Source organism: Ceratotherium simum, chromosome 1, assembly GCF_057802395.1.
Source record: "Ceratotherium simum simum isolate JZ-2026a chromosome 1, ASM5780239v1, whole genome shotgun sequence".
Lineage (NCBI taxonomy): Eukaryota > Metazoa > Chordata > Mammalia > Perissodactyla > Rhinocerotidae > Ceratotherium > Ceratotherium simum.
Genome location: NC_141900.1, coordinates 90,906,585 through 90,959,957, shown reverse-complemented (window position 1 = coordinate 90,959,957; position 53,373 = coordinate 90,906,585). Strand labels below are relative to the sequence as shown.

General features: G+C 44.3%; 2 protein-coding genes across 2 annotated transcripts in view; one reads left to right on the top strand and one right to left on the bottom strand.

Annotated features, from left to right (window-relative positions):
• The first annotated feature begins 7,201 nt into the window (after nucleotides 1-7,201).
• On the top strand, nucleotides 7,202-29,964 carry LOC101397846 (solute carrier family 23 member 1-like). The gene is given in 11 exon segments (XM_087434361.1): nucleotides 7,202-7,218; nucleotides 10,648-10,807; nucleotides 16,511-16,692; nucleotides 17,624-17,744; nucleotides 18,897-19,053; nucleotides 19,882-19,935; nucleotides 19,938-20,134; nucleotides 27,495-27,659; nucleotides 28,068-28,176; nucleotides 28,273-28,368; nucleotides 29,705-29,964. Coding segments are annotated over 11 exon segments (1,518 nt in total).
• Nucleotides 29,965-42,087: 12,123 nt separating this feature from the next.
• Nucleotides 42,088-53,373, bottom strand: part of LOC101398111 (stimulated by retinoic acid gene 8 protein-like) — a 13,097-nt gene continuing 1,811 nt past the window's right edge. The window contains exons 2-6 of the mRNA XM_087434348.1: nucleotides 52,244-52,494; nucleotides 51,079-51,364; nucleotides 47,235-47,308; nucleotides 45,353-45,464; nucleotides 42,088-42,327 (exon numbers count right to left, since the gene is read on the bottom strand). Of these exons, the coding sequence (XP_087290474.1) occupies nucleotides 42,253-42,327; nucleotides 45,353-45,464; nucleotides 47,235-47,308; nucleotides 51,079-51,364; nucleotides 52,244-52,494 (798 nt within the window). The 3' untranslated portion in view covers nucleotides 42,088-42,252. The remainder of the gene's footprint in view (nucleotides 42,328-45,352; nucleotides 45,465-47,234; nucleotides 47,309-51,078; nucleotides 51,365-52,243; nucleotides 52,495-53,373) is intronic.

The following is a 53,373-nucleotide window of genomic DNA, read 5'->3' as shown; positions in this document are numbered from 1 at the left end:
GAGAGAAGGAAAGATAATTCATTCATTCCTCCAGCAGGGGTCAGTGCAAATCTATTTGTTATGACTGGTAGTTGGGACACAGTACCATGCTTTCACACGCAAACTGTAGTTCTGCTATAGATTTGTGCGCTACAAACACAGCATGTCTGCCCAATTCTATGGTACATGATTCCTGTCAACCTTTTTTAAATGCATGGTGCATTTGTTATTGTACATGTTGCATTATTAAGTATGTTCCTGATAAGAGAAAACTTCCATTTTGCCCGCGCATCAATGAGAACTAGACCTTCTCTGGTAATTTTGCATATCTGATGGTTGGCAAATTTGCCACAGACTAGCTTCTGACTCCATACATTCCAAAACTTGTTTCTCGTCTACCACTCACATATGTCAAGTGATGGGTGCTATAGGGCACATTCATATCATAATGCAATCTCTGATCCTGCACCTTTGTGACATAGAATGAGCTGGCACAGTGGGCAGTAGAGCGTTGCTGGAAACCATGATTACCCCAAGATGGCTAGCAATACATTAGCTACACATGAGTAGTTTAGTGATCTCTAACCATAAAATATATCCCACTACATTCAAACTACATTTATCCTGACTTAACCCCCTCTTAGCCAGATACTAAAAGTGCCTGTAGCCTTTCAAATGCCATCTGACGCAAGGGTTAGAGTTAAAGAGGTGGCGGTGGAAAGAGACAGTAGTTACAGACAATTGTGGCTCAAACCTCTTACTTTTGCAAATTTTATGAAGGTCTATGGCTGGCGAACACATTGCAGGCCCCTTCCTGGTCTTTAGAAGGAGCCATGCAAGTGAGAGGTCCGTCATCGTAAATCTGCTTTGACCTAACCTGTGCCAGGCCTGTGCTCAGCCCTGGAGTTGCAGAGGAAAATGGAAAACATTCCCTACAGTGTGCTTCTGCCTGACCTCTCTTAAGAGAAAATGACTGGACAGGAAAAACTAATATCCATTTGTTCTTTATCAATTATCTGAATAAAGCCACACAAGTGTAGCCTGATACGGGATTGGCCCATTGTTTCCAGGACCAGCTGACTGTAGGCAGCATCCAGAGGAGAATAGTCATTCCCACTGTGGTCTTTTCCTAAATCAAGTCAAAGGCACTTTCCACAGTGCTTCTTTGCAAGTCATTTCCAGGAGCTATGCCGGTGCTTAACTTCTCTCATTCTCCGCCAAAGAGTGGGAGACTAGTGCCTACATCTTTAGCAGGTTATTTCCCTTCTCCCTCTTCCTTCTTCTGTCACCATCTCTGTGAGGCAAGATTTCTTCCAAATTCCCCGTAAAGAACTCAAAGAGGTACAGAGTTTGATCTGGTCTGTCTCTTAGACCCCTAACATCCAGGACCCCTCCCTCCTTCCCAGGATTGGCCCCTGGAATGTCAGACACTGCAGGACCATTAGACAGGCCTTGTAGCAACCTGCCTAGATTCCCAGGAGCCCCCAGCCCTGCCCCGGCCCCATGGAGAGTTACAAACACAAAGCTCTTCCAGATAGAGGAGCCCCTCCCCTTAAACCTGAGATGGTGTTAATTATAATTATGGAAAAGCTTCGAGCTTGGAAACTGGAGGCCTGAATTCCAGTCCTGGTGTCTGTGCTGTGGAAACTTGGACAAGTCATTGACCCTCTCTACGGCTCAATTTTCTCATCTGTAAAGTGAAGGAGTTGAACTATATAATATCTAAAAGTCCCTTACATCTTTAATATTGTGGACACCTATCATGGTGACAAAGATGATGAAGTGCCATGTTTCAAGTGGATAATCAGTAGTAATAGTACATGTGGTCCTAGCCCTCTGGTAAGCTCTGTGAGAAACACAAACTAATCAGGAGCTAAGTTTCAAAGAACTGACACCCTAATTAAACATGCAAAGAAAGAGGGAAATAAAATCACGCTAATGTCATTAGACTAAGGTGGGGGCAGGAATACACTTGAGTTTGGTTCCACCCATGAAAGTGGGCTTCCCTCTCAGATGCTGATGAGTAAATGCCTAAGATATTATAGATGGTAAAACCTAACTGACAGCTTATGAATCAAAGGCCAAGTAGATTTGATTGCCGATTATCTGCTAACCAGTATTTTATGGTGTACTTTTCCAGATTAGAAACAAAACACTGAAGTCACAATAAGATTTCAGAAGGTCTTAGTACTTAAAACCATGTTAAATAATGAAAAAGGAATGGTAAGAGGCAATCAGTTCTGCATCTTAACTCCATCTCTAGAATTATTCATGATTTTTACCTGGTAATTGTTTTTCTGGCGTTGTTCCAGGTGATATGACTCCCTTTCCCTGTTCCTGGGAATATCTCAAGTGTGGAGCAAGTACTTCTGCCACAAAATGCACTCAGATGCCTTATGTTTGCTTGCATACAGTTTTGCCTGAGTCAGCCCTGGCCTTGGTCCTTTTCACCCACCAAATTCCCTGCAGGCCCAGCCCTGCCCTGCCCTAGCTCTGCGCCTGTCCCTGGTTATGCAGAAAGGCCATGCCCATCACCAGAGTTGTGCAGCCACCTTGCTCCTGCCCTGTTGACAGCTAGGTGACCCAATGTGCCATTGGAGCTCTGGCTGGAGCAGGAAAAGTGGTGGCTGTTGGGGTAGAAGAGTGACCTGATGATCAGTCACATCAGAGGAGGGAGAGGGGGTTGATGTGTCCCAAAGAGGGTGCTGGTGCTTCTGCTTCCTGTGGGTTTAAGTTGGGTAGTTATCTGCAGGGAAGGACCGTGATGGGCTTTCCCACAATTTAGCAGGTCCTGACCTGCTTGGTGTAGGGAGCCCAGGAAAAAGATGAACAAGTGCTCTTTGTCCAAGAGTGAAGTAGGTGGGGCTCTTGGGGTGCCGAGGATTTCTCACAACACAGAGACCCTTTTAAATTCAAGAATTCATCAGTCCCATCCTACATTCCTGAGGCTCTGCTCCCCATCCTGACCTATTTCAAAGAAAAGTCCCTGTGACATTCTCTTTTGCCCACTCATTGGATTGGCTCCAAGAAGGGCACATCAAAATGACGTCACAAGTGAGGTTGGATTCCAGCAACTCAAGCTCCAGATGCGTCTGTCCCCACCTGTGGACCTCTTCCCCGTTTACCCACAAGCCCCTCAAACTCCACATGGCCCCCCCTGAACCTCTTCAGGGTTTCTGGTTCCTGTTCCTCTTTATCCCTTCCAGGTTCCTGGGCGCTCAGGGCATATTGCCCTGCGTAGGGACATTTGATGCTCCCTCTCCTTTCTACCCCTGACAATATTTGCATTTATTTTGTCTCAGAGTCTTTAGGTTTCTGTGAAAAGGACCTGTTTTTGAATTTTTTGAAAGCCTTTAGAATTAAATTAGATAATGCACATTAAGTACTTAGCTCAGCACAGAAAATTTATTTTTCACATCAAGAAAATGATTGTGCCATACACACAATTTTGACCTTCCCTTCCTTTTTTAACAATTAAAAAAATTCAGTGGTGGTAGAAACCACTCCTCCACCTTTTACATACATATGCAATTCATTATAAATATCTTTCCATTTCAATAAACACATTTCTGCAATAGCACTTTTTAAAAAATGATCACTTAGTATTCGCTATTCTAGAATATATAAATATGTTCTAGCTTATTTAACCATTTCTGATTAAAGGACATTTAAGTTGTTTTGAGGTTTTCACTATTGTGATAGTGACCAATGTAATTCATAATTATGAGAGGTATAAATTTTATGGATAAATTTTATGGGTACTGACAATCATTTATCTAGCTAAATACAGAAAAAAGACGGGAAGAAATGTTACAGGTTATTTCTGGGTGGTATACATTATATACGAAAGGTATTATAATCTGTGTGCTAATAAGTTTATCTAGTTAAAGATTAAAAAAAGACTGAAACAAAACGTTAATGGTTATTTCTGGGTGTAGAACTATGGTGACAAATGTATTCTTTATATTTTTCTTTATTTGCCATTTATTTTCCTTCAAAGTCCATGTGTTACTTTATAACTGGGAAAAATAAAAAACACTTAAAATGTGTTTTTAGAAAAGTATCAGGGCATGTTTCATGAGTCACACCCTTTGAATCTGTGCCTGAGAGCCAAAGTCCAGTAGGCTGCCCATTACCATCTTGGAAGCGGGGCTGGGAGCTATGGTTCAAGGCCCCCGCCTTGAGAAGCCTTGAAGAGTTTCTGAGATTCTTCAACCTTTGTCACCTCACCTGCTTTTATCTTTGTTTCCCTGTAATTATTAGCATTAAAGCCCTTAAAAACAAAAAATGGCAGAGCCAGCCCTGATGGTCTACTGGTTAAAGTTCAGCACTCACCACTTCAGCGGCCTGGGTTTGCTTCCAGGTCGTGGAAACACCCCATCACCTATCTGTCAGTTGCCATGCTGTGGTGGCAGCTCATATAGAAGAACTAGAACAACTTACAACTAGTATATACAACCATGTACTGGGGCTTTGGGGAGCAAAAACAAAAGAGGAAGACTGGCAACAAATGTTAGCTCAGGGCGAATCTTTCCCTGCAAAAAAAATAAATAAAAGGGGGCAGGCATGCACGTCTTTGGGGCAGAACAGAAGGAAGGACTGGACCAGTGGCCCCCAGTTCACTGCCAGTTTGGGGGCAGGTGTCAAAGGCACACTCAGGACAGTGGGTAGTCACGGGTTTAAAGAAGACAGATGGACAGGCTTCCTTTCCCCACCAGAGATCTTCCCCTCTTTTCTTCTAGACAGATACAAGCACTCTCATCCCTTCAAGCTAATTATTTACGCATTTTCCTCCAAGTCTCTAACTAATATGCTTCTGTCTTAGGCATTACTGATTGAGGTGCCGATATGGATGAGTATAATTTCTTTTTCTCTCACAGCCACCCCCCCCACCACATACAAGCACACTTCCCATCCTCCTATTCTCCCACCCTCCCAGCACAGATCAATATTCTGTGCTTACGTTATGACTATGATGCTATTCAGAACTGAATCACAAAGTTCCTGTCCTGCTCAACTTTTTGTTTACCCTGGAGCTAATATCTTTCTTGTTTTTAATATACTTAATTTTCTATGTACTTATTTCTAATTCAACTCTAAACTCTCTGCCTGTTGTCTAAACCTCTTCTTAATAATTTCATTCACATCACACAGTCTATTAGCTTCATCTTCTAGATGAACTGCCTGACTTGCTGCAACCTGGAACAGTTGCTGTCTATGCCCGGTGCTCAGCTGTCATCCTGAGATGCCTCTTCACCCTTATCCTGGGAATTCCCTTTATGTCAGTTCTCAAGTCTAGATCTCTTGTTCCCATAGCTTCCTCTTTCTTTGGTGGAACACAATTATGTAAGAGTTTCTTGAGAGACAGTACATGGGAGGTAAATTTTGTAAGACTTTGTGTGAGTGAAAATGTCTTGATTTTACTCTCACACTTGATTGATAGCTTGGCTGGGTATAGAATTTTAGATTGGAAATAATTTTCTTTCAGAATTTTGAAAGCGCTGTTCCATTGTCTTCTAGTTTCCAATGTGATTTTAAGTCCAAACCCTTATGTCCCCTTCCTCCTTCTCTGCAGGATTTTGTACAGGCCCAAGTCATGCTGGGTTTTCTGTCTATTTAACATTTAACTGGGAGGGGTCTATCTAGTCACAGTGTCTAACATACAAGATTGACTATGACCATACTGTTGCTAAATACAATAGACATCCCCTTAGTAATTTTCCATCCACTGACCCCCATGCTGCTCCTTGGCTATAAATTCCCACTTTTCCTTGTATGGGGAGTTGAGTCTGATCTCTCCCACACCACAAAACCCCATTGTAGTGCCGCTCCACTTGAACTAAACCTGCCTTAACCTCTTTAACAAGTGTCACGAATAATGTTTTCTTTAACAAGAGTACATGAGAGCTCAGAGAGAAGGGTTGAGGCTTACTTTCCCAATACTTCCAAAAAGTTAGATGTCCCTGTTTTATAGGCCAACTGGGACTACAAAGAGAGGAGAAAAATGTCCCACCTGATCATTAGCATAAACCCTTCAAGTAGATTGTTCTTACCACAAGTCCTGTTGTCAGTTGTCCTTATAACAAACACAGTGTTGCAATTTGGCCCCATGACTCTAGACATTCTGATCAGGGCTCCCCCACTTCCCAGCTGAACCCTGCCACTGGCTTCCCCCCAGCATCAGTTTCCTCTGATATCACGCTACCCACCCCAAAGTACTCTTGAGATAATGATATGACAATACTGTGTAGTTTGTAAAGACTGTATAAACTTAGATGTTAATACTACCCCCAGGGACACATTTCTGTGGTTTTGCCAACCGAAAAGACCAATCTTATCAGACTTTTAGGATACATTCCTGAGACTGCAGATTTTGACATTTTACCTCTTCTTAGAAAACATGCAAGTCATTGTTGTAAAGGAAAATGATGGAGAGTTTTCTCTTCTTTGTACTCAAGCCAACAGATGAGATGGTGATGGGTGGAGAGAGGAGTAGGATTGACAGATAGAGTCTGCCCATGGTTTCTATTGTATGTTTTCAGGGTGGCAGTGGAGATTTGCACCCCAATCTCAATCCATCTGAGCCCAGACTGGATTTTTATATAATGGTTCATGAGGCCAGCTGTGGGTGACTTGCAGTGGGAAGGAGAAGGAATAGGTGGAAAATGAAATTGGAAGGTCTGAGTATAGAGTGGCAGGTCCTTAATGTATCATAACATATTTGTGAATCCCTGTAAATCCTGTTTGGAACAAGATGAAGTGTAAATCAAAAGCTAAAGTTAATACATAGCATGTTGGGACTTGTGGGACATTATTAGAGCACTTCCTCCAAATAAAATCTAACAAAAACAAACAAAAAAAGAAACAGAGACAGTGAGAGAGAGAGAGAGGATCTGAAATCGATCCAACAACAATACTAGAGTGATAAGCTTCAAAATAATTAGTAGATCCAATAAAAGCAACTCCATCCCAGTTGACACATGTTGTGACATCACATGAAGAGAGCCATGCATCAGACATTAACCCTTAAATATTCACATGAGCCCCTAAAGTAGACAGACACTGTCGACTTAAAGAACTGGAACAGAAGAAACAACACAGAGGAGTCAAGTGAAAGCTGTGAAGGGCTGTGCAGGTGAGGCTGTGCTGCCTGAGGGCTGAGTGGATGCCACAGAGCAAGGGGTGGTTGATGCAGAGATGCAGCCTGGGACCCGCCCCGCACATGGATTCCAACAACACGTGAGAAAACAAGGATCGTAGAAGACAAATCCTAGAGAACCAACCTGCAAGAAATGGGAATGCCAAACAACAGTATAAAACAGGCCCACACGGTAACATCTGCTATTTAGAGGAAACATTAAGAAAATACCCTGATGTGCACTACCTTCTCAGGAAGTACCCACACATTTCAGAGGGAATAATAATGACAATTACTGCTATTTATTGAGTTCTTCTATGCCCCAGGCACTGGGCTAAGCATTTACATATATTTTTTCTTCACAGCTACTACTTGGGGAGAGTACAATATCTTTATTTTATCGAAGAGGACACTGAGGTTTGCAGAAGTTGGGCAACAAGCCTAGGTCACACACTAATAAGGTAGAGCCAGCTTCAAAATCGCCTTTGGTCTACACCATGTTCTTAATCAGTGTCATAGGGGAGTGATGACCAGTGAGGAGACCCAAGCTCTCATCCTGGCTAACTCTATGACCTCAGACCCCAGATCCCCTATCCAAAAAATGACAAGGCCAGGCTGTATACCTTTCACAGGGCTCTTCTAGTTCTAAGATGTTGAGTTTGTTAATCAACAGTCTATGGCTTACAAAAGAGACATTTAAGTCAGAAGGCACATGTATAGTAATAGTGAATCATATTCATGGGCAAATTAAAAAAAAAGGAGTTGCCATCATGCTAGCAGATGAAATTTAAAAGAGCACTGAGATACACATTAAAGTCATCATAAAAGTTAAGAGATACGCTGAACAATGAAAGCCTAGTAGTGATACTGAGTGCATATATACCAAAAATGTTCCAGGAAAGTGTGTAATAGAAAACCTAGCAGAAATGCAGGAAATATATGTAGATCTGTCTATCTATCTATCTATCTATCTATCTATCTATCTATCTATCTATCTATCTATCAAAAGGGTACCAATAAGAAGTTATCGGAAAGAAATGGGAATGCTAAAGAAATGAGGTGGAGAGAGAGAGAGGAATGAATGGAATTGGAAGATCTGAGTATAGAATAATGGGGGAAGAATTTATTGATACATTGTGTGAATCTAAAGGTAGGACATGATAATACACTGAAGCAAATAAATGGAAAAATGTCATCTTGCTCTTGAACATAAAAGGTATTTAGCAATCACAAAAAGGCAGAAAGTCCATATCACATTAGCCCGACTACATGTAATAATCTTGAAAGAAAAAAACATGAACAGAGTTAGAAAAGTGCTCAACTACTTGAAAATTTTGAAACACTCCTTTAAATAATTTTTGGATGAATTCCTGCATACAATAACAGAAAACGTTTTTTAAAAATGAAAATAAAGCTCACTATCATAAGTAAAGAATTATTATAGGGGCCGGCCTGGTGGCGTAGTGGTTAAGTTCGCGTGCTCTGCTTTGGCAGCCGAAGTTCGCAGGTTCAGGTCTCAGGCGAGGACCTATGCACTGCTCATCAAGCCATGCTGTGGCAGCAACCTACGTATGAAATAGAGGAAGATTGGCACAGATGTTAGCTCAGCCACACTCTTCCTCACCAAAAAGAACTATTATAAATATTTTTTGACAGTATCCAAATTCTATGTAATGAATAGACAGCTTACAGGCAAGGAAAAACAGACACAAAATAACATGAATGAGTGCACACCCTTTATGACTTAATGAAATGCAAATTAACAGTTGTTAGGGTTTCATTACATGCCTATTAAACTAAAAAAAAAATAAAATGATAAAACCCAATGTTGGCAGGTTTTTTGTGGCATTAGGCTCGGTGCCGGAGGGATGGAAAAGAAAAATAATGACTCCCTGCCCTCATGGAACCCAGTAATACTGAAATGGCTGAGGCAGTGGTGGCATACTAACATGGTGGGGTGTTTGTAAGCATAATCCTAAGGTGTTTAAAGCAATCCCTGAGAGTCAGTTACTATAAATGGTTAGTTTGTTAGTACTAGGGCTAACAGAGAAATGTGTACCTAGAATAGAAGTGGGAGTTTTGTCTCACTCACCATGGAATCTCCAATACCTGGCACCCAGTGCCTGCCACACAGTAGATCCTCAATAAACATCTGTTGAATGAATGAAATGTGCATAGAGAATTATAGCAAAAAATTAAAACACAAGTCCTATATTATGTACTCTCTGGTTATACCCTTATACAAAGAATTCTATGTTCATTTTAGAAGCTCAAAAGGCATTTTGCAGTGATGTAAGTATAGCATGTTTCCCTTCTCTGTCAAGATACTTAGATTCATAATTTTTAAATTAAAAAAGTTACTCACACATACTCATACCACCACCCGTGTGTTCCTGCTCTGTGTGTGCAGTGTATTTTGGAGTGTTATGGGTCTGGATTTACGCACTTGATCACTTGTTCTCAGCCCTGGCTACACACCTGACCCAGAGCTTTATGCAGTCCCTGTGCCTGGGCGCACTCCTAGACAAGCCCTTGAACATGTGTGAGGGTGATGCCCAGGCATCGCTGATCCCAGTGTTCAGCCAGGATACAAAGGCCACTTAGGCAGCAAAATTCTTCCATACACTTTCTGTTTTATTACATAAAATGTGTTCAGTCATTCTCAAGAATAATGCTTTACGCTGTCTTCATGGAATCCTGAGTTCAAAAATACCCTGCTAGTATGGTTAAGAAAAAGTACTTGACCAGGGTGAGCTGTAGTGACAAATGCAATCAAGAGGCTGGGATATTCCCCCCCAAATTCTAATGTCCAGGGTGGGCAGACTTGATAGCTTCTGACCCTCTAGTAAGAGAGGATTGTTGGAGGTTGACTTGTCAGGCTGTGTTCACCTCGAAGGGAAGACAAGGCAGGGAGGCACTGCTAGAAGTTCTCACAGAGGCCAGAGTGAGACATCCACCAGGAGAGAGAAGGGCCTGGGTGGGGGACACGCCCTGAGAACGACCTCAGTCCTGTTCTGTCCATGTGATAAAAAGGAGCCTGAAGGTAGAGGTCTGGGACTGCTGTTCATTTTTGAAGACACAAAGGACTCTGGCAACCCAGACTCTAGGCTGTGCATCTCTTGTCAGTGCAGCAATGCCACATGCATGAGCTGCTTTGATCTTGGCTCTGGGGAAGGTTCTCTGGGTCTGGGGTGGACCATGGCACCCACTAACTGTGTTCACTGAGCTCTGTGCTGTCTCCAAATCTTTTCCCAGCACCTGACTCTCTCCTCCTGGGCTTGCATCTCCAGGACTGGGGTTAGGTCTGCTTGTCTTTCCCCTCCCCACCTCTCCTACCAGTCCAAAGTTTAGGAGAGTCCATGGGTCTGACTTGGAGCTTGGCAGGAGTTGCCTGTAAACCGAGAACAACAGGGGTCATGTGTTGCCTGGAAACTGAGGTAGGACTTGGGATTAAAAGGCCCCCATTGGGGCCAATGACAGACTAGTACTAAAGGATCTTATGAGTAACTGCATCCTTTCCCCTCCTCCAGGCTGCCCATTCTCCAGGGAGGGACATTTGCTTTTGTGGCACCCTCCCTGGCCATGCTCTCCCTTCCTGCCTGGAAGTGCCCTGAGTGGACACTCAATGCCAGCCAGGTGAACACCAGCTCTCCTGAATTCACCGAGGAATGGCAGAAGAGGATCCGAGAGGTAATGGGGCAAGGGAGGTGGGTGGGAGGAATGGAAGGTACTCAACAGGGGCTCCTGAGTTGACTCATTTGGTCAAAATTCATTGTTCAACTCACTGCTGGGCAAGATTCCAGGCTTTAAGATACTGGTGTAGGTAAATCACACAAGGAACCTGCTTTCATGGAGCTAACATTCTAGTGTGTGTATGTGGTGGGGTGGAGTGGGAGAGACAAATACTCCAATAAGTAAACAGAAAAGGAAAATTTCAGGGAATTATTAGTGCAGTGAAGAAAATAAAACAGGGTCATGAACTTGACAGGGCTTGGGGCTGCTGGGGTGGAATAGATAGGGAGTAAAATAGGTTTACTTGGAAATGCTCACATATTTCATATATAGTCCATGACCCATCTTAATCTTACACAAAAGTTCAAGCAAAAGACCATGTCTTAATATGCCAGCATCATGGTAGGAATTGGTTACTTTCACAATTTTCGTTCCTCATTGTCCATCCAGTACAGCCCAGTATACTCTGGGTCCAGTTTTATTAGATGTGCTTCAGTTTGGTAGAATCAACTCTGGTGCTAGCATCCCTCATCCCAGACTGAAGATGTATCTAGAAATATTGCTAAGAAATCATTTTCTTATTTCCAACTTATTTTAAATGTAAAGGGCATAGGAGCATGATTCGATACAGTGATTTGTCTGGTGACTCCAGTTCTTTCTGCCCCGTCTTTCTTTCTGCCCACTGGGAGCCCTTCTTAGTCCATTCCCTTGCTCCTGTTGGAGGAGGAGATTTTGAGTCATTCTCGGCTATCCTTTAAATAGTGGGCAGCAAAAGTAACACTGTTAAACCCTCCTGTGTGTCCTTCCCCAAGGTACTTTGCAATGATTTAAGTAGTATATTATCACTGGATCCTCTCCATTGGTTAAGATGCATCCTGAGAACACCAGACTTTCCAATCCGGCCCATAAATGCCATCAGAATTGCAACATGTTGAATTGAAGTGCTTTCTATTATTTCCATCCTAGGGAACACGACCAAATCCCTAGTCCTGGGAAAAAAGGCTACTTTACCCTCTCATTTCTCAACCCGTCTTTAGAAACTGCTCCACTGGTGACTCACTTTTGTGCCCCATGTTTAGCGTGATCTCACACTATCCCAGCCTGGAAAGCCAGCCCTTCATGCCTTTGTCACGCACTTTTTGTTGCCTCAAGCACATTCTAATTTTGCAATAATTTCACTGCTTTTGTGAAGTAATATGAAACATGAAAAGATCAGTTGATATTATATTTCTTGGTCCACTCCTGTCCTGTTCAGGCTGTGAAAAGTGATCCTTAAGCTGTTAGATATATAAGTTGATATTCATGTTGGTGGGCAATCTGGGTCACCAGTCTTCTATAGTAGTCTGGACCAGGGCTTCAGTTGCAGAACAGGCAAAGCTCAGACCAGAAACACTGTCAATATCAGTTTAAAAAAGTATTAAAACCTCCCATGCTCTGTGAAATGTCCAGTATAGGCAGCCTGCCAGCTCTCTGATATGCCACATATCCTCGTCTTCTCCCACCAAAGGCACATGGGCCCACTGCTGTCAGCAATCTGGATCATCCTGGGCCACATAAATGACTAGAGATGGAGATGGGGATTGTGTTGTTTGTGAGTCCACAGGCACATGGCTTGTGGCCCGAGGTGTTATCTCGTGGGCCCTAGTGACTACATTCAAAATCATACTTCCCTCTTCTTTTTAACACTTAGGGGCATCAACATGAACTAACAGTATTGGAGATTTGAATATGAAGTCCTGTCCTACAAAAGGTGAAATTTCGGTAGAGTTTTCTATGACCCACTTGCCAGATCACATTGCTAGTCCATCGGCCATAGCCCACGAACCTGTATAATTACATAGGGATAATTCCAGGTATTTATGTGTGCAGTCAGTCACATCACACATAACTCGGTCCACTGGCTGGATTTAGACATGCCTTACTTCTTCCATCAAGGTCCTTCTGCTGAAATGTTATACTCTTCCAGTCTCCATCTTTCTTAGCCAGCTGAGCAGCACCTTTAGCAAGATTCCAACCAGTGCTTTTTGAACTCAAAGACTCACACAGTAGGATCCAAGTCTGTGTTGCTTGAGTTAGATTATCTTGTGAGGTAGTGTCCACCCCAGGGGAGAGGGGACTGTCACTTGCTTATGGATCCTATGAACCCCTCCTGTGTAACTGCCTTTTCTTTTCCTAAATATAGCTATTTCCCTTTAATAAGCATATTTTATTGATCAGCCCCTTCCTTATTGGAATGTCTTTCTGACATCACTCAAGATATGATTGGGATCTCTGACCTAGGAGTTTTTGGTGCCATTCAGTAGTGGGCTAATTCCAAACAGTGCCCAATAGCAGACTAGTCAGTAAAAGTCTTTCAAAGGGAGAGTGTTGGGTAGCTGCTCCAGGCCACATCCACACCAAAAGCCCCCAGCAGAGCAGAAGCACCTGGCTTCTATCCGGGTCAGTCCTCATTCAGCATGGACTCCACCACCAACACTTCAGATTCCTCAGGGAGCACTGTGCTTGTAAGGACACAGTAGACCAGTCTGAGCCAGAACTTGTGAATCTCAGCCAGAACCTTCTGCTGTTCTTCCGTCTCCAAAACAGCCATTTACAGGTGTCTGTGCTCTGAGATACAGTCCAAAAGGGCACCCAGATGTGGGTGAACTTCAATAATCTCATCAGGTCCTCGTGCTTCCTTCTTCTCTCAGGGTGGACCAGAGTTAACAGGGCTTTTTAACCTTTAAAGAACTTTTCCATGTAGTTCCAGACCAAGATATACTTAAGAATTTCACTTGTCAAGCTGGTGGGCCTTGGATTTTTGCCAGGTTGATTGGCCAATCTCAGAATGTTGTGTGTTGCACCAGCTTTTCCAAATCAGGATGTACTTCTTCAGTGCAGCCTACTGTTACCACATCATCATAGAAGGAATCGCAGAACACGTGCGGTTTGTGGAGGGATCTTTTTGCTTGTTTTTTCCTGTCCCCCAGGGAGCCTACACTTGGCTTTGGTAAATCCAAATTAAACCTAAGCAAAGAATGAGAAGCAGAGTTGCCTTACTCTGCTCTGCTAGATGCCAGGGGCGGGAGATCCCTTTCCCTCAGACCTCCTGAGAATTATAATTCCTTAGTAAGAATCTGTTTCCTTCATACTATCCAAGAAGAAACATTTGACAAGGTGATTTGTCTTTTCTCCTACCTAAGCACTCACACTGCTCAACCCTCCCTGTGTTCTAATGAAGTGTCTGCCTCCACCTCTGCAATGGTATGAAACTTTACCACATTCAGAAGCAGTTACCTTGTGTTTTGAGACACTGGGCAAGAGTTGTGGGGAAGAATTTCCCTGGGGCTTGAACAATATTAGTAATGAGAGAGGATGTTTAGGATACGCGCTGTGCTGCACCTGCACTGAGCACGGCATCCCCAGGGACAGACACACCCATATTTCCTTTAACACGTTTACTGTTTACTTTTGTGTTTGTGATACATGCAGTCCTCTAAAGCAGAAGTCAGCAAACTTCGCCTCTGGGAACAAATCCAGCCTGTGGTCTGTATCTTTACTGCCTACAAACTAAAAATCATTTTTACATTTTAAAAGGTTGTCTAAAAAAAGAATATGTGATAGAAACCACATTTGGCCCACAAAATCTGAAAGATTTACTCTCTGGCCTTTTATAGAAAACGTTTACCAAGCCCTGCTCTAAGACCCAGGGGCCAGGGTGGGGGTTCTTCGTGCCCGGGTTTAGACAGTTGTCTCTAGTACTTTTTCCCACATCACTTTCTAGTGTCCAACACAGTCAGCTCAAACCCGGAGTCTCATCTGTGGTATGTTCGCTCCCTCTGCTGGTCCACTGTTTTCTCCAGTGCCTAAACAAGAGAAAAAAGTTCTTATGAATCTCAACCACATTTTATTAATTGATTGATTGGTTAAATTCACTGAGCCAGTCTATTGGAATTTAAGGTAGATTCTCCATATTTCCCTGAGTTATACTTGTCCACACACATCTCAAGGCTTGAAACCACTGATGCTGGCAGGCCAATTGCACATCACAATGCCAGCCACAGATGAAAGTGATGCAAATACAGGACCAATAGCAATGTCATAAATTACTGCGATATAAGAAATAAAGGAGAAGTAAAAGTGAACAATGATTCTATTTTAAGGAAATGGTGGTAGTAGAAAAAGGAGAAAACCATGAGAAGAAATGGTAAGTTCAGTTTTCAACACATTAGACCAATTTACACTTCATCTTCCAGTATCATGGTAGTTTTTATTTATATACTTATATGTGCTTATAGATAAGTGAAAGAAATGACAGCAATGATGCAAGGGATGGGAGGGAGAAATCAGGATTATTTTGTTATTATAAGGTACTCACACTACCCATGAAGTGGTGTACTGTTATTTGGAAGTGGACTTGGATTAGCTGTAAATGTATATGGCAAACTCTAGGGCAACCAGTGAAAAGTTAAAAAAAAGAAGTATAACTGATATGCTAAGAAAGGAGAGAAAACAGGATCATATAAAATGCTCAATTAAAACAACAAAAGGCAAAAAGAGAGTGGAAGATAGCAGTAGGAACAAAGAACAAGGGCAACAAGTAGACAAGAGTAACAAATATGGTCGATATTAATCCAACTGTTTCGATGGTCATTTTGAACATCAATGGTCTAAACGCATCAATTAAAAGGCAGAGATTGTCAGAGTGAATCAAAAAACAAGACCTAACTATATGTTGTCTACAAGAATCCCTCTTTAGCAAGACACAGTTGGACTAAAAGTAAAGGGATAGAGAAAGATATACCATGCCAACGCTAATCTCAAGAAAGTGGAAGTCATTATTTTACTTTCAGAAAGAGTAGACTGCAAAGCAAGGAAAGCTTTCAGGGATAAAATAGAAGGTATAACATCCCAACCAGTAAAGTACAAAAAGGAGAAGTAAAGCAAACTCCTTCAGTCCAAGAGATCAGGGGTTGGCAAACCACAGCCCAGGAACCAAATCTGGCCAGGTGCCTGTTTCTGTAGAGCCCACAAGCTAAAAACAGTTTTCTATTTTAAATTAAAGATTTCTATTTTTTCATCGAAAAAAATAAAATAAAGAGTAATATTTCATGACATGTCAAAAGTATATGAAATTCAAATTTCAGTGCCTACAAGTGAAGTTTTATTGGAACACAGCTAGGTTCATTTGTTCACTTCTTGTCCAGAAAAGTATGACAGAGCCCATACGGCCCACAAAGCCTAAAATGTTCACTATCTGGTCCTTTACAGAAAAATAGGGCCAACCCCTGCAATAGAAAGTAGGAAAACAGAGAAAAGTGAAGCAGCAAGATATTCAATACACTGCTGAGTGACGCTGCTTTACGAGTCATCACCATCATCACTATGATCAATCAATAATGTTGAAGGCTACGCCCTGAAAACCTTCCTATTAAGTGAAAGTGTCCAACAGCTAGTTGGAAATCCAGAACTGGGGAGAAGAGGGAGGTCAGAGCTCTTCTTTCCTCAGTTCCTTCAGGGTCCAGCTTTGCCTCTGCACTGCCTCTGAATACACCACCCAGGGATGACCAGAATTAGAGGTGGGCTGCAGCAGCTGGGCCTGTTCTCGGGGCCTGGGCTGGGCTGAGGCCCACAGTCCTGCTGCAAGGTTTGAGGTGCCTGAGCTGCACTCTTCCTCTTCAGTTGCAGGGCGCCATCATGGTCGCTTCCTGTGTCCAGATTCTAGTGGGCTTCTCAGGCCTCATAGGCTTTCTCATGCGCTTCATTGGCCCCTTGACCACTGCTCCAACCCTCTTCCTGCTGGCCCTGCCTCTCTTCGATTACGCAGCCAATGACGCCGGGAGCCACTGGGGGATTGCTGCCATGTAAGTACTCTCTGGGTAGGGAGCACTATCTAAGTTCTCTTTGGTGGAAGGTTACCCAGTAAGAAGAATAAGAGTCCTGGATATTGGCCAACTCCTGTGGTTTAGAAATACTTTCATGAACATTATGATACCTTAAAAAGCAGGAAAATTGCTACTTCTAATTTATTATTCTTACTATTTATTACATTATTAGTACTCACAGATGATGATTTCATCGCAGGCAGTGTATAAGAATACTTAGTGTAGTGTTCACACAAAGTTGATACTATTGGTGCCCTGCCTACTAGGTTTTCATTGAGCAAATGTTTGTAAACTTCTGGCCCCTGGGGAAGCTGCAAAGACATGGCCGAGCTCTCAAGCATCTTGTAGTGTGTGGGAGAGAGACAAGACTTGGATCCAAGTACCTATGACACCAGGAGACAGTGATGAGAGTCACAGAATGCCATGCATGTTCAGGGGAGGGGATGAGGACAGCCAGCTGGGAGGATCAGGAAGGCTTCCTGGAAAAAGAGGTTAAAGCATTTAAAGAGAGCTTTGAAGGGACTTGGGGATGACGCTGGATGCTGTCATTGACTCTGCCTGCTGTGGTCTGAACACAAGGACCTGCAGAAGGACCTGGGAGAGAAGATCTTCTCTGAGTGTGGCCTCATTGGCTCCACCTGCTGGATCCATCCAGCTGCTGACCCCCAAGGAATAACAGCCTCCCCTCCCACTCCTCCTCCTCAGCCACCAGCAGCTTCTGAAAGGCAACAGCCCACCTTTTCAGAAATGGCAGGATGCTGCCGGCACTGCAGAGTGGGGTCTAGATGGGGATCCTCTCAGATTGGGCACTGCCCCCAATCCCAGAGACATGTGGTGGCCCAGCTTTCTGGACCCTCACTCAGGATGAGCCCCCGCTCACCAGGTTGGGTGTGGTCTGTTTCTGTTTCAGGACCATCTTCCTCATTGTGCTGTTTTCTCAGTACCTGAAAAACGTCGCGCTGCCCGTGCCCATTTATGGACGAGAGAGGAAGTGGCACACCTCTAAGTTCTACCTGTTTCAGGCCTTCCCTGTAAGACACACTCCCAGCCCCCTTCTATTCTGAGTTGACTCACCTGGAGAGTGAGGCACAGCCTCTCACACTCCCAGAGGGCCCCCAAAGCAAATGCTCCCCCACCTGCAGTGGCCTCTCCTCCTTGGCCTTCCTCAATCCACCAGAGAAGGAGAAGGAGAAGGAGGCCGAGGGGAGGCCGGCGGCCTGTGGGGATGCTTCCTGACCCTTGGTGGAATGCTGTCCCACGTCTTCCCTCAGTGCTTCTCTCCCAGGAGCAGAGAACCCTGCCCTAGGTCGCTGCTCTGGGCACCAGTGTGGGACAGCCTTCTCATGTTCCCTGGGCTGTCCTCATAACAAGGTACTGGGGGACACAGCCAGGTTCACTGCTAATTATACAAGACTAAGGGAGAAGTTGCCTACATCAGATTCTTTCTCAGTGGCTCGTGGGTAGTCCAAATACCCTGGGATGAGGATGGTACCTCCCTTTTCAGAGCCTTCCCTGTTGAATTCTCTCTTGAAACGCACTGTCAAGTATGTGTAGCTGTCAACCACACAAATATGTTTGCAGGTTTCATTCAACAGTAAACTACATTTCACATTGTAAAATGATCCTTCCACACAATGATCTCATTGCTCCTTCAACAACACTGTAGGCCAGTGGTTCTAAAATTCAATATGCATCAGATCACTTGGGGACATTGTTAAAAATACAGATTTCTGGGTTTCTGCCACCAGAGATTAAAAATCAGTGTATCTGAGGATTCTATTGGAAGAAATCCTGCTTCAGGCTCTGCAGAGCAGTGGTGGTCATTCCACTGTACAGATGAGGAAACTGAGGTTCAGGGAGTTTGATCCAAGGTCATGTGACCAACAAACAGTGGAAAGGGAGCCAGATGGTAATCCTTCTGAGCCAGGCTGTGCCCGCTTTACCAGACATTTCTGCCTGTGTTTGACACACGGTCTCTCCGTAGTTTATTTTCTACGTTCCTTTAAAGTGCTAATTATCCACTGACACACCAGATTCCTGTTGTCACTGGAAGGGTGAGTAACCCAACACTTCCTCTTTCCAAAGAGCTTTCCTGAACTCCCTCCTTCGCCCCACCCCTCTGGGAGTTTGTTGACCTGGGCTGGAGGTGAGACCCAGTGGTGAAGGGCGGCTCCTTCTGGCAGGTGCTGCTGGCCCTCTGCATCTCATGGCTCATCTGCTTTGTGCTAACGGTCACCAACGCCCTCCCCACGGACCCCACAGCCTATGGTTATGGGGCCCGCACCGACACCAAAGCCAACGTCCTGAGCCAGGCTCCTTGGTTTCGCTTCCCTTACCCAGGTAATAAGAAGATGGGCCCCTTCTTGCCTGGGACACACGTTTCCCAGGACTGCCCATGGGGCCCAGGGCACTGGAGGGAGAGTTGAATAGGGTCCGCGGGGGAGACCTCCTCCAAGGGATCTGACAAGGAGGGCCATGCCCCAGGGAGTCCATATCAGACTCCTAAGAGAAGAAGACCCTTGGGTTGTCCTAAGAATTGTTTGGGGTGCCAGGCCAAAGGCTCCCACTCCCAGACCTACCTCTCAGCTGGCCTACATCCCTCATCCCTCCTCCACATTGCTTAGAACCCATGAGCCTGGGAGTGGGGAGAGGACAGTGAGGTCCTGACCTCCTAGCCAGACCTTTGGGTCTCCTCCTAGATTCGGTGGATCCCACACAAGGGAGGCCTGGGACTGAATGAGAACATTTCTGAGGAGACAAGCTCAAGGCCATCCCTTAGGCCACTTCTGGTCTCCTTTCCCTGCAATTCTTAGCTCAGTGTGTACAAATAACCAGGTTCCAGGGATGGCTGGCCTTGCCTCATGGACTGTGGTGCTAGGGCCTCCCTGACTAAGCATCTCAGCTTCCAATGCTTCAAGGCCTTCCTGGGAAGAGGCCCTGTTGCTGGCTCTTTTTGTGCACAGTGACGTCAAGGTCAGGGCATCTGACCACCTCAGGGATGAATGGTAGGGCAGGAGTCCGAGCCAAAGCCTCTGTTCAGTTGTGGAGTTGGAAGACATGCTGCCTGGTCTTTAAAGCCTTTCAGAGACCTCTCTAGCAAAGAAATGATTTGGAGTTCAGCAGCCTATTATCTTCTGGATTAATATTCCCTCTGCATTGCCTTTGCAGGACAGTGGGGCCTCCCCACCGTCAGCCTGGCTGGGGTCTTTGGGATCACGGCTGGGGTATCTCCTGGATGGTGGAGTCAGTAGGCGATTATTATACCTGTGTCCGGCTGATGTGGGTCTCACCCCCTCCGAAGCATGCCATCAACCGTGGCATCGGCATTGAGGGCATTGGCTGCCTGCTGGCAGGGGCGTGGGGATCTGGGAATGGCACCACCTCCTACAGCCAGAATATCTGGGTATTGGAGATCACCAAGGTAAGGCTGCTAATGGTGGCTCTTGGGGCAGGCTGGACACCTGAATCTGTCATCAAAGTATTAGTCTCTTAGTACTGCTGTGAGAAATGATCACAAACTTAGTGGTTTCAAATACCCAAAGTTCTTCTTTTACTGATCTGGAGTTCAGGAGTCCAACATGGTTCTCGCAGGGCTGTGTTCCTCTCTGGAGGTTCCAGGGCACAATCCATTTCCTTGCTTTTTCCATCAGCCAGAGGCTGCCCACATTCCTTGGCTCAGGGTCTCCTTCCTCCATCTTCAAAGCCAGCAATGTTGCATCTCTCTGACTCTTCTTCCATGGTCACATCTCCCTCTGAGCACAGCCAGGAAAGATTCTCTGCTTATAAGGATTCATGTAATTAGACTGGGCCCACCTAGATGATTCAGGATACTCTCTCCATCTCAAAATACTTAACGGAACTTAATCATAACTGCAAAGTTCCTTTTGCCAAACAAGGTGACATGTTCACAGGTTTGGGGATTAGGACATGGAATCTTTAGGGGCCATTTTTCTGCCCACCATAGTTGACCTTCTTTGGTTGAGGCGATTCTACAGCAGAAAGTCTATCTGGCACTGGCAGATGTCAGTGGCTTTATGAGCACTGAAGAAAATCCTTACTTTCTGAAGTTTAGGTGGGCGGTCCATTACCTCTGGCCCAACTCTCTGTCAAAACTCCAAACCTGAATATTCAAAGGCCACCTGGTCACCTCCACCAGAACCTCCCAAGGGGACCTCACACTCAGTATGGCCTCTGTGATGCTCAGTGCGTGCCCCATCCTTACTTCTCCTCCTGTAAACCTCGTCTTAGTGAGTTCACCCAAGTCATCTAACTTCTCGCTGTCCTGCATCCTCACAGTGGATTCTATTTTCTCGACATGCCTGCTGCCCTTCCTGTCCTCTCTTCCCCATTCCCAGTGCCACAGCTTTATCATCTCTCGCCTGGACACTGCAGTCTCCCTAACACTCTCTTTTCTGAGGATGTTGCCCATCTCTAATCTAGCTACCACATGGCTGCCCAAGGATCTTTCTAGAACTCAATTAGATGACTCTGTGCTTAAAATGTCTTCATGGCTCCCCATTTTCCACAGGGAAACTCCATAATGTCAGCAAGAATTCTTCAGGAATGTGCTCTCTAAGGTGACTTATAAAAGAATAGTGTTATGATGTTGCCTCCCACATGCTTCAGGTATCTTTGCAATGATTCCCAGCACAAGTCCTGTGAGCTTTGGAAAAGGAAGATCCCACACCACATCCCCTGCCCTGCATTTTCTGATAGCTCCCTCAGTGGTCCTGATATGCAGCCAGGTGGCATCATATCTTTCTAGCATCAGATCTGTCCACATTTGTACCCTGCGTGGTCTCTGGCCCACAGCGGGGCTAAAATCTAGGAGCCAACCGCTGAGCCAGCACTCACCCCTACAGCAAGTCCCGTGTGCTGTGACACTGTGGACTCTTTGGTACTTGCTCAAGGTTTCAAAACCGTTAGTGCCCGTGAAGGGAACGTTATTCCACATGAGGGCCACTGACCCATGCAGAAATACAGCAGGAGTGGGCTACATAGGTATAAAGCAGCAAATATTTTCCCTGTTAAAGAGAATAAATCTGATGCAGAACAGAAAATTATATTCAATAAACAGAACATTTCTTTGATGTATCATTTCTACACTAAGGCCTTTAGAGGAGAGGGAAAGAGGAGGAAAGAAAGATACGTAGACACAGAGCAGGCTGGGAATCCAGTAGGAGACAGATTAACCCTGGTCTGGACTCACACCTCCTCCTTGTGGTCTTTTAAGATGTTGCTTCATGTTGCATCTGCAAGGAAAGAGCTCTGACCAATTGTTGCTTCTCTCCCTGTGTGTGTGTGTGTGTGTGTGTGTGTGTGTGTGTGTGTGTGTGTGTGTGTGTGGAGAGATCTGGCTGAAGGCCAGAGATCTCCCATCACTTGTCCAGGAGGTCATGCTCCCAGCCCAGATGTCAATCCTGAGGACAAAAGAAGCCCAGGGCTGCATGATAAATTCTGTGGTAGCAGTATTGGGGACAATTGCCATCTTTAGGAGACCATCAGCATGTCCAAAGGGTCTGGTTGACCTGACAAATTGATCTCTTGTGCTTTCATTCATGCCCTTTTTCCCACAGTGCATTGTTAGGGTTGTAAACAAAACAAGGCAAAAAGTTCTTTTGATGCCGGAGATTCTTACCACATGTCTTCTAATGAAGACAGTTAAGTAAAGAAGCTCTTAGACTAGAAAGAAACATAAGCAAAGGCAGAATCTGCTACTTTATCACTGCCTCAATGGATTTCAAGTAGTGACATTAGAGTATCTTTTAAAAAAAATATTTTTAATTGTGGTTAAAGACACATAAAATAAAATCTACCATCTTAACCATTTTTAAACGTGCAGTTCAGTAGTGTTAAGTATGTTTACTTAATATACTATACTATATAATATACTATAATAATATACTCTTCTATATACTTGTGCAACAGATCTCCAGAACTTTTTCATCTTGCAAAGCTGAGACTACATTAGAGTAACTTGTAAAGACTGGGAGTAGACACAAAAGGATGAGAAAAGGTTCAAGAACTATCTAAATACATTCATTGACAATAGACTCATGATGGGATATTCAGACTTTTGCAGTACAAGTCTAACTTCTAAGGATGATCCCAAATGCCTCAAGGTCAGAGGTCATTTTTGTCTCACTGGTAGTAGCTGTCACTCAAACCCAGCTATAACCTTGACTAGCACAACAAGCAGTAATGTCCAGCAGTGTGACAGCTGTGTGCACCTGGCACTGGGACATGTTCTGTGATGGGATGGGATGTGGCCCATGGTCCATGATCCTCACACCAGAGTGTTTTGTTTTGTTTTTTTAACCTTTGTAGAAACTTAATTTTATGATCAACCCCAAGGGGGTGAAATGTACTTCCTTAGCATTCCCACACCCATAGCTACTTGAAAAACTCTAAGCAACCAGGTAATAGCAGTTAGTAGTGACTCTAGTGCAACACTTGGTCCTCTGGAGAAATGAACTAGAAAAAACCTCACTTGTAAGATTCTTGATAGGGCCACTTAATGCTGTATAACACCATGGGAGGGGGCCTCGTCTCGGTTTTGTATCCTAAATGAACCTCCATGGAGATTAAGGAGAAATCATAGTTTACACATATTCCGTAATATTTGCTTGTTGAGAAAATCGAATTTGTCCTGAGGAAATGTATCAATTAATAATAATGAAGCGACATTTATAGACAGAACTTTCTGAAATGTAGATCACACCATGTCACCACCCTGCTTGACACAACTCTACTGAGAGTTTCCTTTGTTTGGGATTTTTTATTTTTAATTGTGATAAAATATACATAACATAAATTTAACATCTTAACCACTTCTAAGTGTACAGTTCAGTAGAGTTAAATACACTCAAATTGTGCGGCTGTTTTCCAGAACACTTTTCATTTTGCAAATCTGAACTCTGTAGCAGTTAAACTCTTTATTCTCCCTCCCCCAATACCTGTCAACCACCATTCTAGTTTCTGTTCCTATGAATTGAACTACTCTAGGTACCTCATATAAGTGGAATCATACAGTATCTGTCTTTTTGTGTCTGGCTTATTTCACTAAACATAATGTCCTCAAGGTTCATCCACGTTGTAGCATGTGTCAGAATTTCCTCCCTTTTTAAGGCTTACTAACTTTCCACTGTGTATGTGGACCACGTTTTGCTTATGCTCTGTCTTTGGATTTTATTCTAACTCCTTTCTACGGCCCTTAGAGCTCTACATGATAGGGCTTTGGCCTTACTCTCCATCCCATCTCCTATCTCTCCCTGTGTCACTGTGCTCCAGGCACACTGATTTTCCTTTTATCCCCCATAGCTGTATTGAGATATATGTGACATATAACACTGTATAAGTTTAAGGTGTACAATGTGTTTATTTGGTACACTTATGTACTGCAATATGATCAACACCATGTGCTAACACCTCCATCACGTTACATAATTACCATTTCTCTTTTGTGGTGAGAACATTTAATATCTACTCTCTTAGCAACTTTCAAAGATATAATACAGTATTGTTAACTAGAATCACAATGCCATACATTAGATCCCCAGAACTTATTCATCTTCTAACTGGAAGTTGTACTTTGAAAAACATCTCCCCATATCACTGACCCCACATCTTCTGGTAACCACCATTCTACTCTCTATTTCTACAAGTATAGCTTTTGTAGATTCCACATATAAATGATATCATACAGTATTTGTCTTTCTCTCTCTGACTTCTTTCACTTAGCATAACGCGCTCAAGGTCCATCCATGTTATCACAAATGGCAGGATTTCCTTCTACTATTATGGCTGAATAATATTCCATTGTATATACATATACCACATTTTCTTTATCCATTCATCCATCGATGGACACTTAGGTTGTCCATATCTTGGCTACTGTCAATAAAGCTACAATGACCATGGGGGTGCATATATCTTTTCTAGTTAGTGTTTTCATTTTCTTCAGATAAATACCCAGAAGTGGTATTGCTGGATCACATGGTAGTTTGATTTTTAAATTTTTAAGGAACCTCCACACTGTATTCCACAGTGGCTGCACCAATTTACATTCCCACCAACAGTGCACAAGGGTTCCCTTTTCTCCATATCCTCATCAACACTTGTTATCTCTTGTCTTTTTGATGATAACCATTCTAACAGGTATCAGATAATATCTCATTGTGGTTTTGATTTACATTTTCCTGATGATTAGTGATGTTGAGCATCTTTTCATGTACCTGTTGGCCATTTGTATATCTTCTTTGGAAAAATGTCTATTCAGTTCCTCTGCCCAGTTTTTAATCATTTTAGTTGTTGTTATTATTGAGTTGTATGAGTCCTTTATACAGTGGGACATTAAACCCTTATCTGATATATAGTTTGCAAATATTTTCTCCCATTTCATAGATTGCTTTTTCATTTAGTGGATTGTTTCTTTTGCTGTGCAGAAGCTTTTTGGTTCAATGTAGTCCCACTTGTTGATTTTTGCTTTTGTTGATTGTGCTTTTGGTATCATACTCAAAAAATCACTGCCAAGACCAATGTCAAGGAAATTTCTCCCTCTGTTTCTTCTAGAAGTTTTAAGGTTTCAGGTCTTACATTTAAGTCTTTAATCCATTTCAAGTTAAATTTTGTGAGTGAAGTAAGATAGGGGTCCAATGTCATTTTTCTGCATGTGGTTATCCAGTTTTCCCAACACATTTATTGAAGAGACTATCCTTTCCCCATTGAGTATTATTGGCTCTCTTGTTAAATATTAGTTGACTGTATATGCAGGGGTTGATCTGTGGGCTCTTGATTCTGTTTCATTGGTCTATGTGTCTATTTTTACGCCAGTACTCTACTGTTTTAAGAGGTTTTTTTTTTTTTTTGTGAGGAAGATCAGCCCTGAGCTAACATCCATGCGAATCCTCCTTTTCTTGCTGAGGAAGACTGGCCCTGAGGTAACATCTATTGCCAATCCTCCTCCTTTTTTTCCCTTTTTCTACCCAAAGCCCCAGTAGATAGTTGTATGTCATAGCTGCACATCCTTCTTAGTTGCTGTATGTGGGATGCCGCCTCAGCATGGCCAGACAAGCAGTGCGTTGGTGCACTCCCGGGATCCGAACCCAGGCCGCCAGTAACAGGGCATGCGCACTTAACCGTTAACCCAGGGGGTCTGCCCCAGTACTCTACTGTTTTAATTACCGTAATACCTTTGTAGTATAGTTTGAAATGAGGAATTGTGATGCCTCTAGCTTTATTCTTCTTTCTCAAAATTGTTTTGGCTATTCAGGGTCTTTTATGGTTAGAAATGAATTTTAGGATTGTTTTTTCTATTTCTGTGGAAAATGCCATTGGAATTTTGATAGCAATTGCACTGAGTCTATAGATAACATTGCGTAGTAGGGACATTTTAACAATATTAATTCTTCAGATCCATGAACATGGGATATCTTTCCATTTATTTGTGTCTTCTTCAATTTCTTTCATCAGAGTCTTATTGTTTTAAGTGTACAGATCTTTCATTTCCTTGGTTAAGTTTATTCCTAAGTGTTTTATTATTTTAATGTTATTGTGAGAAGATTGTTTTCTTTATTTCTTTTTCAGATATTTTGCTATTAGTGTATAGAGATGCCACTGATATCTGCGTGTTGGTTTTTGTATCCTGCAACTTTACTGGTTCATTGATTAGTTCTAACAGCTACTGAGTTGAGTCTTTTTTACACATTTTTTACATGTAAGATCATATCATCTGCAAATAAAGACAATGTCACTTCTTCCTTTCTGATTTGGATGTCTTTTATTTCTTTATCTTACCCGATTGCTCTAGCTGGGACTTCTAGTACTATGTTCCAATCCTATGTTGAATAGGAGTAGTGAAAGTGGGCGCCCTGGTCTTCCTGATCTTTGAGGAAAAGATTTCAACCTTTCACTGTTGAGTATGATATGAGCTGTGAGTTTGTCACATATGGCCTTTATTGGGTTGAGGTATGTTCCTTCTATTCCCAAGTTGTCGAGTGTTTTTATCTTGAAAGAATGTTGAGTTTTGTCTAATGCTTTTTCTGCATCTATCGAGATGATCATATGACTTTTATCTTTCTTTCTATTACTGTGGTGTATCATATTGATTGATATGCAGATGTTGAACCATCCTTGTCTCCTTGGAATAAATCTTACTTACTCATGGTGTATGATCCTTTTAATGTGCTGTTGAATTTGGTTTGCTAATATTTTGTTGAGAATTTTTGAGTCTATATTCATCAAGGATATTGGTCTGTAGTTTTCTTTTCTTGTAGTGCCCTTATCTGGCTTTGGTATCAGGGTAACGCTGGCCTCATACAATGAGTGTGTGAAGTAAGTATTATTAATCCCATTTGGTAAATTTGGAGGCTGACATTTGGAGAGGTTAGGTAATGTACCCAAAGTCACACAGCTAGAGGCAGAGCTGCGATAGACTCTCAAACCTCCAGTCTTAAGCATTGGGCCACTGCCTCCCTAGAGAGACTTCTTGCCTTTCTGTAAAGGTTTCTTAGAGGAGGAGCATTTGAGTCAGGACTTCCAGACAAGTGTGAGAACAGCAGAGTGGAGAGGTGAGGGCACAAGCCAAGATCCAAGGTCACACCCTCATCCTTTCCCAAACACCATGTGAGAGCTGAGGGGGGCCATTTTTGGGTTAGGTGGTGCTGCTCCTGCAAGTCTACTGGAATAATGTTCCAGGTGCCCCAGGAGCAGGGCAGAGGCCTCTGGGCATGTGGCCTGGATGGTGCTGAGCTCCTTGTCTGCCATCTTCTTGAGCGCTGCAGGTGGGGAGCAGGATGGTGATGGTCTCTGCAGGCTGCGTGCTGCTCCTGATGGGAGTATTTGGGAAGATTGGGGCTGCATTTGCCACCATCCCAACCCCTGTGATAGGAGGCATGTTCCTGGTGATGTTTGGAGTCGTCACTGCTGTGGGGATTTCCAAACTGCAGGTGAGGCGAGGCACCCTTGGAAAAGCAGCAGCATTGCATCCCCTGAAAGGAGCCCATGGGGATGAGATAAATTGAACAGAGCTGGGGACAGGGAGGAGGAGGAGGGCATCCTCGGTCCCAGGAACCACAGTGGCCCCCAAATGGAAGAAATAAATAACCAGAAATGTCCAAACTTCTGAAAAACAGAAATTGCATCGCTTGTATTGGATTATCTAAACCACTCAACTCCCAAGGTCAAGCTGGAATTGGGGCCTGGCTGGCCCACTAAGAGCATGTGTCACTCTGAGTCCAGCCTCCCTCCCCACTCTGGTGGTGGTGGGAATGGAGGGGGCATTTGAGGGATGTTAGATTGATGTGCAGTACAGGTGCTGATGGTTCTGGGCTGCCATGGGGGCCTCTCTCCTGCAGTATGTGGACCTGAACTCGTCCAGGAACATTTTTGTCTTTGGCTTCTCCATCTTCTGCGGGCTTGCCATTCCCAACTGGGTGAACAGGAATGCTGAGAAGCTCCAAACAGGTGATTCTCCATTCTCTACATTGTGACCACTCCAGGGGCAGAGCCAGTGGAGTCCTTTGTCCCTGGGATTCCCCATCACTTTTGTCCCTGCTCTAGGGATTCTCCAAGTGGACCAGGTCATCCAGGTGCTGCTGACCACGAACATGTTTGTTGGGGGACTTCTGGGCTTTCTACTGGACAACACCATCCCAGGTATGACTCCCTTTTGCCTATAAGCTAGCTGTTTGGGTAGATGGTCAGTATTTGGGCCACCCACATTGCCTCTCTGCCCTGATTACCACGTAAGGCTGGTCACAGCATACGTTGAAGAGGCTGGGTCTCAGTGGGTTCTACGAGCGTGTGTTGGATTTCTAGGGTTTCCATAATAAAATACCACAGACTGGGGGGCTTAAACAACTGAAATGTATTTTCTCACAGTCTGGAGGCTAGAAGGCTGAGATCAAGGAGTTGGCAGAGTTGGTTTCTCCTGAGACCTCTCTCCTTGGCTTGCAGATGGCCACTTTCTGCTGTGTCCTCATGTGCCTTTTCCTCTGTGTATATGCATCCCTGGTGTATCTCTGTGTTCTAATCTCCTCTTCTTAGAAAGATGCCAGTCAGATTAGATTAGGGCCACCCTAAAGACCTCATCTTTAACTTAATCACCTCTTTGAAGATTCTATCTCCAAATATAGTCACATTCTGATGTATGGGGGTTTAAGTCATCAACATATGACTTTTAAGGGGACACAATTCAGCCCATAACATGGCCCTAAGGGGAGAAATATACCAGAAGCAAGAAGAAAAAGACTCAATCACGTCCCCAGATCCTGCAGTCTACTTAGTGAAGGAGAGAACACATGTATTCATTCATGCATTCATTCATTCATATTTTCAATAAAAACCCATTGAGCACTTGCTGTACTCCAGACGCTACGTACTGAGAATGCAAAGAGCAGAAAGACATGTCCCCTGCCTTCCAGAAATCCACAAGCTAATAGGGGAGAGAGACAAGAAAACAGACAATTACAATACAGGGTAATAAGTGTGATGATGAGCAAACTGAGTCTATAAGTGCTGAGGACACTGAAGGTGAAGAGTGCAGAGCTGCCATCACTGATGGGTTTCAATGCTGCCTTCTTGATCCTCGCACAGCCTCTCGACAGGACCTCTATGCTAGCCCCTGCTTCATGGTATTCTATTTTCCACCTTTCTTCTCTCTACCAAGTATAAAATGCATCTGCATTCCAGAAACATTAAATGTGGAGAGGCCCACTCCTGAAGATGAGGAGAGGATGCTGGTTCATATAAGGTTGTACCCTGGAGCTCTGCACCATGTCAGCCCCACAGTGGGAGCTCAGGGGATGCCTGATGAGCTGAGCTGTGATTCTTGAGATGGGCTTGGAGGAGGAGGAGGAGGCCCTTTTGGCAGGTGGAGGGCACTGAGAGGAGACCTCATGAGTGCCTGCAGAGGGCACCAGAGGCTCCCTCCAGCCCACCTCCGCCCAGCTCCATCAGGGCCTGGTCTTGACTGCTCACTGTCTCCTATTAGGAAGTCCAGAGGAGAGAGGCCTCCTGGCAGAGGATCAAATCCAGAAAGTGTCTGAGGAGACTCCGAAGGCATCAGAGGTCTACAGCCTCCCCTGTGGGATTGGCACAAAGTTCTGCACTTCCTCCTATACTCAGTACCTCCCTTTCTGGCCGACACTGGAACATGAGAGGAAAGGTGAGGTGGGAGTGTGCCAGCTTACTCTCTGCTCCCAGGATTCCTCAGGAGAGTGTCTGAAGGGTGCCACAGAAACCAGCACGTAAAGAGAACTGTCTGCACTGCTGCTGGGAATGTAAATTGGTACAACCACAATGGAAAGCAGTATGGAGGTTCCTCAGAAATTTAAAAACAGAACTACCATATGATCCAGCAATTCTACTTCTGGGTATTTATCTGAAGAAAATGAAAACACTAATTCAAAAAGATATATACATCCCCATGTTCATTGCAGCGTTATTTATGATAGCCAAGATATGGAAACAACCTAGGTGTCCATTGATGGATGAATGGATGAAGAAAATGTGGTATACACACACACACACACACACACACAGTGGAATATATTCTGCCATAAAAAAGTTTGAAATCTTGCAATTTGCGACAACATGGACGGACCTCGATGGCATTATGCTAAGTGAAATAAATCAGACAGCTCTGCCCTGGTGCAGCCAGGTGGGTGGCCTTATAGCCTCCAAATTCCCTGCTGAGCCACACAGGAGATCTCTGTGGAATTGGTTAGGGCCCTTTTGGCTGGAAATGAGAAAAGTGTAACTCAAAAAATGGGAGATTTATTGGTTCTTGTAACTGGGAAGGAAGGACACTAGGAGAGCTCACAAAACCACAGGAGGAATCGAATGAACTAGGATCTTAAGGATGAGAACTGATGGTTCTTTCTCTCTCTCTCTGTCTCTTTTTTTTTTTTTTTTTTTTTTTTTTTTTTATTTTTATTTTTTTATTTTTTTATTTTTGTTTATTGCAGTAACATTGGTTTATAACATTGTAAAAATTTCAGGTGTACTCTCCATCTCTCTCTCACATACACACACACACACACACACACACACACACATACTCTGTCCCACTCTCATCACTGCTTCTCCTTGTCTGTTAGCCTCATTCTCTCCCACTGCAGCTGAGGACGATGGCCACACACCACCCCAGATTTACATCCATCCACAATGACTGCCAAGGCAAAAGGAAGAGAGCCTTCCCCACTGGGTCTACCAGAGTTATTCCAGGGACGAATATGGTATCTCAGGGTGTCCTATGCAAAGTAATTTTCTAAGTTCTGAGTTTGAAGACTTTATCCTAATTGTCCCTGTGTTAGTTTCCCAGGGCTGCTGTAACAAATTACCAAACACTTAGTGTCTTAAAACAACACAAATTTATTCTCTTAGAATTCTGGAGGTCAGAGGTCTGGAATGAGTCTTACAAGGCTAAAATCAAGGTGTTGGCAGGGCTGACTCCTGTGCAGTTTCCAAGGGAAAATTCATTCTCTTGCCTTTTCTAGCTTCTAGAGTTGGCCCATATTCCTTACCTTGGAATCCCTTCCCCGTCTTCAAAGCATACCTCTACAACCTCCTTTTCCATCTTCCCACCTTTTTCTGTCTCCTTTGACCTTCTTGCCTCATTCTTCTAAGGACGCCTGTGATTACAGTAAGGGCCCGCCCAGTTGATCAAGGATAATCTCCCCATCTCAAGATCCTTAGCTTAGTCACATCTGCAAAGTGCCTTTGCCCTATAAGGTGATACTCACAGATTCTGGTGATTAGGACATGGATATCTTTAGGAGCCATTATTCAGCCTACTACCATCTCTAATTAAAAATCCTATAGTAGTAACTTTCTAATGTGGCAGCAGTTCCTGAAGAACATGAGCCTGAAGACCCTGCCACCCTGGGGGAAATTGATATGCAGAGATCAAACTCTTTACAAATCTGCTTTATTGACTCTAAATTTTCTCCCTGTGAAGGCACATCAGCTCCCACTGGCAATAGGGTTTCCTGGTCACCTTGTCACTTCCGCACTTCCGAATACACTGGCCAGAGTCAGCACGGATGGGGTCCTCCTTGCATATAGCCTTAGTTGGTGAAAAGTCATGTATTCCTTTTTCACCATTTGCCAGTGATATTTTTAAACCAATTCTGCTCTTTTGAACAGTTTTTAATTGGTGATATAAGAGTCTTGTGTTGATTTTATAATGTATCCAGTCTGTTTGTTCTTAGAAGACATTTTGCAGTCTTAGCCCATGAAAACTGACAATTATCTGTATGAAATCAGTGATGAGCCTCTACACATTTTTCCTTTCAATATAATTGGATAATACACTCAAGTGAAATGTAACTTTTGTAAAACTCTACTGGAAGCTGACTAACAGAAATTAACACTTTATTTTAGGATAGTGAGAATGGGGAAGAAATTTAATTCCACTTTCTACAGGACATCTCCACTCTACTTCTGCTTTGAAGATCACGCCATCAGACTTTCCTCCTGTGCCCTGTTTTGTTGGTGGCATCTACAGACCCCAGTTACTAATCCCCCTTCCTTGAGGATATCAGTGCATCGGTCACTGTCTCTCCAACAATCCTCCTGTCTTAATAATTGATGACTTCATATCCACATAGCTCATCCTTCCCCCACCCTGGCCTCTTGTTCCTCCTTCAATAACCTGGTCCTTCACACCATCTCAGCAGCTCATTCTCATGGCCACATTCCAGTCTGGACCTTGCAATCCACCTCCTGCAGTCTCAATTTAGAGCAATCTCTGACCACTTCCCCCTGTCCTCTATTTTTCTAGCTTGCTACCTTTAGTCCCTCCAGTCCAATAACCCTTTAATTGGCCAGGATCTGAATCTACTGTCCCCCCACCTCCTTCTTGTCCTCTCTTCCCTCCTTACCCAGCTTCAATTCCATGGTCAGTCACAATGATCACTTTCTTGCATTCTTAATGCCATTGGTCTGTTCTCTCTTCATGGCATTCACATGGCAAAACCTAAATGCTGATCAAAAGCAATCTTCACCTACTCTGTGCCTGCACCCACACAGCTGCACTGAGCTGACTGCTCTTATCTTAGATTCATAACCATGAACTTCATGTGGGTCTTCAATGCTGCCCAACAGTCATGCCACCTTTCCCAAGTCCAATTGCTCTCTCTTTTTCTCACTTCAGAAGCCCCTTCCACCTCCGTCCTCATCCTCATTCTCAGCTTCCTGTCTCACTGAGAGCTCTGTGGGGTTGCAATCAGAAGCATCCACATCTCTCCACCTACAGCTTCTGCACCCCTATCCTCGGCTTTCCCTCCTGTTACAATGAATGGACCATCTGGTTCTTCTCTAGAGCTGATTCCCTCCCTTTGTGCTCCAGAGCCCATCCCTTCATTCCTACTCAAGGATTCACTGTAGCAAAAATTTAAATTCCTCCCCTCTTCCTCTTGCATCATCAAATTTTCTCTTTCTTTTAATAATTTATGTCAGCATACACACCTACTGTTATTACTATTATCTTTTAAAAAGTCTCATTTTGTGAATGTGTCATATGGTAGACTTAAAGTGGTAGGGTCTGCCCATATAAAGTGCTGTAATAAATATGCTGTGTATCCAGGACCTGGGCTTAGCTCTAGGGGGGCCTGGATGCCTCCCAAATCAGTCAAGAGCAGTCACATCCCCTCTTCTGCCCTTTTGTTCTTCAAAGCCTCTCCAATTCTCCCATTGAATTTTATAGACAAAACACTGAAGCAAAGCAAAGAAATTGTTCGATGGGCTATAGCTTAAACAGTTGTATTATTTGGGAAAGATAGTTGGCTATTTGTGGTGGGTTGTTCTTTTTTTTAAATTGTTTGATTAAGGTCATATTGGCTTATAACATTTTGTAAATTTCAGGTGTACATTATTATATATTAATTTCTGTGTAGACTGCATTGTGCTCACCACCAATACTCTAGATTTTATCCGTCACCACACACATGTGCCTTTTTATCCCTTTTGCCCTACTCCCACCCCCTTCCCCTCTGGTAACCACTAATCTGTTCTCCTTATCCATATGTTTGTTTATCTTCCACATATGAGAGATCATACAGTGTTGATCTTTCTCTGTCTGGCTTATTTTGCTTAACATCATACCCTCAAGGTCCATCCATGTTGATACAAATGGGACAATTTTGTCTTTTGTATGGCTCAGTAGTATTCCATTGTATATATATATACTACATCTTCTATATCCATTCATCAGTTGATGGGCACATGGGTTGCTTCCACGTCTTGGCTACTATGAATAATGCTGCCATGAACATAGGTGTGCATAAATATCTTTGTATTATTTATTTCATTTTCTTTGGATAAATATCCAGTAGTGGGATAAGTGGATCATGTATTTCTATTTTTTTTTTTTTGTGTGAGGAGATCAGCCCTGTGCTAACATCTGCCAATCCTCCTCTCTTTTTTTGCTGAGAAAGACTGGCCCTGGGCTAACATCCGTGCCCATCTTCCTCTACTTTATATGGGATGCCGCCACAGCATGGCTTGCCAAGCGGTGCGTCGGTGCGTACCTGGAATCCGAACTGATGAACCCCGTGCCGCCGCAGCGGAGTGCGCGCACTTAACCGCTTGCGCCACCAGGCCATGCCCGGTATTTCTATTTTTAATTTTACAGAAATCTCCATACTGTTTTCCCTATTGGCTGCACCAGTGTGCATTCCCACCAGCAGTGTCCCTTTTCTCCACATCCTCTCCAACATTTGTTGTTTTTTGTCATGGTTATCATAGGCATTCTGACAGGTATAAGCTGATATCTCATTGTAGTTTTGATTTGCATTTCCCTAATAATTAGTGATGTTGAACATCTTTCCATGTGTCTGTTGGCCATCTGTATATCTTCCTTGGAAAAATGTCTGTTCATATCCTCTGCCCATTTTTTTGATTGGGTTCTTTGTTTTTTTGTTGTTCAGTTGTATGAGTTCTTTATATATTTTGGAAATTAACCCCTTTTTGGATATATGATATGCAAATATGTTCTTCGAGTTGGCGGATTGTCTTTTCATTTTGTTCATGGTTTCCTTTGCCTTGCAAGAGCTCTTTAGTGTGATATAGTCCCATTTGTTTATTTTTTCTTTTGTTTCCCTTGCCTGAGTAGACATGGTATTCGAAAAGATACCGCTAAGACCAATGTCAAAGAGGGTACAACCTATATTTTCTTCTAGGATTTTTATGGCTTCAAGTCTTCAATCCATTTTGAGCTCATTTTTGTGTATGGTGTAAGATAATGGTCTACTTTCATTCTTTTGCACATGGCTTTCCAGTTTTCCGAACACCATTTATTGAAGAGACTGTCCTTTCTTCATTGTATGTTCTTGGCTCTTTTGTCAAAGAGCCGCTATCAATAAATGTGTGGTTTTATTTCTGGGCTTTCAGTTCTGTTCCACTAATCTGTGTGTCTGTTTTTCTGTCAGTATCATGTGTTTTGATTACTATAGCTTTGTAGTATATTTTGAAGTCAGGGATTGTGATGCCTCTAGGTTTGTTCTTTTTTCTCAGGATTCCTTTGGCTATTGGGGGTCTTTTGTTGTTCCCTATAGATTTTAGAATTCTTTCTTCCATTTCTGTGAAGAATGTCATTGGGATTGGGATTGGGATTGCATTGAATCTGTAGATTGCTTTAGGCAATAAGGGCGTTTTAACTATGTTTATTCTTCCAATCCATGAGCATGGAATTTCTTTCCATTTCATTATGTCTTCTTCGATTTTTTTCAATAATGACTTATAGTTTTCAGTGTAGGCTTTTAACTTCCTTGGTTAAATTTATTCCTAGATATTTTATTCTTTTTGTTGCAGTTATAAATGGGATTGTATTCTTGACTTCTCTTTCTGCTAGTTCATTTTCAGTGTATAGAAATGCAACTGATTTTTGTAAGTTGATTTTGTACCCTGCAACTTTTCTGTAGTTGTTGATTATTTCTAATGCTTTTCTGATGGTTTCTTTAGGGTTTTCTATATATAGAATCATGTTATCTGCAAACAGCAAGAGGTTTCCTTCTTCCTTTCCAATTTGGATACCATTTATTTATTGTTCTTGCCTTATTGTTCTGGTCAAAACCTCCAGTACTATGTTGAATAAGAGTGGTGAGAGTGGGCACCCTTGTCTTGTTCCTGTTCTCAGAGGGTTGGCTTTCAGTTTTTCACTGTCAAGTATGGTGTTGCCTGTGGGTTTGTCATATATGGCCTTTCTTATGTTGAGGTACTTTCCTTCTATACCCATTTTATCATAAATGGATGTTGGATCTTGTCAAATGCTTTCTCTGCATCTATTGAGATGATCATGATTTTTATTCCTCATTTTGTTAATGTGGTGTATCACATTGATTGATTTGCGGTTGTTGAACCATCCCTGTGTCCCTGGTGTAAATCCCACTTGATCATGGTGTATGATCCTTTTAATGTATTGCTGTATTCGATTTGCTAGTATTTTTTTGAGGATATCTGTATCTATGTTCATCAGTGATATTGGTCTGTAATTTTCCTTGTTTGTGTTGTCCTTGTCTGGTTTTGGTATCAGAATAATGTTGACCTCATAGAGTGAGTTAGGAAGCATCCCATCATCTTCAACTTTTCCAAATAGTTTGAGAAGGATATGTATTAAATTTTCTTTAAGTGTTTAGTAGAATTCTCCAAAGAAATCATCTGGTCCTGGACTTTTGTTTTTGGGGAGGTTTCTGATTATTGTTTCAATCTCGTTAGTTGTGATTGGTATATTCAGATTCTCTATTTCTTCTTGATATAGTTTTGGGAGGTTGTACGAGTCTAAGAATTTATCCATTTCTCCTAGGTTATCCAACTTGTTGGCATATAGTTTTTCATAGTATTCTTTAATAATCCTTTGTATTTCTGTGGTATCCATTGGAATTTCTCCTCTTTCATTTTTAATTTTATTTATTTGAGCCTTCTTTCCTTTTTTCATACTGACTCTGGCTAAGGGTTTGTCAATTTTGTTTATCTTCTCCAAGAACTACCTCTTAGTTTCCTTGATGCTTTCTATCACTTTTTTAGTCTCTGTTTCATTTATTTCTTCACTAATTTTTATTGTTTCTGACTTTGGTCTTTGTTCTTCTTTTTCTAGTTCTGTTAGGTATAGTTTAAGATACTTATTTGAGATTTTTCTTGTTTGTTGAGGTGGGCCTGTATTGCTATAAATTTCCCATCTTAGTACCACATTTGCTGCATCCCATAAGAGTTGGCATGTTATGTTTGCACTTTCATTTGTCTCTAGGTATTTTTTGATTTCTCTTTTGATTTCTTCATTGATCCAACGGTTGTTCAGTAGCATATTGTTTAGTCTCCACATATTTGTCATGTTCACAGCTTTTTTCTTGTAGTTGATTTCTAGTTTCATAATTGTGGTCAGAAAAGATGCTCAATATGATTTGTCTTCTTAAATTTGTTGAGGCTTGGCTTGTTTCAGAACATATGGTCTATCTTTGAGAACGTTCCATGTGCACATGAGAAGAATGTGTATTCTGCTGGTTTTGGATGGAATGGTCTATGTATATCTATTAAGTCTATCCGGTCTAGTGTTTCATTTAAAGCCACTGTTTCCTTGTTGACTTTATGTCTGGATGATCTATCCATTGATGTAAGTGGGGTATTGAGGTCTCCCACTATTATTGTGTTGCTGATAGTTTCTCCTTTTAGGTCTCTTAATAGTTGCTTTATATATTTGGTGCTCCTGTGTTAGGTGCATATATATTTGTAAGTATTGTGTCCTCTTAGTGGAATGTCCCTTTTATCATTATTTACTGACCCTCTTTGTTTCTCATTGTCTTTTTATCTTTAAGTCTGCTTTGTCTGATATAAGTATGGCAACATTCACTTTTGTCTTTTGCTTGGACAAAAAGTCACAGAAGATTACAATCTAAATGACAGAGGATTCAAAATAGTTATCATAAACTCAATCAATTGCAAGAAAATACAGAAAGATATTTCAGTGTGCTCAGGAATAAAATTAATGAACAGGAGGAATACTAATGAACAGGAGGATCATTTTCTATCCCTTCACTCTGAGCCTATGTTTGTCTTTAGAGCTGAGTTGTGTTTCCTGGAGGTAGCATATTGTTGGGTCTTGTTTTTTATTCCATCCTACCATTCTGTGTCTTTTGATTGGGGAATTCAATCCATTTACATTTAGAGTGATTATTGATATATGAGGGTTTAATGCTGCCATTTTATCCCTTGTTTTCCAGTTATTCTATATTTCCATTTTTTCTTTTCCCTGTATTTCTGACTGCCATTTCAGTTTCGTGGTTTTCTGTGATGGTTTTCTCAGTTTTCTCTTTATTTGTGATTTGTGACTTGCTCTGATTTTTTGTTTAGTGTTTACCATGAGGTTTGTATAAAAGATCTCTAGATGAGCTAGTCCATTTTCTGATAGACTCTTATCTCCGTTAGCTTAAGCCAGTTCAATCCCTTTCCTCTTCCCCTTCTGTATTGTTGTTGTCACAAATTTTCTTTTTTGTGTTGTGAGTTTGTGACTAAATCAAAGTGTTTATAGTTATTTTTTATGTGTTTCTTCCTTTTACCTTTTATGTTATAATTAAGTGTTTGATAACCTGTTCTGATAGACAGCTGTAATAGTCCGGTTTTGTCTATTTATCTCCTTGCTCAAAGTTTTGTAAATCTTTGCCTTTTTGTTTCAGGTAGGAGGGCTCCCTTCATCATTCCTTGTAAGTCAGGTCTAGTGGCAATGAACTCCCTCAGCTTTTGTTTATCTGGGAAAGCTTTTATTTCTCTGTCATATCTGAAGTATTATTTTGCCTGATAGAGTATTCTTGGATGAAAGTTTTGTCTTTCAGTATTTTGAATATATCATTCCATTTTCTCATAGAATCTAAGATTTCTGCCGAGAAATCCACTGAAAGCCTTATAGGGGTTCCTTTGTACGTTATTTTCTTCTGCCTTGCTTCCCTTAATATTTTTCTTTGTCATTGATTTTGACAGTTTTCATATTAAATCCCTTGGAGAAGGTCTTTTTTGCATTGATCTAATGAGGAGTTTTACTGGCTTCCTGTACATGTAAATCCAGTTCCTTCCCCAGGTTTGGGAAGTTCTCAGCTATTATTTCTTTGAACAAGCTCTCTACTCCTTTCTCCCCTTCTTCTCCCTCTGTGATACCTATAATTCATATGTTACTTTTCTTAATTGGGTTGGATATTTCTGTAAGAAAATTCATTTTTTTTATATCTTAGTTCTCTCTCCTCCTCCACCTGAAGCATTTCTATATTTCTATCTTCTAAGTCACTAATTCTGTCCATCATATTGTGTACCCTATTTTTTATGGTTTCTACATTATTTTTTTATCTCATTAATTGTGCTCTTCACATCCATAATTTCTGTATAGTTTTGTTTAAGGACTTCAATCTCTTTGCTGAAGTATTCTTCTTGTTCATTAATTTTATTCCTAGCACATTGAACTATCTTTCTTTTTTTTCTTGTAACTCGTTGAGTCTACAATAACTATTTTTGAATCCTTTGTCGTTTAGATTGTAGTCTTCTGTGACTTCAGGTTTGGTTTCTGGAGACTTGTCATTTTTCTTCTTTTCTGCAGTGTTAGTGTAGTTCTTCATCGTGTTTGATGAATTGATCCTCTGCCAGTGCATTTTTGGTAATATTAGGTACAGATTACACCCACCACTGCTGGGCAGGGCAGGAGCTGCATTTTCTGATCCCACACTGTCCACTGGTAGTTGTGCCAGTTGGGCTGCTCTGTGTTCACACAGACTGGCTGCCCCTCACATGGGCAGGGCAACTTGCTCAGTGGGCAGGTCTGTCTGACCTGCTGCATTCAGCAGGTGAGGCACCTTTGTGTGGGCTTAGCCGCCTCTCAGTAGGGAGCATTTGCATGGACAGGCCACCTTGGTAGGTGGGTGCTCCCGTGGGCTGGGCTACCACTCCAAAAACATTCATGTGCAGGCCGGGCTGTCCCCACCTCTAGTCACAGTCATGCCAGCCACTCTGTGAGGATCTGCAACCTGGATCTCTGCTGTCTGGGATGGGGAGGGATCTGTTCATCTAGTCCCACTGCTCTCCAAGTATCCAGTCCACCCATCTTCAGATGTATAGCTGTGTGGATCTCTCAGGAATCCTGTTGTGTTGTGTAGGGAATTTTCTGTTGGTTAATGAATGTCCATTTAGTTGTAACTCAGAGGGGAGAGACAAAAGGAAAAAGTCACTCTGTCCATGGATGCTGACATCATTCTGTGATGGGTTGTTCTGAAATGTCACTTTCTTGGATTCGAGTACATTGACTCTGGCTTAGTTTTGGTTTGCTTATGTAGGCTTCCAAGGTATCAGATCCACCTCAACCTAATGGCCTCTTTGTTTAATTATTTTAACAGGCTTGGAGACTGTAGCATCAACTCCTGTCTGAGTTTCCAGCCTGCTGATCTGCCCTACAAATTTCAGATTTGCAGTCTCCACAATTGTGTGAACCAATTCCTTCAAATAAATCTCTATAGCTACATTTGTATCTATCCTTTTGATTTTTTTCTCTGACAGATATAGTACTGGCTGATACAGGAATATTTCATCAGTCAAGACAAAGGGAGAGTCCTTGGTGGGAAGGAAAGGAGAATGAGTGGTAGTACCACCTGAGGGTATTTTTATGCAACAAATCCATCCCAGGCTGTGCCAATATCCAATGCACCCTGCAGGAGAGGAGGAGGGAAGCAGAGGGCTGTTGGTGCTGAGGAGTGAAGGTGGGAACAACACTCCTAGCACCTCACTGTGGGGAGAAAGGACACAGCATTTGCTGAGGTCCACTCTGACCAGGGGCCCCCTGGCACATACTGCTCTGGGAATGAAGTCAAAGGCTTAGACTAAATAGGATCATGGTTTGTGTTGGTACAATGAGGGAAGGGCTAGTTAGAGCCAGTATGTGTTCCTTAAAGGCCTACTATGTGCTGGCACCTCTGTAACACACATTTCTTCTTTTCCACCTGCTGGCTTGTTCCTGGCTTGCTGAGTTACTGGGGGTGGCTGGCCTGAGCACCAGTGCCATGGGCACTCCTCTTTCCTTTCTTCCCAACACAAGTTCAGGCAACCCCCAAGCATGAAGGCCCTGCCTGCCCAGCTGCCTGAAAAGCCCCTGGCTGCCCCTCGATTTGGACTGTGTAATGCTGGCAAAGCTCCGATCCCTGCATATCCCCCGGGGGAGTCCTTAGGGGTCGTTCGGCTCGTGTGTCATAGGATGGTGTGGTGAGGCAGTGAGAGCTGGGGCTGTGGCATCAGACAGACTGGGATTAGATCCTAAGACTTAACCTGCATGTCAAGGTATCATGTGGAGATGAAACAGTCAAAGCATTTGGGAAGCCTTCAGTGGAGGGCAGCCACTGTTGTTATGATGTGTAAACTGTAAAGAACCAGGCGAACCCATTCTCTCTGTTCACTCAGTGGATTAGAGTTCTCCAGAGAAACAGAGCCAATAGGATGCAGGATGTACACACACACACACACACACACACACATGTCTATACATATGTATATAGATAGATAGATGTACATGCACACATACATATATATAGAGAGAGAGAGAGATTGACTTATTTTAAGGAATAGGCTTATGTGATCATAGAGGCTAACAAGTCCAAAATCTGCAGGATGGGCTGGCAGGTTGGGAAGAGTTGCAGTTCGAGTCTGAAGGCAGTCACTGGCAGATTTCCCTCTTCCTCCAGGGAGGTCAGTCTTTTGCTATATTCAGTCCTTTGACTGATTGGATGAGGCCCACCCACATAATGGAGGGTAATCTGCTTTACCCAAAGTCTACTGATTTAACTGTTAATCTCATCCAAATATACCTCCATAGAAACATCTAGAATAATGTTTGACCAAATATCTGGGTACCATGGCCTAGCCAAGGTGACACATAGAATTAACTATCACATCCAGTGTACACGCCCAGGGACATTATACACTCTCTGCCCAGAAACCTCACCAGAAAGTGCTCAGAACACTACGGGATCTGGCTTGGACTCCAGTAGGAGTCTTTGTTACCAGAAGAAGCAGATGTAGCTGGTTTTACCCTGATGTCCTGTAGCATAGGGCTGAGGTCAGCACCATTCCTGGGTTTCCAGAACATGCAGGATGAGTGGGTAGCCTCCAGAACTCTCTAGACTCATCAGAACAATGCCCTGAACCCAGAGTGTGCTGCAAGAACCCAGTGTTATGGCACCTCCAGGGACAGATCCTGCCTGTCCTCTTCTTGCAAGGCTGGTGGCCTGGGCCTCAGCTGCACCCAGCACCCCTGACTAGGAGCAGAGTGAGAGCGGGAGGGTGCCCTGCAGCAGGCCAGCATCTTATACCAAACAATCCTGAAAGACCAACACAGGCGTGGTTGTGTTGGTCTTTTAGATACTTTATAATAATTGGAAACTAAAACCATCAAAATGCTTTTGGGACAGCCCACTCCAAAACTTCTCCAGAAGGCTGAGGCAGGTGCAACCTGGGCTGCCAGCATTCAAACTTGGAAGCTGCGCACGCTCATCGTTCCCTCCCCCTCCCAGCCCTTCTGCATCACAAATCTTCATCGTCAAAGGTCTCCATGCACCTCAACATTATCATCTCATCGTCAAAGGGAACATCCGGTTCCTGCAAAACACAAGGTGGAAGAGGATTAAATTTTATTTAAGGACCCCAGGCCCCAGGCAGGTGAGAAGCCCCCACCATCTCAGGCGTGCCCTGCTCCCTCAGTCGCTACTCCACGTCTCTTCAGCTGTATCTTCTTCTCCAGCTTCTGGCCAGGAGGTGAGGACCACACGGGGGAAGGTCCCATTTCTATTTCACTCAACTCCATACTCTAGAATCTCCAGAAAGGCTTTTCCTGGATACAGCAGAACTGGCTTCTTTCCTATCCTGGAGATTTCCAGGATCGCATGAGAGAGACAGGGAAAATCTTATAGCTTTATGCAAATGTCCATTAGTAGAAGATGGTGAATTACACCATCGTGCACCCACCAATGGAATACCATGCAGCTGGTTCAAAAAAAGGAATGAGATTGTTCTCTCTCTGTGGCATATGCTATTACAAAGGGCAAGGTAAAGCCATGTGCATGGCAGCCTACCATTTGTGTTTGAAAGAATATATGAATATTTGAGCATATCTTTGGATGGCTATAAAAGAAACTGGGAATGGTAGTTGCCTTTGGGGAAGAGTATGGGGTATTAACCAAGGGATTCTTGTTGCCGATTCTTTGTATATCTCTTGGTAACTTTCGAATTTTAAACCATGTGCCTGGGTTAGCTATTAGGAAATAATTTTCTTAGTAAGTAGCACTATGTTTGTGTAGCAAGCATTTTTCATTCCCTTTATGATGACCCAGCCAACCTCTCTGACTCCACATTCCCTCTTCCCCTAAAGGTATGTTCCCGGGTTTTTGCTATTCTTGTCTGTCCCCACCAGTAGAAAATGACCCTTGTAATTTGTTAGCCCCGCTGGTCAGGGGTTGATCCCCTTGTGCCCTGGGAAGCATCCCTCACCCCAGTCATCCATCTCTTGAATGTGGGACCTGGTCCCAAGGGGGACGGCCAGATTGGGGGATGACCCCACAAACGAAGCCTTCCCAGCTCTGGAGAACTGTCCTCACTCTGTGAGAGTGACAGAGAGCTGACAGAGAGAACAGAGGACAGTAGAACTGTCCTCTACTGATGGAGGTGGGAGTACATGGGGAGCCAGAGTCTCCAAGAAGGGGGACCAGGTGGTCTTGGGGAAAATCACCAGGGCCCCGTGTTCAGGGTGAAGACAACGGCAAAGGTTGATAAAAGAGGGAATCAGAGCATAAGGGGTGCTTGGAGGCCAAGCATCCTAGGAGGGAACCACCCACTCAAATCTCTGTCACACAAAGTGCTTGAATGTCGTGTAGAACGTTCCACTTCCTTAAGCCCCTGAAAATGGTGTCTGAGGCATGTTTAAGCTGCAGATTTGGGAAATCAAGAGGCTGTGAGAAGTGTTTGCTGGAACTAGGTGTTGAAGTGTGTTGAATAGTGCTCCCCCCAAATTCGTGTCCACCTGGAACCTCATTTGGAAATAGAGTCTTTGCAGATGTAAGTAGTTAAGGATGTCAAGGTGAAACCATCCTGGATTTAGGGGGTCCCTCAATCCAAATCACTGGCATCCTTATAAGATGATGAGAGGGACAGAGACACACACAGAAGAAGGCATGTGAAGGCAGAGGCAGTGACTGGAGGGACACAGCTACAAGTCAAGGAATGCCAAGGATTGCTGGGAGCCACCTGAAGCGAGGAAAAGGAACGAAGGATATTTCCCAAGAGCTTTCAGAGATGGCATGGCCCTGCCAACACCTTAATTTGACCTTCTGGCCTCCAAAACTATGAGACAATAAATTTTTGTTATTTTAAGCCGCCACGTTTGTGGTTATTTGCTATAGCAGTCCCAGGAAACCAATACAGTGCTCATTAGTTTCATCCACCACCTCCCATGAAGCTGACAGAGTCAGGTGAATGGGGAAGAGAAGGAAATTTCCCTCTTCACATCAGCGTCTATCAAAGCCAGAGGCCTCCTGCACCAGAACCTCTTGGACAGCTTGTTCAAAATGCAGGTTCCTGGAGTCCCATCTCGCAAGGCTGAAGGGGAATCTTGGGTGCTGGGGCATCAGGAATCTGCATTTCCAATAAGCTCCCGTGTGATTCAGGTTTGAGCACCTCTGCTCTATACGGATCCCCTGGTCCCTGCTAGTTCTTCCTCTTCTGCTGTGTGTGGAGAAAGGAAGCAGGAAAGCTAAGATTGTCCCGTTAATCCTTTCTCCAGGCCTTGGTAAAGTGGGCTGACTTCACCGTGTCCCAGAGGAAGTGGGACACAGCGGTGAGGGAGGGGCAGCCAAGGATTGGTGGGAGGAGGCGAGCACAGCGCAGGGAGGGCCCTCAGCTCCAAATGAGATTTATGTAGTCTCGGCAGAGGACCATGAAGATTAGTGGGAAGAAGGCCCCATTTTCCTCAGCCTATTGAAAAGCTGTCTTAACGATTTTTAGACATTTTCATTTTTATCACTTCCCTTTTGAAATAAACAGTTGTATTTTTGCTATTTAGTGAGAAAATCCAGGGCTACAAATCTGAAAGGGCCTGTCCCCTTGCCGGCTCAGGCATAACCCCCTCCCCCCATGAAAGCTTCCAGGAATGAACCTTCTAACCAAGACCCCCACAACTTATGTCACCATAAGCTGCAGAGTCGGCTTTTTGGAAGCAGAAATGAATATCCTTCAAAAGCTGAAAGCAAATATCACCCCAGTGTCTCAGAAGATGATGAAACAAAACAGTTCAGCCTCTTGGAAAGATGTCATGGAGTCATACAACATTTAGGAACGCCTGCAAAGAGCCAGACCCCTGGGGTCTGGTCTCTACTTCAAGGGGCTCTCAGTCTCAGGTTTGCCCTCAAGAGCATCCCCCTGTCTCTCTTCCCCCGACATCTTCCATCCCACAGGACGCATTAGGCAGAAGTCGACCATCCATGGAGCAGGCCAGAGAGAAGGAAAGAACGCCCCTGCCAGTGGTTCTTTGTGATGCCATCCGGGTGAGGTCCAGCCAGGGCTCCCTCAAGAGCCCTTTTCGCCACTCTAAGGGAGGGGAGCGGGGGTCTCATTGCACTCTGCTCTGTCCTACCTGTTTGACCTGAGGGTTAACACAGCAAAGGCCTTTAAAAAAATCGATGATCTGCATATAGAGCTGAAAATTCTCTTCTGGATTTTCTGGGTCACAGTTGGCAAACACTGAACTGACAACAGAGAGGAAGAAGAAACAGCAAATATTTAGAATCCTCAACTCTCACCTCTGCTTGTGCCCCCTAATGTATCTGGATGACAGTGTAAACCAAGTGAATCCTTGGATAGCCTGGAGCCCTTCTTGGAAGGTTGGCATTGCATCCGTTCCAAAGTCATACCTGGAATCTGCTGGGAAAGCGAGACTTTAGGGGGACGGGCTCTTGTGTCCTAATTTAGTGTCTGAGCTGCCGCCTCTGGAACAAGGCGGCAGGATTTCCTCTGTGCCTCCAAGTCAGCCTGGTACAGCACTGTCCCACCTGTGGCTGCTGAGGCAGCTCAGGGTGCACACGGCCTGTCTGAGTTCAGCCCCTTGACATGCCTCCACTCAGCTTGTCTAACAGGAGCACAAGCCTGACGCAGACAGGAGGCCTGTCTTGCAGATTCCTTTCCCACTGCCTTCCTGGGACAAGGGGAGGAGCCCAAGAACCGGGGCCATAGAGGAGAGAAGCTGGGAGTGATGCCCAGACAGCCAGCATTTCAACCTCACTTCCTCCTGGAAGGAGGTCCACGGTCAGCTGAGGAACCCTCTGGCAGCAGCCCCTGCCTTTTCTAGGGAAAGTAGAAAAAGAATTTTAGTGGGTTGTTTCTTTGTTCCACCAGCAGGGTAAGGGGTTCCAAATATTGCTTGGCAAGTACACTTTGGCAACTTCTCAACAAAGTTGTCCTGGCAGACCGAGCACCGCTCAGAAAGAGGAATGTGTGCCTCCAGCCAGTTTCAGCAAAATCACTCTCCACACACAGCTGAGAAGAGCTGAGTCACACATAAAATCGCTTTGGAGGTTTTGGACAAGTCTGTCCAGGCCGAGGTGGAGCAGGAGGAGTGGAGGAACACATGCTGATGTCTGATCTGCCCGCAGGAGGCCAGGTTCCCAGGCACAGCTGTGGCCGCACGGCCTCAGGGGTGAATGGAGATATTCTCTGGGATCATGGGGACATGAATGTTGCCCTCTCTCGCAAAGCACAACTAAGTGTTCAGCCTTCTTTTTAGCCATGACACCAGCACAGGTCTCTGGAGGGCCTGGTCCTTCAGGCCATAAGACCACAGCTTTTCAAAACATGAGGGAATTTCAGTCCTAAACTAGCTCTCTTTGATAAAACGCCCCTGGCCTAGAGATTTAGTCAAGCTGCTTGTTTTATAGTCTCCCCAGATCCTGTTCTGTGTCTTCTCACTTCACGGGGTCAGCCATGCCCCTCCCCTCCTTCCACATCCAACACGTCAGCACCGTGAAAAGCAGCTGCTCCCCCTTGCGCGGCTCAGAGACTCCCCTAAGCTCAGCGCACAGGCCTGTTTTCCCGTTGGCCCTGTTCTCCGTGCCCCAGAGCCCTTTGCCCACCTCTTGGACTGGACCGACGGCTGTAACCTGCCCTCGACCACCTTGCCCTGGGCAAACAGTGCAACACACACAATTTGGAGCTGATAGCCTGTCGTGTCTCAGCCCCAGGCCAGGATGGAAGAATTTTCTACTCTGATGAAGCCCCAGACAATCTCACCCCCAGCGTGATGGCACAATCCTGGGACCTGCAGCGTCCTTCGAATCACAGAAAAGAGTGGCTCTCCAAGAACTTCCATTCAATTATGCACCCATTCGGGGGGCTGCGGGAGAGGCTCCTAAACATCCAGCAGGGGTACACACACATGCCCAGTGACACACATACACTCACACACTCATACACTCACTCGTATACACACTCACACACACACTGTCTCACACCCCCTTCCTCACCTGGGGCTAGATGTACTTGGAGCCTCACTTTTGTCCAGGAAACTTGCCACGTCGAAAGCATCTTCAAAAAGGATCTGAAAGAAAGCACAGAACTTTGTGTGTCAGACATAACTCTACGGCTTGACTCTTGCTTGGGCTGCTGCAGGGACATGAGCACAAAGGCTCTCTCTTACTCCTCACCCCCGAAAGGTGAGCATGTTAAAGCTGGGGCCCACACCAGGGTCTCTGCTTGGTGACCTTCCCAGGGGGTACACATTAAGCTCTTGCCTGCCCAAAACAAACTGCCAACCCCAGAGGTGGCTGAGAGGGACAAGAAAGCCCTGGGGACGGCGATGTCCTCTTTCTAAAGAAGGTGGGAGCTCATGTGCAAGATGCAGCAGCCAGAGCCAAGCCTCAGTTTACACTGGCACAGTCTTGTCCACACCGCCTGAGGAGCAAAGACTGTTTGAGCCCAGGACCCACCATCTAGCAGTTTCATGCCAGGGCAGCAGAATATAGGGGTCAGGGGGCTCTGGAGTTAGGCTGCAGGTGAGCCAACTCCCAGCCCTGCCACTTGCTAAGCTGTGTGACCTCAGGCAAGTGACTCATTTTCGCCAATCCTCCTCTATGAAGGGGAATCACAACAGCAACATCCTGAGAATTAAATAAGATGTTATATGTGAAGCACCTGGCATACAATAGTGGCTCAAATATGTTAGCTATTATTGAATATTATCTGCTTTATAAAAGAAACAATGTTCCTTGTGGAAATTTTGGGAAATAGAAATAGATGAAGAAAATAAAAATCATTGAAAAACAATTCCACCCAGAGATGCCCATTGTTGACATATTGATCTATTCCCTCCAGTCATTTCTCTAGACACATTATATCATAGATTCTCGATTTTGGATCCTTGCTATTTAGATAATTTTCAGTCCTGCTTTTCTTTAATTTGTTGAAGAATATGAAATATTCCACAAAATGTGATATACATTTAAGATTGCAAGATTTAGCAAATAAAAAATACGGTGCTTGGTTAAATTTGAATATTAGATAAAGAACGAGTAATTTTGCATGAGACATTCTTATACTAAAATTTTAACTGGGCATGCTTTGTTTTATCTGGCACCTCATTTACATAGACAGCCATTCTGAAGAGAGGGAGTTCTCCAGCCCTGAGTTGGCAGGTTCTGGCAGGTTCTGGCAGGTTCCTCAGGGTCTCTCCCTTCCCCTTACCTGGGACACTCTGCTTTTTCCCTGTAGGCCTTGTGTCTGCCCTTCATGTCTTCTTACAATTTTCTTCCCCTGAACTGAATCCCTTGGGATTCTGGCAGTGTGAATTGGCCCCCTCCTGGTTTTCTGGACATTTTCTGGTGTCCTTCTTTTTGCTATTCCTTTGGTCACCTCAAAGAGGATCTGGAAAGGGGTCACTGAAAGGCCTGAGCTCTTGTGTCCACCAGGCCAGAAGCCCATCGGCTCCATGTTCCTCCCCAATGGGCTTGAGGCAGGGATCCAGGACCTAAATTCCTGTCCTCAACCCATCAGCCCACCAAAGCTGTGGCCACACACTGTCCCCACCTATGCAAACCCCTTCTACATGCCAGTCCAAGGGGCATGGCCAGACTGCTTGGTCCATCTGGAGTGCCCAGCAGACTTACAGGCCAGGCATCTCAGCACTGAAGGGTCATTATCCAGACACCTCCTCGCACACCTGACCCTGAGTCCAGGGGCTGGCCCCGAACACTATTGTTCCACAGCACCACCACTCCAGATGAACCAGGAGATACCGAGGTTTCACTGCACTAATTTAGAACCCACAACAGGAGTTGCCTGGGCTCCAGCCTTGCCCTGGGTGTAACTGTTCTGTGTTCTGCCAACATTTCACCAGCCCTGGGTTGGCCTAAGCCTGGGGACGGTGGTGCGGGCAGAGCCTCACTTTGGGCACGACTGAGGGACTCTGCTGCCAGCTTCCTCAACACCAGAAGAACATGAGCCCTTAGCCCTTCCTGAAAAAGGCCAGATAAGTTGCCCCCATGATTTGGGGACATTAGATTCTGGGGTTTTCTCTTTGGGTGTGCTCTTCCTTAAGGAAAGGTACATGCTTGCAAACGCACAAACACACAGTCAGTTTACAGTTTGACTGAGTTGTTCATGCGTTTGGCATATTTCTTCCTTTTGCCTACTTTGCTGTGAGACACCAGAGCCAGGCACTTTGGGGCTACAAAGGTGTCTAGGCTGGCTGGTGCATGCCTCGGGAATGAGGTCTTCATCTGCTGGTCATCTGGCCCCGCTTTGACCGCAATGGAGGAGAACTCATTCCTCTCATGGTGGACCCAACATCAGTGGACAAACAGATGAGAAGTCTGGCGGAGTGACGACTGGGGGCGGGGGCACGGGCGGTAGCTGATTGACTGTTGCAGATCTGCACCGGGAGTTCCCTCCAATACGGCCCACGTGCATCAGTCACTTGGGGCGCTTGATAAAATGCAGATTCTGAGCCAGCCCCCCTCAGGGACTCTGATTCAGTGAGTCTGTGGTATTAGCCAGGCACCTGCCTTTGTACTAAACTCCAGCTGAGAAGCATCAGGGGAGATCGTGGAGGGTTGACCATAAACAGGTAACCAAAGTGTAAAGAGCTTTGAAAAAATCTGTGATGAAGCAGATAGATCCCTGAGGCAGGAACTGGACATCCTGGACAAGTCTCCCTACTCGCTAGGCCTCGTCTGTAAACTGAAAGGACTGGACTAGTGACCGACATCCCCTTGTCTCCAGGCCTGGGCCCTGATGGCTGGGAAACTTCCCGGAGGATGGGGGCGTTCCAGAGCTGTACCTGCTGGAGGCCATGGATGCTAGATGTCCTGCAAAGCACAGGACAGGCGCAGAGAGCCAAGAACTGCCTGCCCCTGGGCTGGAGAAGTGAGGGCAGACACAGCCCATGTGGTGGCAGCAGGCTTCTGAGGCTGTCCTAATCCTGGAAGAGCAGCTGAGGGGCCCACGTTGACCTCAGCGCAGAGTGACTGCTAACGCCACCGGATGCTGTGCTTTGCTGACCATGGCCATTCTTACAACTTGCACTCTGAGAGCACATTTACAGTGGCCCTGAGGTAGCCTCCTTGAAGTGCGTTCCCCTCTCTTCACGGAGTGGCAGCAATGCTCTTTGGGGTGGGAACTAACCTCCTCTCAGGGATTGGGCCTGATTGGTATAAATGTAATCCTATCTAGATTATTCCAGTCATTGACTCAGTAATCTGGCAATCAGGCCAATTCTGGCCAATAAGAGTGCAGGAGAGGGCCGGTGGAAGTTTCTGGAAAAGTTCTTCCTTGACCCTTAAGAAAAAGCCACAAGGAATCTTTCTCTCTCTTACTTGGTGTAGAAAAGGAAGAATGACAGCTTGGCTGCTACCAGCTGCCATCCCACAGTCACAGGGAGTGGGGATGGCAGAGAGGGGAGAAAAGGTGAGAAACCAGCCTTAAGATGAGGCAGAGCAGGGAGAAGGGAAGAGCTGAGTCTGTGGTGACATCACCGAGGTTGCAGAAGCCCTCCCTGCCCCGGGACCTCCCTGGCTGTGAGTATACATTTCTTCATGGTTTAATGAGCAAGTAACTTGTAGCCAGAAGAATCCCAACTGATAGAACCTTCTAAGCCTTCTCGTCAAAATCCCCATGGAAAGGCCAGGAAACTAACGAGAGAAAAAGAAATGCTGTTCTGTGGTCCTGGAGATCATGTCGGGAAAAGCAAAAACCTACTGCATGAGCCAGAATCCAAACAGCACCTCAAACTTGCTCAGTGACCAGAGCAGATCCCTGGTGTCTCCAAATTGTTCCTGTGCACCCCTCTACCCAACTCCCACAGGGTCTGCTCACCTCCTCCGGGGTGGAGACCAGCGAGCAGCTGGCCCCTTGGCTGTCGACTCCACTGTCCTTCACGCTGCCCTCAGCACAGGCTGGCTCCTGACAGGCCCCTGCGAGGCCCGGGGGGCCTCTGTGCTTCTGCGCCCAGGCCTGCAGGAGACTGGCCTTCCTCTCCTCAGAGAGGTTCTGCCACAGGTGAGAGATGGCCGCAGAGACGATGGGGAGTGTCACCTCCTGCGAGGAGACAATCCTGTTCCTGATCAGAAGGTCCATCGTCTGCTTGTAAAAGTTGAGATACCTGGAACAGAAACACACCATCTCCCAGAACTAAAGCTAGTGGCTGATTGTCCCTCCCCAAGCCATCTCCTCGGGATTCCGCTCATGGGGTGGTCCACAGCACACAGGCCTTACCACAGGTCTGTGCTGGACCAGAGGCTTAGCCCTACTAGTCTCTGTGTGTCCGCAATGCTTAGAACACAGAAGCCATCTTGGGAGCCATGAATGATATAGATTTGTGCTCTGGGGTCCTTCCCCAAGTCCTCCCCGAGCCCCCCCATGAAGATCTCCCCGATAGAAGAGAGGATGAGAGGTGTGGCTGGCTCAGCTCTCCCCCATGGGAAAACTGCTTAAAATTCTCAGCCCATGAATATGCAGACACCATAAGATGCCCGCTTTAATCTGAGGCCTGAAAGTCAGGCTCAGCTGTGGAGTGAGCCTCCTTCTACTGGCCAATGCCTCTGGAAGCCAACATGGATGTCAAGGGTCTCGAGTCTGTGGAGGGGCAGTGGGAGTCTGAGCCAGCCATTTGCTGTCTTTCTTCCTGTAAGACCAGTAATGCTGCTGAAAGCAGATTTGTGGGGCGTGTGGTGGCAGTGGGGTGGGGGTGTTAGCCCTCATAATCCCCATCAATAGCTCCCTCAATGGCACCCCACATAAAGACCCGGTCTAAGTAAACACAGTGTATGTGCTGTGCCAGTGTAGCTTCAAGACTATTTCTCTAGCCCCTCCGCCAACCCTATTCCCACGTCCCAGCTCTACGGAAATTCTGGAGCTTCCATGACTCAGGGCCTGGTCTGAGAGAGCGCTGAGGCTGCAGCATGCCCGAGCTGGAGCCTCTGTCCCCTTCCCCACAGGAGTTTCAGCTGTGCACGAAGCCACCTCTCCCAGCCTTTCACACCGTTCAAATTCCATGAGGTCTGGCAACAAGGTGACTGGGGAGTGTAAGAGCTCCACTGTTTTCTCCTCTTCCTCCTCCTCTTCCTCCTCCTCTTCCTCCTCTTCCTCTTCTTCTTGGTCTTCGTCCTCTTCCTCCTCCTCTTCTTCCTCCTCAGCATCCTTCCCAACAGCCTCAATTGGGTACCAGGTGACGGAGCCCTTCTGATGAAACTTATTTGAGAACAAACTGGGGAGGAAAGAGAAACGAGACGACTATAGACTAATGTCCCTCATGAAATCAACACCGAAGTTCTTAACAAGATTTTAGCAACAATATACACATACATAAAGGTCAACGCATCATGACCAAGTAGGGTTTATCCTGGGAATGCAAGATGGCTGCTTCAAACTTTGAACATCAATCAATGTAACTCACCATTATCAACAGACCAAAGAAGAAAAACCACGTGATCATCTCAATAGATGCAGAAAAAGCCCTTGGCAAAATTCAATATCCATTCATGATAAAACTCTCAGCAAACTAGGAATAGAAGAGAACTTCCTCGACCTGCTACAGACCGTCTACAAAAAACCTACAGCTAACATCATACTTAACAGTAAAAGACAATGTTTCTCTTGTTAAGATCAGAAACAAGACAGGGATGTCCACTCTTACCATTCTGTTCAAAATCGTACTGGAGATTCTAGCCAGTCCAATAAGGAGAAAAAAGAGGTAAAAGGTATACAGACTGGAAAGGAAGAAGTAAAACTGTCTTTATTTGCAGACAATGTGATTATCTATGTAGAAAATCCCAAAGAATCTACAAATAATAACTAGAACTGAGAAAGGAGTGTTTAACAAGGTTGCAGAATACAAGGTCAATATACAAAAATCAATAGTATTTCTATGTATTAGCGATGAACAATTGGAAATTGAAATTTTAAAAAGTACCATTTATAAAAGCACCAAAAATCATGAAATACTTAAGTTAAATACTTAGGTTTAAACCAAAAGCTCAATCAAGAAAAGAAAAAATGGATAAGTTGTACTTTATCAAAATTTTAAAATTCTGCTCCTCAAAAGACAGTTTTAAAACAATGAAACAACATGACACAATTTGGAAAACCAGGACTTGTACCCAGAATCTCTTC